The sequence below is a fragment of the Fulvia fulva genome, chromosome 2 (assembly GCF_020509005.1).
Source record: "Fulvia fulva chromosome 2, complete sequence".
NCBI lineage: Eukaryota > Fungi > Ascomycota > Dothideomycetes > Mycosphaerellales > Mycosphaerellaceae > Fulvia > Fulvia fulva.
The window spans coordinates 5,357,149-5,421,845 of NC_063013.1; the positions used below are offsets into that span (position 1 = coordinate 5,357,149).

At 46.9% G+C, this 64,697-nt stretch overlaps 11 protein-coding genes across 11 annotated transcripts; 6 read left to right on the forward strand and 5 right to left on the reverse strand.

Moving 5' to 3' along the window:
- Nucleotides 1-25,472: 25,472 nt before the first annotated feature.
- Nucleotides 25,473-26,794, forward strand: CLAFUR5_03412 (putative hydroxyacylglutathione hydrolase; the record flags this gene model as incomplete). Its single annotated transcript, XM_047902560.1, has 10 exons — nt 25,473-25,535; nt 25,587-25,629; nt 25,682-25,711; nt 25,776-25,833; nt 25,886-25,954; nt 26,008-26,041; nt 26,096-26,300; nt 26,355-26,446; nt 26,497-26,658; nt 26,711-26,794. The coding sequence occupies 10 exons, from the start codon at nt 25,473-25,475 to the stop codon at nt 26,792-26,794; spliced, it is 840 nt and encodes a 279-aa protein (XP_047757837.1).
- Nucleotides 26,795-27,174: 380 nt separating this feature from the next.
- On the forward strand, nt 27,175-29,225 carry CLAFUR5_03413 (GTP-binding protein 1; the record flags this gene model as incomplete). Its single annotated transcript, XM_047902561.1, has 3 exons — nt 27,175-27,240; nt 27,298-28,242; nt 28,290-29,225. 3 exons carry the CDS (start codon nt 27,175-27,177, stop codon nt 29,223-29,225), a joined length of 1,947 nt encoding a protein of 648 aa, XP_047757838.1.
- Nucleotides 29,226-29,862: 637 nt separating this feature from the next.
- On the forward strand, nt 29,863-30,415 carry CLAFUR5_03414 (Mitochondrial import receptor subunit tom22; the record flags this gene model as incomplete). Its single annotated transcript, XM_047902562.1, has 3 exons — nt 29,863-29,953; nt 30,010-30,299; nt 30,362-30,415. The coding sequence occupies 3 exons, from the start codon at nt 29,863-29,865 to the stop codon at nt 30,413-30,415; spliced, it is 435 nt and encodes a 144-aa protein (XP_047757834.1).
- A 413-nt stretch (nt 30,416-30,828) lies between these two features.
- CLAFUR5_03415 (uncharacterized protein) lies at nt 30,829-32,328 on the reverse strand (the record flags this gene model as incomplete). Its single annotated transcript, XM_047902563.1, has 2 exons — nt 30,829-32,145; nt 32,197-32,328. 2 exons carry the CDS (start codon nt 32,326-32,328, stop codon nt 30,829-30,831), a joined length of 1,449 nt encoding a protein of 482 aa, XP_047757835.1.
- Nucleotides 32,329-32,893: 565 nt separating this feature from the next.
- Nucleotides 32,894-34,300, forward strand: CLAFUR5_03416 (uncharacterized protein; the record flags this gene model as incomplete). The annotated part of the gene is made up of 2 exons (XM_047902564.1): nt 32,894-32,963; nt 33,021-34,300. The coding sequence occupies 2 exons, from the start codon at nt 32,894-32,896 to the stop codon at nt 34,298-34,300; spliced, it is 1,350 nt and encodes a 449-aa protein (XP_047757836.1).
- A 62-nt stretch (nt 34,301-34,362) lies between these two features.
- On the reverse strand, nt 34,363-36,230 carry CLAFUR5_03417 (uncharacterized protein; the record flags this gene model as incomplete). Its single annotated transcript, XM_047902565.1, has 2 exons — nt 34,363-34,393; nt 34,447-36,230. The coding sequence occupies 2 exons, from the start codon at nt 36,228-36,230 to the stop codon at nt 34,363-34,365; spliced, it is 1,815 nt and encodes a 604-aa protein (XP_047758282.1).
- Nucleotides 36,231-36,965: 735 nt separating this feature from the next.
- CLAFUR5_03418 (Bifunctional peptidase and (3S)-lysyl hydroxylase Jmjd7) lies at nt 36,966-38,109 on the forward strand (the record flags this gene model as incomplete). Its single annotated transcript, XM_047902566.1, has 3 exons — nt 36,966-37,204; nt 37,282-37,427; nt 37,478-38,109. 3 exons carry the CDS (start codon nt 36,966-36,968, stop codon nt 38,107-38,109), a joined length of 1,017 nt encoding a protein of 338 aa, XP_047758285.1.
- A 40-nt stretch (nt 38,110-38,149) lies between these two features.
- Nucleotides 38,150-38,981, reverse strand: CLAFUR5_03419 (Virginiamycin B lyase; the record flags this gene model as incomplete). Its single annotated transcript, XM_047902567.1, has 3 exons — nt 38,150-38,365; nt 38,418-38,852; nt 38,877-38,981. 3 exons carry the CDS (start codon nt 38,979-38,981, stop codon nt 38,150-38,152), a joined length of 756 nt encoding a protein of 251 aa, XP_047758286.1.
- A 195-nt stretch (nt 38,982-39,176) lies between these two features.
- Nucleotides 39,177-40,186, reverse strand: CLAFUR5_03420 (uncharacterized protein; the record flags this gene model as incomplete). The annotated part of the gene is made up of 2 exons (XM_047902568.1): nt 39,177-39,517; nt 39,559-40,186. 2 exons carry the CDS (start codon nt 40,184-40,186, stop codon nt 39,177-39,179), a joined length of 969 nt encoding a protein of 322 aa, XP_047758993.1.
- A 1,578-nt stretch (nt 40,187-41,764) lies between these two features.
- CLAFUR5_03421 (NADH-ubiquinone oxidoreductase) lies at nt 41,765-42,413 on the reverse strand (the record flags this gene model as incomplete). The annotated part of the gene is made up of 4 exons (XM_047902569.1): nt 41,765-41,788; nt 41,838-41,910; nt 41,976-42,335; nt 42,394-42,413. 4 exons carry the CDS (start codon nt 42,411-42,413, stop codon nt 41,765-41,767), a joined length of 477 nt encoding a protein of 158 aa, XP_047758992.1.
- A 337-nt stretch (nt 42,414-42,750) lies between these two features.
- CLAFUR5_03422 (Nucleoporin NUP57) lies at nt 42,751-44,367 on the forward strand (the record flags this gene model as incomplete). Its single annotated transcript, XM_047902570.1, has 1 exon — nt 42,751-44,367. One exon carries the CDS (start codon nt 42,751-42,753, stop codon nt 44,365-44,367), a length of 1,617 nt encoding a protein of 538 aa, XP_047758994.1.
- Nucleotides 44,368-64,697: the final 20,330 nt, after the last annotated feature.

Genomic DNA, 64,697 nt, shown 5'->3' on the forward strand with positions numbered 1-64,697 from the left:
GCCCAGACAAGATCCCTAACTGTTACCTAAAAGCTAGCAGCAGCCTTATCACTCCAGTGCTTGCGCCAATCTTTACCTAGTGCATGAAGTAGGGGTATTGCCCAAAGGCCTTTAGGCAATCACTGACTTGCGTCCTAAGGAAACCCCAAAAGGAAGACTATACCAAGTTGAAGTCATACAGACCAATTGCGTTGCTGAACACACTAGGGAAGCTCCTAGAGAAGGTCGTAGCTATAAGGCTCACCGGAATAGTAGAAGAACACAACCTCCTCCCGGCAACGCAAATGGGGGGGAGACAAAAGAGATCTACCCTCACAGCAGTCGAACTGATCACAGAGCAAATCAGACACATCTGGCACTATAGCAACAACAAGGTAGCCTCACTACTTTCACTAGACATATCAGGGGCTTTCGACAATGTGTCCCACGCAAGGCTCCTACACATCCTCAGAATGAAAAGCATCCTAGCCTGGATAGTACACTTTGTGTAGTCATTCCTTAAGGACAGAACAACCTAGATCCTCCTAGGGTCCTTCAAAGCCCCGCAGACCCCAATTGCGAACACGGGCATCCCACAGGGCTCTACACTCTCCCCAATTCTGTTCCTCCTCTTTATGGCCGACCTGACCCCACTCCTAGAAACAGCAAACACCTTAGTATCGGGGTTCGTAGATGACACAAATATCCTAGCGTGGTCGGGGTCTATAGAGGAAAACTGCGCACTCCTAGAGGAGAGACATAGACAATGCGAAAAGTGGGCAAGAGAGCATAGGGCAAAATTCGCACCGGACAAGTACCAACTTATCCATTTTAGTAAGGCAAAGACAAAACACAACTTGGTAGCACTAGTAAAAATCCAGGGGTTCGAGACCTATCCTACAAGGGAACTCAGAGTCCTTGGGATATAGCTAGACCCGAAACTTAGCTAGGGACCACAAGTGAAGAAGGCGCAAGCGAGAGCGGACACTAACAGACAATCAATCGAGAGACTCACTACGTCAACCTGGGGGGCGACCTTCACAAAGGCCCAGACCATGTACAAGGCCATTGTCAAGCCCGCAATGCTATATAGAGCAGCAATTTGGGCAGCGGAAAAACACATCCCGAAGAGAATTAAGGACCCCCTCAACAGAGCGTAGGCAGCCTGCCTAAAGAGAGTACTAGGGGCATACAAGTCAACCCCTCACAGGACAATAGAAATGGAATCAGGTACAGCCCCTATCAGGGAGTACCTCCAGGGCATGAGGTGTCAATACGCAGAGAAGACATCAGCATACCCAGCCTAGGGAACCATCCAAGTAGCTACTTAAAGGATAAGAACCCAGTGGGAGAGGAGGAGAAGACCCAACCGGCCACACATGATCCCATAGAAGGAAGCAGACCTAAAAACATCACAGGAAATCCTAGCAGCCCTTGAACAGAGAGAAGCTCTGAGGGAGCAAGCTAACACAGGGGACAAAGGGAAAAAGAAGCAAAGCCAAGCAGAAAGGATCGCAGGTCACCTATAGGAAACGCGTTAGAACCAAAAACCGGTGAGGCCAGGAGCCCCACTAGCGGCCAGGACCTTCGGGAGGTATAACTACCTTATCTATAAAGACCTGAAGAGGGCGGAAGCAAGCATAGCTATCCAGATTCGCTCTGAGCACATTAGGCTAAGAGCATACTTGCACTAAAGAAGAGTCCTAGGATACGATTCCAAACGTTGCCCCTGTGGCTACCTATCCTAAAACCCGGAGCACATGGTGCTGAACTGTACTAAGTGGGTAAAAGGGAGAAGCCAGTGGAGGGCGAAGGCAAGAGACAGGCAATACCAGGCCATCATCCAGGACAGACAAGATATAAGGAGAGTGACAAGATGGATCCTTAACGAGGACTACCTAGAGCAATTCTCCCTAGCAGTAGAAACGGAAAGGTGGATAGAGAGGAGGGAGAGAGAGAGAAGAGCCGGGGAAACAGAAGGGAGAAAGGGAATCGAGAGGAGGACATCACTAGGGTTACGGGCAAGGTAGTCATAGGGTAACAACCATGATACTAGCGTACCCTGAAGGAAGGAGAACGAAAGGACAAGACAGGAAAGAACGAGGAGGGCAAAGACGAGGAGGTTTTCATCCGTTAATCGGGTTTCCTACCTACACAAATAGACCTAAATAGCGAGAGACCTGCATAGGCCATAGGGCACTAAAACAGGCGAATGAATAATCTATCTATCTATATATATCCCTATTCCGGGTCTCCTACGGCTACCTTATAGGACTTTAGGATTAGCACTTCCTACTAATAGGCTATAGCCTACCTAATAGTAGCAAATGTATATTCTTCTACGTCGTTTAGAATCTCCTCTACCTAGCCCATTATAGGGTCTAGATAGAACATCTAGGCGATAAGAGCCTTATAGTGTTTAGCTTTATACTCTTTAGAGTTATCATCTCCGTCCCCCCTTAACCTCTTATTACCTATAACCTGAGGTGGCACTAGGTATTCGGATAGGTCGAACTGAACGACATCTTCTTTTTCTTTTATTAGAGTACCCTAATCTCTAAACTTCTAGTATTCCCTAATGTCCTTTAGGGGAGGGGAAAGTTGTATAAATAGCGTTTGCTATAGTGTTGATGACTTAGGTAGGTTCTATATAGATCCACCGTTATCGGCCTTCGATAGTATTAAAACCGCCTTAATATTTTCTCCTAGCCTTCGTAACGGTGTTTCTAATAATCCCCTATCGGAAAATTTCGCCCTAAAGGGCTTCCTCCTAATAGGATTACGCTATAGCGCTCGACTCGGCTAGTTAGTAAAGGTGATACTAAGATCTATATCTCCCCCCTTCTTGTTCTTAAACTAGTCGACGTGACTATACGCTTTTATAGCTTTTATATCGGGATCCTAGAACAGCTTTTGTTTTGTAGTATTTTCTAAGTAGCCTATAAACACGGCTCCTTTTCCTCGGTTTATTAACTTGTCTCTCCTCAAGCCTTAAGGTTAGGCTCTTAGGTCTATATAGACTATAGCTTTGTATCCCTAGACGCGGAAATAGTCGACTAACGGTACTTAGCTAGTAAAGGCTTCTTCTAGTAAAAGAGCAATACTATTAATGATCGGACTATTAGGCAGTCTATTTCTAATTATAGTCTATGCTTATAAAGCTTCTAGCTAGAACTTAACTAGTATACTAGAGTCTTTAAGTATAGCCCGGACTATGTTCTTAGAGGCTTGAATTGACCTTTCTATAGGTCTATTTTGAAGAGAGTTGTAGGCATTAGTTGTGTCTATCTAAGTACTAGACTCCTTCTCCTACTCTTTTAGTAAGGCGAGAATTTCCTTTATACTATTACTACGGATCGTAGACAGAAAGCACCTTAACTACCGTTCTGCCTAGACCTTCTAATCCCGTAGGGCTATAGGAGCGTCGCTCCTAGCCTTCAAAGGGATTACCTACTTCTTCCTAGAGAAGTTGTCTACAATCTCAAGCCAATATTTGTATCCTAGCCTAGAGACTACGCCCTAAAAAGGCCTATAGATGTTAATAGAGATGAGGGCTAGCCTCTCCCCTTTCCTCTCTATAGTAGGTCCTTTGAACTTCCTTATGTTTATAAGGGAGCAGACCTTACAATTCTAGTGTTTAGAAGGAATAGGAATAGGATCTTTCTTATTAGTAACTCTATATAGATTTCTTAGTAGTCCCTTGCTAAGGTGTATACATCTTCTATACTATAGCTCCTACTGATCTTCGGACTTAGTATTAGCTATAGCGGTAACGTCACGTTCTTAAGAGAGTATGCTAGTATACTATAGCTTAAGAATTTCCGAGATCGAGTAGATAAACGGTACTCCTCCTCGAAGTTTAGTCTAGACAACGGGTTTACTATACAAGGATTTTAGGGTAAAACTAGGTAGTTAGATAGCAAACTATTAGCTAAACTGATTCTACGAAACAAGACTAACTCTAAGGCTAGGAACAAACAGGACATTTTCTAAGACAATTTGCTTTCTAGAAGGACTACCTATTACTACCCTTCCTATATATATAGCTTATAGATAGGCACCCCTAACCTTGATCTACTTCCTCTTTTAAAGAGGCTTTAGTATACAAATAGTGAATCTTGGTCAGTTATATATAATGATGCATAAGAGTTAAGCAACTACTCGGACGAGGGGTACTTACCTTTAGCTTCTATAGTAGAATAGGCAACCTTATTAACATCATTATCTTCTAATAGTATCTTAGAGTCTGATACGTCTTCCTAGGTCGTATAGGCCCTTATAGGCTTACTAGAGGAGGCCTTTGGCTTACGGCTCTCCTTTATCTACTTTATAAGGTCCGTTATTACCTTAAGGACATTGTAAAGGTTTAGTAATAATGGCCTCCTACGAGGTAGTAACGGTTGTCTCTTAGTAGGGTAGGTAACCCTAGCTAGTTTGTCCTTGTTCCTAATAGCCTACTAAGCTATAGAAAGGTGTAGGTACTTACTTATAAAATGGTCACTATCGTAGAGATAGTACGTAAGCTTGCCCTAGAAACCCTTCTTAGCGAACATAGCTGTCCCTTAATAAATCATTAATTCTTGCTTCTCCCTAAGAATTGTAAGAATGTCTTGTAGTAAGAGATTCACCTAGGCATCAATTGTATCGCGAATTGAGCCAAATGAGTCTAGTAGAGCTACTAAGAGTTGCTAGATCTTTCTGTCCTTAGTCTTGATGTCTTAGAACTAAGGCGAGATTAAAACAGCCCTCCTTATAATTGAGCCAAGCTCCTACTAGGCGTCATCTATTGACTAGCCCTCTATTATTACGAAATTAGTGTATTACTAAAGCAAACTTCTTCTAGTAGCGAGAAGTCTTCTCTTATATTTAGCTTTAGCCTATTCCTATAACTCCTTTACATACCGGATCTCGTATATTATCTCTTAGTCATCTGTCGACAGACAGATATACATCTTATATAGGGCCGTTACATTGTGCCGTCTATACGATGCCTTCCTTATCGCTTAATCTAAAGGAAGGGATAACTCCGATAATATAGAGGGTGTCGCTATAGATAGGGTTATAGCGGGAATGTCCGTAATAATGTCTTCGAGGACCTAGTTAACCTACTTTAATACTAGGTGTATTCTTATTAGCTTGAACTATGTTTCGTAGTTCTCTCTTATTAGAATAGGTACTGCTCTCTTTCTTATAAACCTAGTCTCGTTCTCTATTTTTTGTAAGTTAAGAGATAGGTTGGCTACCCTTAGGTAAAAGGATATATTCGGTCGTACGCGATCGGATCGAAATAGGATAAACCGAACGCGGGGTTAATAGCGGAGAGGATAGCTATCCGCCGGGAAGAGGAGGAAAGTCGGTCGGTAAGGATCGTGTTTCTAAGACACTGTCTCGTATTAGTACTAAGACACTATAGCGTAACTCTCTTAGTAGAGGGGGTTTCTAAGACACTACGGCTCTCTTAGAATGAACAGTTAGTCGATACGAACGCGATGTCCGGAGAGCGACTCTTCTTTGTAAGCTCGCCTACTTGTCTAGAGTATTAGTATAGGCTCCCTAACTTAGAGTCTAATAGTGCCTTACTAGGCTCTTTTACGTCTTATATATACCTATAGCACGGCTATAGCTTCCTATATAAGGCAGGTACGGCCTCTAGTCTGCCTTCCTTTTATTCTAAAGAGGAATAACTCTAATACGACTTTGTCGAGGGTAAAATACTAAGTTACTAACCCGGGCTTATAACCTATTAAATAGGTACGAGTTACGTAGTAGTAGAAGACGGCGGATTATACGAAAGACGAAGAAGGACCTAATAGGATAGCGTATATCTATATATAGTATCGCTATTATTAGTATAGGTAGATACTAGGTGTCCGGATGTTTACTAGCCTATAGGCTAGTAAACCCTAGTCACGTGATCTAGTTATTTAACACACCTATACCTATATACTTGTCCTACGGCCTATATGTTCTTAATATAGTATAGTAATACCTCTACCCTTAGGCTTTGAATCTAGAATACGCTCTACTATCTAGGCCTAGAAAGTATTTCTAGTATTATTAGTAACCTCGATCGGTAGGGGTAGCGTATTATCTTCCGGGTCTACTAGGCGAAGTAGGTTCGAGTAGAACAAGTTATATACGCGGATAGTATCTAGTAACGTAATACGGTAAGCGTTCTTACCTAATATAGCTATAACGGTCACTAGGCCGAACTACTTAACGTCTAGCTTCTTTACGGGTCTAGAGGACTTCTAGTTCTTAGTCTTAATCTAGACGCGGTCGCCTACCTAGTGTTACGGAGGGACTATACGGTATATATTAGTATTGTCTACTTATAGTGCCTAGACGTAGCGTAATCGCTTTTATAGGTACTAATAGAAGTCCTTTATCTAGTTTGTAAAGCGTTTAGCTTTCTCTATACTAATCCGCTACTTAGTTAGTATAAGTCGTCTTAGTAGATCATTGCTATTAAAGTTGCCGGTTCGTAGATTACGTCCTCGTTCTATAAAGAAGGGCGAAACGCCGGTAGCTTTAGTAGCGTAGTCATTCTTTATAAATTCTACTAGTAGTAACTAGTCTACCTAGTCACTCTAGGCGTAGTTAATAAAGGGGCGTAGATACTTCTCTATTTCCTTATTAGTGTTTTCTAATTAGCCGTTAGTCTTAGGATAGAAGGCTATTAATAGCTTATAGTCTATTCCTACTAATTTATAGAAACGCCGCTAGAAAGTAGATAACTATTAACTACCTCTATCGGTAACGATTAAAAGCGGGGCCCTATATAGACGGTAGTAGTCTCGTATAAATATATAGGCGATATATTTAGCCGTTATCTCTTTAATAGGTATTATATAGGAGCCCTTACCGGTATGATCCGTAATCGTAAGGATGTTCTTATATTCTACGCTATCGTACGATCCTTTGCTCGGGGGTAGTCCTACGACGAAGTCTATAGCAATCTTATCCTACAACTCGAAGGGAATAGGTAGGGACTTTAGTAGTCCCGGGTTTTACGTCTAGGAAGGCTTAGAAGATCTATACTTATAGTACTTAAAGATCTTATTACGTACGTACTATAAGAGGCCGGGCTATATCAAATCCCTTATAATTAGCTCGTAAGTCTTAGCGCGCCCTAGAAAACCGGCTAATAGTATAGCGTAATAAGCTTAGAACACCTTAAAGCGTAGATTAGGCTTATTAGGTACGAATACGTTATAGCCGCCGTACCTATTCTTAATATAGATCAGACCTCCTATCGCTACTACGTTATTATCGTCTATTTGATATTAGCGAAGTAGCGCGTAGGGCTCTCCTATATCGAGCTACTATATTACTTACTACATTTCGGTATTATCGTATACTATACGGATCTCTATAATAAGGTCGTTATCCTACTAGCCTAGGCGGATTTCTAATAGGGAGATACTTAGGAAACGATCTTCCGGTAGTAGAATCTATTCCTAATATAGTCTTTGTAGATCGTCGTCGGTAGTAGGAACGTCTTAGGCCTAATAAGTAAGCGTATTAGGTTTAACGTTTATCTTACTAGGGATATAGACAATCTTAAAGTAGAACTACGATAAGAACTCGGACTAGCGTACCTACCTTCTATTAAGGATCTTCGTACTTACGAACTACTCGAGGTTCTTATAATCTAAATATACTAGGATAGGCTTACCGCTCTTATTCCGAAGGTACTCGAAGTCCGTATTATCGTCTATATAATCAATATCTCCTACTATAAGTTCTAGCTTCTATTCCTTAAACGCCTTTACTATAGCTAGGAGTTCCTTATTAAAGATATCGTAATTATACTCCTTTAGAGATATCTTCTTAGATATAAACGCTACGGGCCGCTATACGCCGTCTTTACCCTTCTACGATAGGACTACGGCTATAACGTAGTCCGAGGCGTTAGTCTCGAGCTTTATTTCCCGTCTAGCGACGAAGTAAGTAAGGACTACCTCGTCTTCTATAAATACCTACTTTATACTATCGAACCCTCGCTAGTAAGTATCGTCCTATACCTACGGTACGTCCTTCTTTATAAGCTATATAGGTAGGTATATAATGCCCGAGTAATTGCGAATAAAGCGCCGGTAGAAGTTATAGAATCTAAGGAACGACAAGATGTCCGTAGGATTACGAGGTGTCTCCTACTCTTAAATAGCTATAATCTATTCCTTATCTATTTTGATGCCGTCGGCTCTAATAATAAGTCCGAGGTACTTTGTTTACTATATATAGAATTCGTACTTATTAATATCGAGTTAGAGCCCGGCTACTTAGAGCCTAGCTATTACCTTATCTATATAGGTAATATACTCCTTAAGCGTATCGCTAAAAATCAGGGCGTTATCTAGATATACGGAAGTAAAGTCGTCTAGATACTTACGTAACGCGTCGTTAATATATAACTAGAAGCTTCTAGGAGCGTTATATAACCCGAAGGATATAACTAAACATTCAAATTGTCCGTAACGAGTCGTAAATACGGTTCTCAATTCGTCGCCTTCCGCGACCCTTAGTCGGTTAAAGGCTATAATTATATCTAGCTTTATAAAGTACTTCTTATCGCTTATTCGGTTAAGCGTGTCCTATATAAGTAGAATTAGGTATTGATATTCCACGGTAATTACGTTAAGCTATCAATAGTCGATATAGATACGTAAGCTACCTCCGGGCTTACGGACGATAATAACTAGTACTATAAACGGTAAGTTACTTCGCTAGATATTGCCCCTCTCTAGTCAGTTATCTACCTATACCTTTATAACTTCCGCTTCCTTATTCGATATCAGATACGGACGTTTAAATAGTAGCTTATAGTCTTTCTTAAGCTTGATCTTATAATCTAGCCCGGGTCGGTACGGAGGTAGCTTTTCTAAGTCTACCTTAGAAAATAGATCTTGCCGATATTAGTACTCTACCGGTAGCTTAGATAGATTAGCCGGCTTCTCCTTACGATATAGCTTCTCTATAAACATATCGTAGTCTATAGCGTTTATCGCGTATACCTCTGCTTAGTACTCCTATTAACGCTAGAGGGCGCGATAGTAGTCCTTTTTAACGTATATTATATAAGCGAAAGCTAAGTTACTAGCTATAACCTTACGAGCCGTTATAGCGTATAGGCCGAGTATTTAGGCCGTAACCGGGTCCGCTATACTCTTTATAGCGTAAGATTCTCGCGGGTTAATATATATTATATAGACCTCTATACCGCGTATACGACACTCCCTACGTAGCTAGTAGATATTAATCTGCTTAATATTAGGCTCTCCTCCCCGACTAATGTCTCTAAGACCGACTTCCGCGATAGCTAAGGGGACCGGTATATTAGTAACGTCTAGTCGCTCTAGCGTATCGTAGTCGGGTATTAGGAAGGAGTCGGTAATACGTAGGGAGACGACTAGTAGTATAATACCTTCGTATAGGGAGTGCTCGCTATAGTAAGGGTTATTAAAAGTAATTCTAGACCTACGCTAATCTTTATAGAGTATATACTTAGCGTACTATATAAGGCCTAGTAGTATATTATACGTAGTATCGGCTACGAAGCATTAAATACGTTCTATTTAACCGCTAAGATTTAGCTTAATATCCGCGGCCTTAGTAATAATCGTAGGTACTTACGACCTATCGCCGAGTCTAAGCGTATATAGTTCGACGTTATATATTAGAATGTTATGTTTACGTAAAAAGGACGTGTTTACAATTTTAGTATTAGTACTATTCTTAAGAAATATGTTTATAGTATATCTATTTACCCTACCCTTAACTACAAAGTAATATAAGATCTTAGGTCCTCTATCTACTTCTATAGAGGAGGGCGTATTCGATCGGGCTTATAAGGAGAATATCTATATCTTATATATATACTAGTGTTTCTTATAATGTTTGTAGGGGTACTTATGTTTGTCCTAATATAATACTTCCTTTATCGGACTACTATATATTACGCTTAGATAATAATCTAGGCGTTTTCCGACGGTATTACTACCGGTACCGCGGTAATACCGTTATTACTAGCTCGCTTCCAAGGGCGTTCGTATAGGTCGAGTAGATACTCGGCTATACTAGGACCGTAGTCGGTCCGGCGGTAACGAAGATTACCGCCTATAGCGATAATTCGAGTACGCTTATACTAGGTAAGCGCGTCTAGGTTCTTAAAACGCTTAGGTCGCTAGTTCTAGGGTAGTAGAGGCTAATTAGTATATAGAGAGCGGCTAAGAGGTACGGACGCGTTAGCTAGTAGAGCTACTAGTAGTAGTTATACTACCGTAGATATAGCCGGCGGCTTAGTACTAGCTAGCTTCTTGTCCTTCGGTTCCTTCTCGTTAGCCTTACGAGGGAGATCGATCTCGAGCTAAGCTAGCTTGCTCTCTAGTCGGTAGTACTATACTAATAGTAGCTTAACCGTCTTAAAGTCTTAGCTAATAAGGCGCGTACGGTATTTAAAACTAAGCTTAGACTTAAGTTCCTAGGCTTCCTACTTACGGCTTATAGTAGGTAGGAGACGCGCGCGCTCCTTCTAGTAGCGGGAGTAGAATACTAAAAACTTGTCGGTCTTAGTTATCTTAAGGGCGTTTATATTATTACGCGCGATACCCTCGGAGTCGAAGTTACCGAAGTTCTAGTTAAGGAACTTTAAAGCCTTACGGACTATCTTAAATAGCTTACCCGTAACTTGTCTACCGAAGGTGATCTTCTAAGGTTTGTAGTTACGAAGTATCTATTAAGCTAGTCCCGTTATATACTCCTAGATAAACCTTAATATAGACGGTACGTTATTAAATACGGTTACTACGATCTTATTACCTACCTAAATTATCTACTCGTCGAGGTTTAGTAAGTCTTTCCTAATGTTCTCTCCCGAGAACTTAGGCTTAGGTATATCGACTCGGGTAGATATATTAAAGTCCTTAGTTATAGTAGGATTATGGCGTACTACGTCGATACTAGTATCCGCTAGGGCCTTAATAATCTTAAAGCCGTTATTATCGACCTCGTTCGTAGTAGCCTTCTTATACTTATTCTTATAGGGTCGAACGTCTTCGAAGTCGGACTCGGAATCTAATAACGATAGATCTAATAAATTAGAGTTATACGGATTGTTACGCTTCTTCTTACGCTTGTCCTTCTTAGATTTCTTAACGGGTAGTTCGGTAGGTATATTAGGCTTGTTTACTAACTCGTTAGGAGCCTTATCTCCTCGTCGGCGACGTAATACCGAGAGTAATTACGTAGAGCGCTACTTAGACTCTTGTCGGCCGCGTATACTATTAGCGTCGGCGACTTACTATTAGAGGTCCTTAATCGTCTACTAAAGACTAGTAATGTCCGCTACCGTAGGCGCGGTATCGTCTAGTACGAGGTCCTCGAGTACCTTTACCTTATCCTTAAGTATAGCGACCTCCTTATCTACGATCTTAGTAGCCTTCTCGGCCGCCTTAGTATTATAATACTATTAATTAGCCTCCTTCTAAAGGCGCTTTGTCTCCTTCTAAAGGCGCTCTACTTCTAGCTTATAATTATACCCCCCTTAGGCCGTACGCTAGAGTTCCGAGTATACTTCTTCGTACTTACTCTTATTTAGCTCGTTAGCTTTCTATAACGCCGCTATATCTAGGATAGCTTAGCGATAGTTAGCCTCGAGTCTTCGGAGCGTATATAATATAGCTTCCGGTTAGTTTTAAACTTAATAACGTAGGGAAGCCGAGTCGAGTATACTTAGCTAATCGAGAGGAATACGTAAGGTCGAGCTTAGGCCTTAGCTGTCCGTAATATCGACCGTAAAGTCCTAGCGAGCCTAATCCTACTCTCCGTTAGCCTTCCGATAGGTAGTAATGTCCGAGTCTCGAATAAGATCCGTAAGGTAGAAGTAGTCGAAAATCTCCTATATCCGATTACCTTCTTCCTCCTCTTCTAGTAACTCGTCGAGGATCGCCCGCTACTATTCGGCGTACTTAGTAGGATCGAGTCTAACTATCGTGTCGTCTAACTACGTATATTCGTCGGCTCGGGTAAAGAGTTCTAAGTTTCGAGTTAGTCTAGCTAGACGACTAATACGTTAAGTATCGTCGCCGCTATAGCCGTTTACTCTAGCTATAATATAGATAGATAGATTTGTTATTCCCCTATTATAGGACCCTATTCGGCCTATATAGGTATATATCTATTATTATGTATAAAGGGAACCCCGAATAGGTAAAAACCCTTCCCGCCTCTAACTTCTCCTTATCTAGATTAGGTTTCCCTCTAAACGTACGTAGTCTATATTACTACCCCGTTAGCCCCCGCTCCTAGCCGGTATCGTCGCGCTACGCCGTATCCTCTCTTCCTATACGACTCCTACTAGGCGATACTATTCTAGCTAGCCCTTCTCTAGTATCTAGTTCGTAATACGCCGTAGGTCCTTAATATTGTTAAGAAGTGCCCTAATCGTCCGGTTCCTCGCCTTTACTATCTACTCCCCCCTTCCTAGCGACTACCTTAGATAGATAAGGAGTATATACTATATATTCTAGGAGTAATAGCCGTAGAGGTAGCTAGTATTTATATATTCTAGAACCTTCCTCTATAATAGGTACCCCTAGAGGCCGATATATTCGCTTCGTAGTTAGGTTACTATACTACTCTATAACCCCGTAAGGCGGTAGTAGATAAGCTTCGGGGGGTACTTAACCGCGGATTTCGTAGCTAACTATTCCTTAGGTTATCCCGCTAGCTAAGGGCGTCTACTATACCCTATAACCTAGTTGTTCTACTCTCTTTCTATAGCTACTCTATAAACGATTTCTTACCTTCCTATTATATTACTAGCTATTCGTCCCTTACCCGGTAGTTCGGCTCGTTTCCGGGTCGAATACCCTTATACGCTAGTACTAATTCGCGGGCCCTTACGACTATACTAGCGATAACCTTCTATACTAGGTACTATACCGACTTGCCTAAGTAGGAGGTCCGTAGTCCCTAGATATATAGGTCGATCGGCGGTATAGCGGTCTCGTACTTAAGCATCCTCGTTAGTATCGACTTATATACCCCGGTGACCTTCCTTAGGCATTAGTTTTAGATCTTCGCTAGCGGCGCGACGAGTCCCTTCGATAGGTAGGCCCTCTCGCCTAAGGACTATACTTAGCTACTATAGGTAAGGACTGGCCGTATAATAGCCGTATATAGAAGTCGTAACTACCGAGAGTCCGCCCCCTATATAGACGTAGTAAGCCTCTAGTATAATGCTATATTCTGTTTAGCTTTCCGTAATATTGCCTATACGTACTTCCTCTACCGTAGCGCCGGGGCTACCTATAGTCCGAGGATCCTAAGCTGATTTGCCGGGTTAGTCGTATACCCCTATATCTAGATAGAAGCTTATATATTATAGAACCGTAGCCGGCGCGTAAAGTATATTAGATTGTACTTTTCTAGGGCAAACCGAGCCCCGTGCCTCCTAGCCTAGTCCTCGTAGATCTTGTACTTCTCTTCTAGTAGCCTATAGTTCTTCTTAGTCGAGGAAGACTACGCTAGGATGTTCGTGTCGTCTACGAAGCCGCTCGTAGCGGTGTTCTAGGATTCTAGAGCTAGGAGTAGCGTCGCTATAAAGAAGAGGAATAGGATAGGTACTCGCGTTAAGCCTTACGGGATTCTAGTATAGACTACTTAAAATAGGCTTTTATACTAACCGACTAGGATCGACGTACTACGGTTTTAGAGGTAGGACCGTACGAAGTTAATAAGCGACTTAGGGAGTCCTTTCGACCTTAGGATATAGAGTAGCCGCGGGTATAATACGTAGTCGAAGGCTCCTAATATGTCTAGACTAAGTAAGGATACTACCTTGTCCCTATTCTTATACTAGATAGCCTTTACCTAAGAGGTAATAAGTTCTATTACGGATAGCGTCGATCGCTATAGGCGCGTACCTATCTAGGTGTCCGGGAGTAGGGAGTACTTCTCTACCGCCTCGGAGAGTCTCGTTATAACTAGCTTCTTAAGCGCCTTCCTAAGAGTATTAAGGAGCGTAATTAGGCGGTACGAACTTACCTATATATAGTCTTCCTTTTACGGCTTACGTAGGACTACTATCGTCGATTATTTAAATACTATTAGGTAGTATCCGGTCTATAGGTAGGCGTTAAAGATCGCTACGACTACTAGGGCTAGTTAATCTCTATACTTCTTTAGTAGCTCGTTTAGGATCCTATCCGGCCCCGGGGCTTTCTTCGCCGGTAACTTCCTAAGTATAGCGGCAATATTTCCCTCTAATATATCCTATTCGACCGCGATACTAGGGGCTAGAGGAGTAGAGCTATTTATATTACTTAAATTAGCCTCGACTAGAGGCGGGAAGAACTTGCTAGCTAGTAGACGCGCCTTAGCCTCGGGGTTGCTAACCGGGCTACTAGGCGACTATAGCGCTAGGATAGAGAAGGAGGGGCCCTATATAGGGTCCTATCGGGCCCATTTCGCTAGCTTCTATATCCTTACTAGCTTGCCGGCGATTTCTTCTACTATAGCTCTCTAGCCGACTACTTTCTCCCTCCGTATTATAGCTTTCTTCTATTAGTATGCCTCCCTATATACGTTCTAGGCCTCCTCCCTAAAGCTGCTCGTCTATACCCGGCGGGCTCTTCTTACTTCTCTAACTACCGTAGTATACTTTGTCGTCTAGTATAGTTTAGACTATATCGTTAGTTAGGTAAGTAGAACGTAAAGGAAGGTCGCTTTTCTTATTTCGTCTATTAACCCTTAGACTACCTCGTCTATCTCGTCTTTACTATTATATTACTACTACGAGATCTAGACTAGCCTCTCGGAGTTATCGAGGTACGCCTAGATATTAGCCTAGTAGGCCTTTCCCTAGTTTAGCTTAGGGATTCTCGCTAGTATACGTTATATCTATATCGTAATAGAGGTCCTAACTAGTATATAGTCTAACGGCGCCTCGAGTTTATATTCGATCCTATAGTAGGTTACTATATAGTAGTAGCTATCTAAGATCTAGGAGAGGTCGATTGTGCCTTAGAGTCCCCCTCTCTTCTAGGTACCTAGGTCCTTCGGGGTATTAAGGGCAATTACGTTGCTCGCTATCAAGTCGAGTACTTCGTCGGCTATAGGGTACGGCTACATAAGGCTTTCCTAGGAAGGGTAGTATACGTTGAAGTCTCCTACTACGATATAGTACCCTTGTCTCTTAAGCGTACTGTCTAGGTGTCTATAGACCCCTAGGTCGCGGCTAGACCTCGAGGCTAGCGGTTATATATATAGGTTGTGTATCTAGGTACTACCTACGTATAGGGAGGTAATATCGCCCCCGCCTTCTTTGTCTACGTAGTACACTACCTCCCAGTCGGATTCTAGTATGTCCTTACTAATATAGAAGTACGTACGGGGTCTACCGTCGCCTCGTAGGCATGTCGTATAGCCTAGTGACTTGTAGGTCGTTAGTCTCTTATAGTACGGGTTAATCTATAGCTCCTAGATTACTAGGACGTAGTAGACGTACGGGTCCGCCTCGTGTAGGAAATAGTTCTAGACTATATCCTTACTATAGTTGACGTTATACTAGATAATGCTAAGCGTGTCGAGGCTAGTTATTAGTATCGACAATCATTTCCTCTATAATATCTTATGTCCTACTACCTAGCGCGTCCTAGTCTACGCCTATTAGTTATATATTAAAGGGGAGCCGGGCCTAGTTAGATTCCCTCGCCGTAGCTAGTAGAGTACGTAGCCTCCCGTACGCCCTAGGTTACGTATCCTTTATATCGTTCTCGGCCCTAGGGCGCTTATACCCGACCGCCGCTAGTTAGTTCCGGTATAGACTAGCCTTACGGTCGCCCTAGAATCTTAGGGCGACGGTTCTGTTTGTGATTGCCTTGTTTTTCGCTAGTTTCCGCTATAGGCATTCCGTACTATACGATAGGTAGTACCCCGGACAGTTCGCGTACCGTCTCGTAGTCGATGTATAGTCCCTAGATATATAGTCTCCTATATAGTTCGAGTAGGCCTACTTGTTTATACACGTGTAGGTTTGGTGTCTATACTGTTAGCATTTGAAGCATTAGAGGACACGAAAGGATAAGGAGTGCTTTTCTACTATCTTGAGGCTATATTACTAGACTAGGCCTTGTTCTATCGCTAGATCCGCCGCTTTCGCGTCTTATAGCTATACTATTAGCGCCGAGGCCTTCTTGCCTTCTAGCCATTTCCTATAGAGCCAAGTCGCCTTCTGGATTAGAGAGTTAAGAGTGACCGGGTTGTCCTCTTAGAGAGCGCGTAGGTGACCCTAGTTAGTTAGGTCAAACTCCTTAGGTATATCGTAGACTAGGATCGAAAATTGTTTCGTTAAGACCTTCGCTAATGCCGTAACCTTAGATGCCTACTATAGCTATGCCTCTAGGTGCCTCCTAGTAGTAGTAGAGCTAGTATAGATCTATAGAGTGCCGTTAGACTGTTAGTTCACTACGACCACCCCTAGTTAGTTAATTCGTTAGGCGAGCTCCTTATTCGATAGCTTCGTAACTTCGGCCTAGTCTTCCTTTACTATAATACGGATCGTAACTACATCGTGCGTTAGGCGGGGGCCTAGTATCGATACCGCGACCGATGCCTAGCTATAGGGGTGTTGATTCCGGGTGGCCTTACTAATCGCCTAGGACGTCGTCCTTATTTCTTGTTGCCCTCGGTGATACGACAGTACAAGCGCCGTGCGTAGCTGAGTGATCATTACCTATAGAGACCGGTAAGGGAGCTAATCGTTAGTTTCTATACTTTTTACGTCCTCTATAAGTTGCTACTAGTTGTCTTAGGGGGGCTTCGCCTATAGGGCCGTAGGCGCCGTTAGTACCGTAGCCTAGGCTACTATTGCCTAGGAGTTGCCTAATGTAGCTAGGCACCTCCGCGGCGTTTAGAGCTGAAGAAACAGGGTGAAGAGAGCTTCAAGCTATCTAGATTAAATAAGGTAGAACTCCCTTAGTCCTAGGGGCAGTGGCCTACTTTATATATCGTTAGAATGGCCTTAATAAGAGCTTTCGAATATGTCTTGTTTTGGCGTAGAGATCGATGTTTCTACAATATACCCGCGGCTAGGTATCCCGGCCGTAAAAAGACATTCGAGTTAATTAGTAGATACTACCGCTAGCTACGTATAGTATAAACAATTAAGAGATTCGTCCGTAATTATGTTATATATAGAATAACAGTTCCGTCAACTTAGTAGTATTAGGGCCTCCTTATACTATTACCGGTACCCTTTAGAGTATAGGAGGATATCGCTATTGACTTCGTTATAGATTTGCCCGGAAGTAAGAGCTTAACCGATAGACAAATGTATAAGAACGTCCTTATAGTTACGGACAGGCTTACTAAGGAGAGACACCTAATTCTAGTACTATAGATAGACGCCCTATATATCGTATATATCTTTTTTTGCTACATCTTCGTACGTTATAGTATTCCTAAGAGTATCGTCTTAGATCGGGGCTCCTAGTAGACGTCTACGTTCTAGAGACGAGTTTACTCCCTACTCGGTATTTAATAACGACTATCGACGGCCTTTTACCTAGAATCCGATAGATAGTCTAAAAACACGAACAAGGTTATAGAACGTTACCTTAGGGCCTATATTAACTACGCCTAAGATGATTAGGTTAATTAGTTACTACTTACCGAGTTTACTACTAAAAATTCTATATTAGCTACTACTAGAGTATTACCCTTCTACGCTAATACCGGTCGTAACCTAGAATTTACGGATACTAGTCTGACCACCCCTATAAAGCTTATGCCCTATAAGTAACGACTCGATATAGAATCTGCGAATACGTTTACTAAGCGTATAAACTAGATATACGTATATCTAAGGTAAGAAATTATGTTAGCCTAAGCGTTATAAGTAGATTTTATAAATATATATCGCTAGCTACCTCCGAATTATAATATCGGCGACGAAGTTTATATTGATACTACTAACTAGTTAATAACACGCCCGTCTAAGAAGCTCGATATTAAGAACGTAGGGCCGTACGAGATTACCGTAGTACTCCCGTATTAAAATGCTTACCGCGTTATAATACCCGATTAGTTAGGCAATCTCTATAACACTTTCTACGCCTCGCTCCTATAACTAGCTACTAATAACCCCGAACCTAGACAGATCCTAGTACCGCCGCCTCTAATCGAGATTACCCGCGACGACGACGGTAAAACATCCGAAGAGTACTTCGTAGAGGATATACTTAATAGGAAATATTTTAAGCTAAAGAGAAGACTACTAAAACACTTACTACTAAAGTAAGACGAGTATAAGTACCTAGTAAAGTAGAAAGGATACCGCGAGCCGAGCTAGGAGCTACTAGAAGTATTAGTAGGAGTAGCCGCCTCTATTATAGACTTTTACTATAACTTTCCGACGAAGTCTATACCCGCCGACTTTAAGCCGCCGTACGACTAGGTACCTAATAAGGACCAAGTTACTAGTATACTACGATCTTATACTAAGTCTAGCTAGGTACCTACGGAGAACGCGAGTACGTCTATACCGGTAGTTATACCGTAAACTAATACGCCCGTAACGGCGTCTAAGCTATAAGTAAGGACGTTACGCCGCTCGATAAGACTTAATACGAGTACGATAGAGTTTTATCCTATAGCCGCCGTTAATACGCTTATAGTTAACCTATAAAGCTCTATAGAAACGAACGCTATAGATATAGGCTCGGATACTTAATACGCTAGGGCTACTATAGAACCGCGTATACCTACTTCTATAAGGATAATAGCGGATAGAAGTCTCTATAATAAGCGTTAGAACAAGGATGTTACTATATACCCTAAGCCTCTATATAGCCGTACTAGCTTAGCCGCCCGACGGATATAGTAATCGATAGTAAGGAGGATATTAAGGGTTTAGAGGATGCTTAAGCTAAACAAGGTAGACTAGAGGATGATATAGTTTTCGTAGATATACTACTATAGAGATAGAGCCGTCCGAGGACGAATAGCGATCTAAAGGGGGGGGGTACTATTACGGATCACTACTACCGTAACGTCGCGCCGCGGCTCTTCCCCGCGGGGAACCCGTATCCCGGCGTACTAGCGCCTTAGCGCTTCCTTATATATCTCGCGCGCTTCGCGCTTCTCTTTCGTAGCCTTACTAAATAACGCTTATTTTACGGTAACCCTATACTATCGTCTTATAGATTACTACCCGTAATAAGCGATCCCCTATCTAGTTAAAGGGCTAGAAGACCCTATTCGAATTAGTAATAGGACGAATTCCGAACGTAGGTTATATAGTAGTATATAGCTCCCTTATATAAGTATTTATCTATAGACTAGATTAGCCTAGTAAGAGCGAGAAACTCTAAGAGAGAGCGCTTATAGGCTACCTTATAGGATACGACTCTACTAATATCTACCGCGTATAGGACCTATTAAAAGATAGGGTTATACAAGTAAAGGACGTCCTCTTCGATAAGACTACGTTCTATAACCTATTACGCCTAATAGTAGGGTATACGAGCCCTATCGAGAATATCGTAATAGCGGAACCGGCTAAAGAGCCTAAATAATACTACGACCTATATATCGCTTATTACGAGCAAGACATAGTATAGGCCGAGGGGGTAGAAGAATAGGCTTAGTAGCCGTACACCTAATAACCTCGAGACGCCTACTAAAAGCTCCTTAGATAAGAACTATACTAGCCGTAATACCGCGAGTTAGTAATATATAACTAAAAGGACCGGCAAATTGAGTACGTAATAGATTACGTAACTTAAGACAATATATAGTAGTTAGTATATAATACTACTAACTACTACGACACCCTATAGTAGTAGATAATAGATGCCCTTACCGTAGAAGACCGTAAGGAGATTATAGGTAATACGGACCCTAATCGCGAGCTATATCTATTTATATTTATACTACTAGAAGACGCGTTAATAAATAACGTGTCTAATATACTACTCTTCCCTCTAGAGCTAGAGCTCTATATACTAGAGGAGTCTAACTATATAGTTATAGAGAATAGAAAGCGCCTACGAACGGCCTACTTCTACTATATACTATACTAGATTATAGTCGCTAATATAATTATCGGCTAGATGTCTAGTATACGACCTAGAATACGCGCCTATCGCGATAAGAGCGATCGAAGCCCTATACGAAGAGGCAATAGCCCTCTAAGGCGTATTAATACTACTACCTCTATATACCGCGATAACCTTCTACCCGAACCTTCTAAATACCGAGCCGCTATAAAATACCGCTTCTCCTAATAGTAGATCGAAGCTATAGCTAAGGGGTTTACTAAAGCCCTAGTAATAGGCACATTTAGATAGGTAATAAAGGAAGAGAAGGATTAGGATGCTTAGTAAGAGGAGGAACTTTAGCTACTACTACCGCTAAAGTAGGTATATAAATATAAACTAGACGAGTACGGTATACTAAAGAGCTTTAAGGCTAGGCTATACGTAAGAGGCGATTTATAAGGAACATACTTAGATATATACGCCGCTATACTACTAGTAAGTATATTCCGCCTTTACTATACTATAGCCGCGAGCTTCGACCTAGAAGCCGAACAATTCGATATTATTAACGCCTTCCTAAACTCGGACCTCCTATATACTATATATCTATAACTACCTCCTAGAATCGATAGGCCATCCTATAGACACGCCCTTAAGCTAGTTAAGGCCCTCTACGGTCTAAAGGTGTCCCCTTTATTATAGTACAACTCTCTAATTAAGACGCTAGCCTCCCTTAGACTAGTACCCCTATTAGACTCCGAATATATCTACTATAACAATAAGGTTATGTTCTTCTTTTACGTTAACGACCTAGTTATACTCTACTACCGTAAGTATAAGGCCTATACTACTAATATCAAGTAGCGGCTACTTACTAAGTACGAGATATACGAGCTTAGTAATCTCTCCTAGTTCCTAGGAATCAAGGTTACGCGCGATAGAAACAAGCGCTTACTATAGCTCTCTTAAGAAGACTATATTAAGAAGCTAGCCGCTAAATTTAGTATATCTACGAATATACGTAAAACAATAGTACTAGTAGATTAACACCTTAATTAGACCGTTCTAGAGGGTTATTAACCTACCTCTATCGCTATCCTTACGTACTAATAACGTATAGGATCCCTTAACTTTGCCACTATATATACGCGGCCTAATATCGCCTTTTCCTTATCTATACTATCGTAGTATCTAACTAAGCTAACTAAGACATACCTTAAGCTTATAGATTAGTACTTACGCTATCTCCTAGAGACTAAGAACCTCTGCCTTATACATAGCGCTAGTAAATATATTACTAGCCTTTATAGCTAACTAGAACACCTCGGTAGTAACTACGAGTTCTTTAGAGTATTAGACGCGTCCTATAGTATAAATAATAATAGGACTAGCTTAAATAGCTAGGTCTTTATACTCTTTAGTAGACTAGTAGATTATAAGGCATCTAAATAAATCACTATTACCTTTTCCTTAATAGAGGCTAAGCTACTCGGGCTTTCGTAAGCCGCCTTAGAGCTTATATAGTAGGAACGAGTCTTCGCTAAGATATACTTTTGGTTTAATTAGCGTACCTACTTATACTACGACAACACGTAGACTATCCGCCTTATTAACTAATAAGGGTAAAAGCTTAATACGAAGCTACGCTACGTTAATATCTACTACTACTAGCTCCGATAGCGAGACTAGCGCGGAGACATTAAGATCAAGTATCTTAGTACTAACGACATGCCTATAGACGGGCTGACTAAGCTACTTCTACTATAGAAGCACAAGCACTTCGTTAAGCTGCTTAATATAGCTAAGGAAGGCGTAGACCTACGCACCTTAGTGCCCTCTATAGCCGTATTAGGAGGTAACGGGCTAATAGACGCCTAAGAAGCCCGTAGTAGCGGCCTTACCTTATCTCGAAACGAATACCGAACGGCTTTATCTTTACGGACACCTCTCTAGAAGCGCTAGTAGGCGTGAAACACAGCTACTAGTAGCTACTAATACTATAGACAATAACGAAGCTAGGGTAAAGTATCTACTATTTACCGGTACGGCCCTAGTATTATTATTAGAAGATGTTTCTTAGTCTCCTATTAGCTAATAGCGTAAGGGCGAGAAACACCCCTATTACCTTAGCTTACTTTACTTAAAATAGCTGATTTACCCTTACTATAGTAGTAGTAACACCGAGGGCCTAACGTTACTACTATAGGTAGGGGGGTAGTTATAATAGGGTGTACGCGATTATATAGAAATTAGCTCATTTACTCTAGTATATAAGCTAAGGGAGTGTGTCGCGATCCGAGCGTATATATAGGTAACATCCTATTATTAAAACTTAAGGCTACGTACGCTAAGAATTAGGTAACTAATTAGTCATCTATAGCCTCTTTAAGAGGAATACTTATCTATTCTAGATAGAGATATATAATATATAACCTGCTTTTAAAACACCCTATATAAGCCCGTAAAATAACTTTCTATACTTCTAACGTAATAGCTCTCCCTCTAATAGCTCGCTATAAGCTATACGCTATAGACGGCGAATAGTAAGGTAGAGAGCGATATCCGCGCGGCGTACTAGGCGATTATAATACGCCTTCGACCGGTAGCGCGTAGAGGGAGGGTACGGCTATAGCTATAGCTATAGCGGCGGCCTAAAGCGTAATAGACTCCTAGAATAAAGTTCTAGATATAGGCCCTAGCTAGTAGTATACCCGTAATAGGAGCGGGATAGGGACGTAAGAATCGGAAAGCTACGGTAGACGTGGTCCGCGGATATATATAGGGAATCTAGAACGAGCGCTAGGAAGAAGGCGAAAGGTACCTAAATAGGTAACTACTACGGCGACGAACGTATCGAAGGGAAGACGAGGTAGTAGTAAAGATAGGACCTATTAGCCGAAATCGAGTAATACTCTTTCGAGCCCTTACCCGCCCGTAGGCTATAGTCGCGATACTACTCCGCTTAGAATATATCGGCTTTAAGGACTACCTATACCGCCGTAAGGTACTAGGTATCGATAGTAATCTATATAAGTACGGACGAGTCTAAACGCTAAAATATATCGTACTATTCTACCCGCGCCTTATAGAAGCCCGGTAGGTAATACGCCTCGAAACCGGGGTAATAAACTTCTAGTATATAATAAATATAGCGAACGGGATACGAGCGGCGGCGAGGATAATAATACGGACTAGCCTACTCTAATCGTTACAAATAGCAAATAAGATAGTAGTAAGGGCGGGAGAGGTAGCCTAGGAGGAAGAACTCTAGAAAGCCTACGAGGGCGTCCGGCCTACTAACTCGATAGGGCGCTAACGATAGTACTAACGACCCCGCGAGAGAGTAGACTATAGCCCGCGGAGACCCCGACCGCGATCGTAGCTATAAAGGGAGGGTTAACCTAGAGCGACTAACGAGTTAGCAATTTAGCGACTTAAGCTCCGCCTAACGGACGACCGGCTAATAGTAGGCGAGTCGGTTAGTATTACGGCGGTACTTAGGGTAGTCTATTATCTAAAGTAAGCCTAGATAAGGCTCCGCTAGTATGAAGCTTACGAGCTTTACGACCTCGTCTTTTACCTATTTAGGTAAGCCGGTAGCGCGAGTCTAAGCGGGCTGCTTACGTAGCCGTAATAGTTAGCTACTAATACTTTCTCTTAGTACTAGGTAGATTAGTACTCCGGGGCGGCTAACCGCTTAAGAGCTTACCGCTTCTAGTATAACGGATCGACCGATAAGTAATAGAGAGAACTTATTAACCCCTAAAGAGGACTTTACTCCGTACGACGGGTTTCCCCTCTCTTTTCCTTAATAGCCCCTAGCCTTATAGACTATTTAGGAGCTAGATAGGTATTATAAATGATTATTATTCTTATTAACGTGCTTTACTACCGAGCGGGCTATACTACCGAGCGGGCTACTTTTACTAAGAACTATACTACTTCTACTTTAATTACGACGGTATCTTAATACGACGACATCCTATAGAATCGTTACTAGAAGGACAATTCCTCTTTAGATTCTTCGCTATCTAGTAAGTCTACTTAATAGGTACGTACGTTATACCCCGACTCGCTATATCGCTTATAGCGTCGTAGCCTTAGTACTAGCCGAACACTATCTAGCGACTCTCTACTTACTTCCTACCTCCTAGTATCCTCTAGAGGTATTAATTACGACGCCTTATCAAAGGTTAGAGACCCTCTAGACTAAATATACTTACGCTTTTATACTTTCCGCTATATAAGGGCCTCGTTAGACTTACGTAGCTTACTAAACTCGCTTTATATAAGAGCTATCTAATACGCTATCTCTCTACTCCCTCTCTATTACCCTATTAAACAACCTTCCTCTTTCTACTACGCCTTTCTAAACCCGTAACGACGCTCTAAGACGTAATAATACCTATTATAAACCCTATCTCGTCGAAGTTATAGGTGTCCTAGTTAAGGATACTATACTTCTCCTTTATATTACGTATAAGTAAGAACTACTTCTCGATAACGTCTAGATCTTCTATTAGGGCTTGCTAACGATCGTATCTACGTATTATACGAACCTTTAGCTTATAATACCGCCTAATAAGCCTGTCTATCTAATTAAGACTAGCGGGCTTAAGACCCTTCTCTTATAGTAATAAATCGGCTATTACTCGTATACTAGTCTTTAATAGCGGGAAACCTCTAAGATCTAGCTCGAGTATATACTTAAGTATTACCCTCTCTTCTAGCTCTATAAGCTTCTTCAAATTAGGCTCGTAGTTACTCTAAGGAGGTCGTCTATTTAATCGATACTCTAGTATAGTTCGAGACGGGTTGTATACCTTTATAGTAAGTCGATTCGTGATTATCGCGTCGCGTTTTATAGCCTAGATAGCTAAGGTCAGTTTAGCCTTATTTGAAGACAATATACGCTATAACAGTGGTTATATAGCTATATTTATAGAAGTGGTATAGTTCTTAGTAAAAGTAGCCCGCTCGGTAGTATAGCCTACTCGGTATTAAAGTACGTTATATAGTAGATTATTTTGATTTAGGCGTTAGAACTACGTTACTATCTATATACGGACCCCTAAAGTGTATTACGTTAGAAGTATAGGAAGTTATTATACGGGCTCATATAGGGTGTTTCAAAAGCAGGTTGTGTATTGCATATGTCTATCTAGAATAGACAAGTGTTGCTCTTGAAGAGGCTGCAGGTGACTAATCAGTCACCTGATTCTTGGCGTACGTGGCCTCAAGTTTTGATGATGGGATGTTGTCCATGTGCACGCTCGGATCGCGACAAAGTGGTCCGATAAAGCGTGGATAGCGTGGTGCCTCGGTGATATTCACATGTTATCTCCGTCATCGCTCCTTCCCTGACTGACATCATTCTGCTCTTTCCCAATGCTGACAACAGAACGCTCTCCACATCCAAACAACCATCAAACATAATCCTCGCCATCAATGAGTTTCGTGGCCGCAGCTAAGCAGATTACAAAACGACCAATCCTTTCAAGCTTTTTGATCGTATGCATTGCTGTCTTGTCGTTGCCTTTACTTGCTAATCGAACATCCCAGCCGGCAACTGCACGCAAAATGCACATCGACTCTATCCCCATGTGTCAGTAATGACCATCAAGGTGTCGTATGTCCGTTCACTGACTCGAGCATAGGGGAGGGTAGTGGTAACAACTACGCCTATCGTAAGCCGAATCATTCCACCCCACGTATGTGATGCACTTGCTGACCGTTGGTTGATCGAGACAGTCGTCACAGATGACAAGACCAAAGCTGCCGTGATTATCGACCCAGCCAACCCATCAGAGTCCGTGCTTTCAGTACATCGAGCCATTGAATCTGCTGATAGGTCATAAAAGAGTGCTCCCTCATCTGAAGAAGGCCGTCGACGGCGGTATCAACTTGAAGAGCATCGTCAACACCCACCAGTAAGCCAGCCTTCCCGACCCACTCGCGGACAACAGCTGACTTCCAAGGATAGTCATCACGACCATGCTGGTGGCAATGTTGAGATGGTGCTATACCGCCTCGTACATGCTATGGAATGCAATGGCTAACTGTTGCTGTAGCTCAAGACCTACCCAGTCCCAATCATTGGCGGTAAGGATTGTACAAGGGTGACCAAGACTCCAAGTCACGGCGAGACGTTCAATGTTGGAGGTATCAAAGTGAAGGCCTTACATACACCTTGCCATACGCAGGACAGCATCTGCTATCTCTTCGAGGATGGCGACGACCGAGCTGTCTTCACTGGAGATACTCTATTCATTGGAGGTATGCTTGATCCATGAGCGTCGACCATCAATGCGATGTATTGACACTCGGCAGGATGTGGTCGTTTCTTCGAGGGCACAGCCGAGGAGATGGACACTGCGCTGAACAAGACACTTGCCACTCTCCCAGAAGACACCAAGGTCTACGTAAGTCTTATATGTGACTGCAGCTCATGCTAGACTAACGGTGACCCTAGCCTGGACACGAGTACACCAAGGGCAATGTCAAATTTGGCATCAAGGTCGTCCAGTCAGGGCCGGTGAAGAAGCTGGAGTCATTCGCGAACTCGAACAAGCAGACACAGGGCAAGTTCACGATCGGCGACGAGAAGCAACACAACGTGTTCATGCGACTCGATGTGAGTGAGATGCTGGAAGCATGATCTGTACCTGCAGCTGACCTCTGTCTAGGATCCGGCCATCCAGAAGTTCACCGGCAAGAAAGATCGTGTTGAAGTCATGGCCGCGCTTCGGGAGGCGAAGAACTCGATGTAACAGAGGAAAGTCCAGGTCATGAATGACAATGTCGATGAGATAGCACATGTATATTGACAACAAAAGCAATAGCGGTCTCTTCAAGCAGAATGCGGCGAGAAGAACAAAGATTGTTCCCCACGTTGATGATGAAGCTCTCATGTGCGACTCACCCCAGATTGGCCCCACGTACAGTCATGATGCATGGCTCATCGAATGCACCACTACTGCTATATACATGTACCTGTGTTTAACCTTCCATGCGATTGCCACGCTCTTCCACCTTTACTTCACTTCCTACTCACCCACAATACCAGCAATGATCCTACGAATACGAACCTGATAATACTCCTACCGCCATTCGACACCACCCTGAACCTCTACCAACATCGTGTACCATCATGAGCAAATCCGACCGCTATAAGCAAGCACCACAGTCGGCGCATGAGCGTCGCGCTGGCGAATCTGTATGCTATAGCTACTCACATGCTGCGCTACTACCATTTCTAACAGTATCCCAACAGGCGCTCAGCGACTTCGCCGACTACGTTCAGCAACAGCAAGCACTCCGAAAAGGCCCCGGAGCAACTACCTCGGCGTCCAACGGCGCATCGAAAGGCGCTCCAAAGCAGGAGCACGCTGAGCTTGACATCCTCGACACTCTAGCCCTCGGCGACGATAAGCCGCGAGTCCGATTGAAGCACCTGCTCCTCGACACTTCCGAGACCAAAGACGATAGCACCACGCAACTGCAGGACATATTGAACAAGCGCCTAGACGAAGGTCATGGAGAGTGCCTGTTCGATGTCGGACTCGAGGACAACGGCGACAGCCAGCTGCTGTCCGAGCGGGAATGGGAAGCTGCACTCGTGCGGATAAAGGAGATTCTGGACAAGCTAAAGGCCGACTGGAAGATCCTTATGACCAAGAATGTCCCAAACAGCGAGGTCGACGTTGGTACTGAGAACAAGAAAGAACGAGGATGCGTCGGCAAAGTGATGATTCGAAGAAGACCGAAAGACATAGACCAGACCATCGAGATGAGAATAGCAGTCGTGGGCAATGTCGATGCTGGAAAGAGTACATTGCTTGGAGTCCTCGTTAAAGGCGGGCTCGACGATGGTCGTGGCATGGCTCGAGTGAATCTATTCCGACACAAGCACGAGGTTGAGTCTGGACGAACATCATCCGTGGGCATGGAGATCATGGGCTTCGACACGAAAGGAGATGTGGTTGTATCTGGTGTACCGGGCAGGAAGCTGAGCTGGGAAGAGATTGGCAAGCGCAGTGCCAAAGTCATCTCGTTCACCGACTTGGCTGGCCACGAGCGATATCTGCGGACCACCGTCTTCGGTCTGCTCTCGAGTGAGCCCAACTATTGCTTGCTGATGGTTGCTGCCAACAATGGATTGATCGGAATGTCCAAAGAGCATCTCGGTATTGCTCTGGCGCTGAATGTTCCAGTCATGGTATGTCTGACACGAAATGTGTTCGATCGCGATGCTAACAGAAACAGGTCGTCATCACCAAGATCGACATTTGTCCACCTCAGATCCTACAGCAGACCATCACTCAGCTTACCAAGATCCTCAAGTCGCCCGGAGCTCGCAAAATACCAATCTTCATCAAGAACCGTGAGGAATGCATCAACACTGCGACACAGTTCGTCAGCCAGCGCATCTGCCCGGTCTTTCAGGTTTCGAACGTGACTGGAGAGAGCCTGGATCTGGTGCGGGAGTTTCTCAACATCCTCCCACATCACGGAAAGTACGATGCCGATGCGCCATTCGAGTTCCACGTCAACGATACCTTCTCCGTGCCGTTCGTAGGAACAGTGGTATCTGGTGTGGTTAAGTCTGGTATCATCCACGCTGGTGATACTGTTCTTGTGGGACCGAACAGCCTGGGGGAGTTCACGACGACCACAGTTCGATCTATCGAGCGAAAACGAATCAGCACCCCAGCAGCCACAGCAGGTCAAAGTGCATCTTTCGCTCTTCGAAGAGTGCGAAGAAAGGACGTCCGCAAAGGTATGGTCGTGCTCCTGGCAAAGTCCGAAACGAACCCGAATGTGATCATAGCACAACCAAAGGTCTACCGCGAGTTCGTGGCAGAGGTCTTGATTCTCTCACATGCAACGACCATCCGGACTAAGTACCAGGCTATGCTGCATGTCGGACCAGTCTCGCAGACTTGCGCTATCATCGACATCGACAGAGCGTACATTCGAACTGGAGACAGGGCGACCGTGGCGTTCAGGTTCGTGCAGCGACCAGAGTTTCTGTCGGTTGGCGACCGTATCCTCTTCCGCGAGGGCAGGACCAAAGGGCTTGGTATTGTCAAGCAGGTTGGTTATGACCCTTCGAAACCACTCAACCCGGGTGCGGGGCAGGATGGAGAGAAGGAGAAGGTTGAGGGCAGCAGCCCAGCTGTCATTAAGGCGGCAGCTTGATATGTTTTACATGATTGATGTGCTATGACTTGGAGTTACACATAAGGGATTACAACGGCATCAGTGGGTAGTTGGGACGATGACAGGCGGCGGAGCAGCATGGCTTGTTGCATTGCCGTGGCGTGAGCATACCTTTTATGCGAGATTCTTCATACTTGTCTTTTGCAAACCTTTGCAGTCTCATGATCGCCTACTTCCTCATGATTTCTTTGGCCCATCCTCCGTTCGATCTCCTGCAACAGTTTTGACGTGGCAACCTTATGCTACAAGGTTTCGAGCTAGCCGAAGCTTACTGAGAATCTGTGCCACGAGATCGCTGTAGGACAGAACATCTTGGCTTCTTGTTGCAGTAGGCATGTTAACAGGAGATAAGGGTAGTTAGAGAAGCGGCCAGCTCAGTTCGCACCTTGTATCTTCCCGTCCGAGCCCATCTTGATCAGAACATCTCATGTTCTCGGTGACGTCGGAGCACCTGCCGAAGCAATGGGCAACGGCTGTGGCTGATCCCTGTCTGTTCAACTTTTTGGCAATCGCCATCCTCACGTGCATCCATCCACACTTCATCACCATCGTCGCGAAACGAGTCGAACACCGCACAGCCACCATCCAACCTCACAGAACACCCTAATCCGCCAAGATGGTCAAGCTCGAAGAAGTGCCCGACGAGGAGCTCTTCGCGCAACAGCAAGGACCACAGGAAGACGAAGATCAATGGAGCACAGATGACGGTACGCGCATCTTTGCACATCACACACCTCCATATCCATCCTAATTGAATCCCCAGAATCAGAAGTTTCAGACGTAGAAGACGACGACGCCCTCGACGAGTCACTTCTCGACCGAATCTACGCCCTCAAAGACATCGTCCCTCCCACCTACCGCAAACACCTCTCCAACGCCGCATCGACAGGCTACTCGTGGGCATCAACTGGACTGAGCCTGAGCGGAAAGACTTTGTGGGTGGTCAGCACGAGCGCGCTGCTGCTGGGTGTGCCGTGGGCATTGGCTTTCAGTGAGGAGCAGCAGGTGCAGGAGATGGAGAGGGAAATGAGGATGCAGCAGAGTGCGAATGAGGTAAGTCGAGATATTCGACGTGAAGACTTGCGTTGGGAGGTGGCTAACGTGATCATGTGTAGCTTCTTACTGCTGGTTCTGGCTCCGGACAGAGCAATGCGAGGCCAGCATTGTAAGCGGAAGAGGTTGTGCAGTGTACAGTTTGGCAGCATATTTTCTCGCGCTAAGGAGAGCATATGTAGCGCTTGTATTATATTCTCTGCTCTGAGGCCATCGTTCGAAGGCGCAGTACAGCACAATTCTTGGTCTCAATCCCAAAACATCGCACGAGGCACGACTGCTGCCATCACCACCATATCGAACTATCGTATCAAAAGACTCAACGGGAGAAAGAGAAAACAAATTCTTGGCCCGTAGATTGGAGCGTCTCGTCTTCCTGGACGCAGCTATCGTTGTCCGAACCTGCCAAAGCTCGCCTCAAAGCTATGGAGCGCCGTGAGACGAAGGAAGGTATGTGGATCGCCGCGATTATCTGATCTGCGATAGTATGGGTTGAGACTCTAAGACCGTTCTGCAATAACCATTTCGACTAGGTGGTATACCTGAATCCCTTGTCTTGCTTATCAGTCATGTCCGCGCCTGCAACGAAAGTCGCTATGGCCTCGCCAGTTTGCCGATCGCGCTCACGGTTCTCCCTCCAACATAGCCACCAATACCAAGGTATGAAGACATACACGAGGCCCCAGTCGACCAAAGCGCAGATGACACCAGCTGAGTATCGAGGCGGCGTGGTCCAGAGCTGAGGCGCGGCAATACAGCCTGTACTATATGTCACGAAGAAGACCGCATTCACAAAGGCCTTCCTTGTATTGCCCCGCACATTGCTGGCTGACAGCGACATGAGAATGCTGAACTGTGAGCTGATGACACTCGCCAGCCAAGACGCCACTATCTTTCCCCAGCCAGCCGACAGTGGCAGGACCGTGGGCAGGATGCAGCCAACGAGCGGCACGATGCATAGCAGCAACACAACCAGATTACGGCGATCCGGAAACCACAAGCAGCCCGCCACGCCAATCCAGATGAACACGATCTGCACAGCTCCAGACGGTGGTCCGTATAGGAGCGTCTCGGACGAAGTGTAGCCGAGGTTCTTGATTACCAGCGATGCGAAGGTCAGAACCGGCGAGCACATGGTCACCAGCAGTCCGAACATGAAGACATGGAACGTTTTCAGATCGAAGCAAGCCTCTTTGAACTGCGGCCACGAGAAGGATATCTTGTCGCCACCATCATGCTGCGAAGCAAGGCGCCTGGCTGCGATGTGCCTCTCTTCTGCGGTCAGGAAGCAAGCGCTTGCAGGGCCAGCGGGCATCGCGAAGAAGAACAGGATGCCAGCGAAGATGGTGACCGCACCAGCAAGAAGGAACATCAGTCGCCAGGGTTGAATGGAAAGATGGGACAGATTCTCTCCGATGCCGTACATCATCAAAGATCCGGCGATCTGGGCAATGCTGTTGTACGTAACCCACATGCCAACTCGCAGGGGATGCTCCTCCTTCTGGTACCATATCGAAGTTATCGTGATGAACGCTGGCGACACCGCGCCTTCGGTGAGGCCAAGGAGACAGCGTACGGCCGCGAAGCCTGCGAAGTTGTTTGGCGCGGCAAGACACATATACACCGCACCCCAGAGGATGACTGTGCCGCCAACAAATTTCGCGATCGGCAGGCGACTCATCAGGTAGATGAACGGCCACTCTGATGCCAGCTGAGAGAGGTAGAAACAGCTTGTCAGCCAGCTGTATTGATGGCTACTGAGGTTGAGGTCTTCGAGCAGGCCATATACTGAGGCGTACGAAAGGGATTGTTTGTCGAGGTGTTGCGTGAAGAAGACTAGGCACATCTAAGAAGTCGTCAGCAGGCAGTATTCAACGGGCTGCCCGGGTCAACAGACCATCGGTAGCACAACCATATCGATCTTCCAGAGCACTCTTCTCTCAGCTTTTGGGTCGTCCACGAATGCATGTGCCTGCCCTTCGTCCAGGTCGGACTTTGGATCCACGACTCCTTTCTTCTCGACGTCCATGGCTTGACGAGCAGTTCGATAAAGGGAACAATGTGGCGTGGACGCACGGCGAGCGCATCTCCCATTACTTGCAGAATAGTAGGTGAAGTTCTCCTCACGGCCTGCATATCAGATAGGGCAAGGATGATCGCACGACAGCTATTCAAGACAATCGGCCAGCATTACGGCCCACGGCTCAGGGTGATGTTTCTCATAGCTCAGCGCTACACTGCATCTTCTCCCGAAGTGATTTGTGGTTTTCAATACCTATCTCTTTGCAGTGCTTCCGCTTCGCGCCAATCGCCCAATTTCTGGCACCACTACTTGAACGCGTTGCCGCTATTGCCGCCATTTCTTCTTCACGGTCTCCAGTATCTTCGACTTAGAGGACTACTTCCACGCCTTCTGCATTGAGGCGGGGCAACACAGGCAGAGGTGAACGAAGCAGTTAGGAAAGAGCAAACAGCGCGCAATCAAGGTTCAACCTCGGGATCAAGCGCCGACTGCCGCCTTCCCTCACTTCAAGTAGCGCCTCGACTCAAACATGATGGGTGAAATCTCGACATCAGACAATCTCATTGCGGAAATGGCGGCCGTGCCACTGAAGCCATGGATGGCCGTACCACAAAAGCGACTAGTTGACGCGCGACTGATAGGTAATAAATAATAGAGTATATCTGAAGTGAACTCGGGCTGACGGACTATAGCAACAGATCCCAAGTCTGGGGATGTACACGAGCATGTTACGATAGATCTATGGAGTGGTGTGATTCGCCACATGTCAAAACTATCAGGCCAGCCATCGCCAGGTGATGATGCCATGTCATGGACTCAGGGCAGCGACATCGTCGTTGTAAATCTCGAAGGTCGGTTTGTCATGCCAGGACTGATGGATTGCCATGTCCACCTCGCAACACCGTCAGGAGAGGATGGGCTCAAGGATACTGTCAACCAGGACCCAGACACATCACTTATTCGACAACCATATCTGGCCCACCAGATGCTGAAGCGTGGCTTCACCTCCATCCGCGATTGTGGAGGTGCTGGACTTGCTCTTGAAGAAGCATTAGCCGAAGGCCTGTATCCTGGTCCTCGGCTCTTCACTTCCGGTCATGGCATCTCTCAGACTGGTGGCCACGGCGACCTGCGCTCCTCCAAAGATAACGAGTATGCCTGTTGCGGAGGTAATACCCACGGACTTGGTCGCATTGCCGATGGAGTGGAACAATGCTTGCATGCCGCGCGAGAGGAGCTACGCCAGGGCGCTGACTTCATCAAGATCATGGTCAGCGGGGGTGTGGTCTCGCCCACCGACAAGCTGACGAGTCTGCAATACACACCTGAGGAGATCAGGGCGTTCACCAAAGTGGCCAGCGATTCTGGCACATGGGTGACTGAGCATGCGTACAGGCCAGCCGCGATTCGCAATGCTGTCGAAAATGGCGTTCTCGGCATAGAGCATGGCAACCTCATCGATGAGCCAACTGCGAAGCTCATGGCCGAGAAGGGTGCATATCTGACACCAACTCTGGTCGCCTACGAGACCATGGCATCGAAGGACTTTCCTGGCTTTCTTCCTCCCTCCATCGCCACCGAGAACATCCAAGTCCTCGAGGCAGGCCTCAAGAGCATACAGATTGCGGATGCCGCCGGAGTGACCATGTGCTACGGCTCAGATCTACTCGGTCCTTTACAGATCAGGCAAACGGGCGAATTTGTGCTGCGGAGGAAAGCTGGTCTGAGCGCTCTTAAGGTCTTGCAGAGCGCCACCGTCAATGCGGCGAAGATGTTGCGGCACGAAGACAAGCTCGGTCGCGTGAAGGAAGGCGCCATGGCTGATTTGCTGATCCTTAACGCAAATCCGCTTGAGGACATCAGTGTGCTTGATCGGCCAGAGCGACACCTGTTGGCAGTATTCAAAGATGGCAGATGCCTTCATAGCCGCTGGCCGAAGTTTACCCCGGAAATAGAGCGAGCGGAGTTGATTGAGTGAAGTGGTGCAGGCTGCTGTGATGTCGCCATCGATTGCTGTGGAGGGTCAACGGCGAATAAAGCTCACGGCGAGAACGGTGCGACTGGGTCAACGCTGTGAAATGTTATTCAACCAAATGCATGGCACACAAGATCGGTCATGCTCACCTCAGATCCAGGCAGTCCAACCGCCAAACTTCCCACTTCAGAGCTTCCTCCTTATCCGCCATGCTCATCTCACGGCGCATCTCCACCGTGCCGTCTTCTCTCATCAACTGTACGAGGTTGCCGACCTTGTATTGAACGTTCCCGATGCCAATGAGCTTTACGTTGATGTGAGGCTTTTGTCCTAGCTCGTAGCCCATCCTCCACATCCTCTCCTCATGACTCCACGAATTCAGGTGCTCTATGGAATGCTCGTTTGTCAAGATACGTATCGCTTGAAGTTGCGGCAAGAACGGCAGCATGAGCTCGAGCATTGTGTGGTCAGAAGTGTTCACGGCGCAGCCGAGCTCCACCAGGTTGGGACAGTGTTGGATCAAGGCTGCCAAGTCGTCTGCAGAGAGCGCCCACTGGTCTGACAGCAGCAAGTGAGTCAAGGTATTGCCGTGATAGTGCATCAGAGTCTCCAAGTATTCCTTGCCCAGTTCACGGATGCGCGGGTCAATTGGAGAGTCCAGGTTCGGCGTTAGCGGACTTTGAATACGATCCTCTGGAGTGAAGCCTGATGGTTTCCTCCGCTCGTTCACCACGTACATGCGTTCCATCTTGGTTCTTGCATTTTTCATGATCTGAACAGGTTCAGGGGCCACCTCATTGGCACGGACGCATTTGAAATTCGTGTACATGTCCAGCGGAACATTCTTCCAGGTATCATCCACGAATATGGTACGTGGGTCATTACCACCGAAGGTGTCCAGGAACGTGACACTGCAATTCACATTGAGGTCGAAGATTTGCTCCATACCAAGCACATTGGGCCCGAAAAAGTTATGTATACCAAAGTGCTTCAGCTTGAGCTTGTAGCCAGCTTTGTGGCATCTTCCGAAGAACATGTTGAGATTCATGATCGACTCAGCCTCTGCTCTCATTCTGGGTGAGAAGTGTAGCCTCACATCTTCCAACTTCTTCGAGTGCAGCATGAGCATACTGATGTCGTCGGGATAGCACATTGGGTCAATGTCCATGGCGTGAAACATCCTGAGGTTGGTCATCGGAGGTATCAACACAGACGGTCTAGGCATTCTGGTCGAGGGAAACCTCAAAACGAACTTTGTCAGTGTGTTGTGGTTGCCCAGACCTTGGTAGAATGTCTTTAACGGTTTGCAGTCCAGTTCCCAACAGAACGACTGCAACCTAGTCATCTTGTCCGTGGCCGCTCGCAGGAGGATGGTCAGCATCATGGAGTTGTCAGGTACCCGTCCCTTGGCAAAGTCTTCTATGCCCAGCTCTTTCCATTGGCCCCAGATCCTGAAGTCCTTGACCAATGCGCCATGCTGCTTGGTCACAAGACCATTCAGCGCCATCTGGAATGGACTGCCACTGCCAAATCCCTGCGGCCTGCCATTGACATATCGAATGTCGGCGTAGGAACGCAGGTTGACCTTCTCGTAGAGTTGCGGCAGGGTCATGTAGTAAAGAAGGCGCGATGTTCGTGTGACTCGGGCAATGTCGCCAATGTCGTCTAGGTAGGAGACGATGAGTGCCACAAGGTTCAAGGGCAGAGTCGCGCTCCTCGAAACGTCGCTAGGGGGGAAGTTGGACACCGGACTCGTGTAGGAGACGTATCGTGGGATCTCGCGTTCGATGCCTTTCGCGGTGAACGCATTGGATGGCGCCTGTCCCATGTCTGGCGCGGGAAGTGGTTTCTGGACGCTGGCCATCATGACGCCTGGTCCAGAGGCAGAGGCAGAGGCAGAGGCAGAGGCAGCGTGCTTGCGTTTGCCCAACATGGTCCTCCAGGCCTCTCAAGGTGGTATGGCAGACAAGACACGCAGCAGACTTCTACGCGTAGGACTTGCACTCGGCTCTGCAGCTGCAGCTTGGTGGGAAGGAGTGCGCGGGTAGCGTGTCATTATAGTCCCTGGATGATGGATGATGGCGGCAGTCTACCGTAGGTGCTTCAAAGTTCAAGGTGAAATCGCTGGTCTAGGGTCCTAGGGACGAGTAAGAGTAAGGCGAAGCTTAAACTTTAGTGATCCCCTGTTTGATCGGAGGGAATCGAGACCGATTATTGTCCGCCGGACGTTGTACGATGGACCATAATAGCTCCTAGGATGGTTACTCCGATGTGCAACAGCTGTCTATGCTATGCCGTCCTGGCAATGTCTGGAGCATACATCTAAGTGCTATAGAGCCGTCATAGATGATAGGTTTGCTGCTTCGGCAAGATCCTCAAGCGATATCAACGAGCAGGCGACTGCATCGAATGTTTCAGTGTCGTTCTCGCTCCGCACATGATCCTGGTACTTGGAGCAACTCTTTTTTCGTTGCGCACGAATTGTCACCATGCGCGTCGGCCATGATTGCACCGTACGCAGCATCGCCTTTCACTAATCACAACGCTCCATCAAGCTGGAGATCGGCCGGTGCCTCGACTGCATTCTACCACTTGTTACAACCCCGATGACAGCTGCGAAAACGCTTGGGGCTACCCTGCACATTCGCGGAAAGTGGAAGACTCGAACATGGCAGGTGATCCCTTGGTTGCCTTGATCACTTCGTACCACGAACTCAACCCGTCTCTGCTGGACGAACTGGAGGACCTGCCGACTGCGCTCGAATTTTCGACATACACCGCGAAGAACAGGCCTTTCGTCGTACGAGGCGGTGCCAGGAATTGGAGTGCGGTCCAGCGTTGGGATGCCGCGTATCTGGCGACGGTGCTCAAGGACAAGGATGTGAAAGTAGCGGTGACACCACATGGGTAGGTGGACTGTTGACCTTTCTTCGGTCTCGGACTTAGTCACCATTCTTGTCATTGCTTGCGGCTGAACTGAACAGGAATGCAGATGCCGTGGTCGAGGATGAGAGCGGCCGACTCCTTTTCGTGGAGCCTCATGAGATTCATGAGTCTTTCAGCCAGCTCTTGAGATATGTTCAAGAGGATTCGAAACAGTCCAAGGGACTGGTCAAGTATGCACAGCCTCGTAAGTCATGGTACGCGAGCATTCCATTCCTCGAAGCTCATTGTATGCAGAGAATGACAGTCTCAGACTTGAGTATCCTGAGCTCTTCCCGGATGTGCCAAAGACGATGCCGTTCGCCAGCGAGGCATTGAATCAAGAACCAGATGCAATCAACTTCTGGTTGGGAAACGATCGATCCACTACATCTCTCCACAAGGACAACTACGAAAACATCTATGCCCAGATACGAGGACAGAAACACTTCGTCCTGCTTCCACCAGTAGAAATTCCTTGCGTCAACGAGACGCCACTTCAGTTCGCACGATACCATCCATCTCTGGAACATGAGCACAAGCTCGAGCCTGGTCTCGATACCGATACCGAGCTGATCCCGGTACCCTTATGGGATCCTGATGAGCCAGATACCAGGTCTACAGTCTACTCGAAGCACTCGAAGTCGTTGAGAGTCACTCTCTATGAAGGCGACATCATGTATCTGCCTGCTATGTGGTACCACAAAGTTAAGCAGGGGAACGGACCTGAAGGCTTCTCGTGCTCGGTCAACTACTGGTATGACATGGAGTTTGGCGGTAGCTTCTGGACTAGCACTGCCTTCATTCGAGATGTGTATAATGCTCGGACGAAGGAAGTGAACTATCCGGAGCTGAAAATCGAGAACGATGAAGACGCGCGCACTGGCTGAGGGACTTTACTCATGACATGTTCCCCTTTGACATCGCCAGCTAGTACAACCCACTCAGCGAATACCTGCCCACTCTATTGCCTGAGATGTCGGTAAAGTAGATGGCATCTCCTGGCCCATAGTTGACAGCAACGTCAACATACGGCGGCAGCGGGCTCAACGTTCCTGGCAAGCCGATTGAAGCACCAGTGTTGGGGAAGTCAACGTAGCTGAACTTCAGCGTATCGGTGTCGAGACGTGCCAGTCGATCGACGTTCTGCATCAAGTCAGCATCGCACCAGAAAGGGACGAAGTACGGCAAGACTTACGAAGAAGCTGTACCACACACCACCATACTTGTCGATGGCGTCATCAGCTCCAATTCCCAGCAACTGATTGGTATGGAAGATCTCGATCTTGTGCGTCTTCATGTTGATCCGACCGATGCCGTTCCCAGTGAAGAGCGCAAAGTACACAAATCCGTCCTTCTCGGCACGAATGACAGTCGGCATCTGGAGAGGCTCTGGCAGATCACACTCGCTCGTCACATCGGTCTTTGGGCCGTATGTCAAGATCTTGTTCGCCAGCAGCTCGGCGATGTACACAACACCGTCTGATGCGACAAACAAACCTAGCGGCAGCGAAAGTGGCGTTGGGATGGGATAGTTGGTGAAGCTCTCCGTCGCGAAGGAGACGAATGAGAACACATTTCCCGTCTGTGTAAGCCAAATCCCATCTTTCGCCGTATACAGATCGTTGAACGGCTGCGAGTCTCAGATCGGATTCACCGGCGGCTGGAAGATCTTGATGTCTTTCGTCGAGGGATCGATTCTGACAAGCTGATTCCTCAGACCATTGCTGGCATACATTGCGCATTTATGCACAAATCTCATGTTCAACTACATGCGATTCTGTCCCTGCATTGACTGTCTCCAAGTGCTCTGCATTGACTCCATGCGATATACTCCAATATGGTGCGATGTTCTCCCTGCATTCGAATACCTTCAAGTAACTCCCTGCATTGATGCGATGCAATATTCTCCAACATGATGCCATACTCTTCGAACACGCCCTCCGTCCCTTACGCCCTACTCCAGCTTGACGTCCTCTTCCTCCTCTTCAGCATCGGCCCTCAGCATCTCCTGCTGCAATTCAATATCTTTCATCTCGAAGTCATACTGGGCTTTGTTCTTGCGCATTTCTAGCCTGTACGCCTTAAGTTCCAATTCCCTCCTGGCTTCCTTGCGATCCTTTTCAGACCCAGCAGGACGATTGTGCACCGTATCCATACTGCCTGCATTGTCTGGGACACCAGCTCCTGCATTGGTCACGGACTCGAGCTTGATGCCTCGCTCGGCCTTGACTGGTCTGCCTTCATCATCGCTGGTCATGTCGATGACTTCATGCGGCTGTTGCGATATTGTGCGTGCTGGATCAACCACGATAACGAAAGTATCGCGGCTACAGTACCCTGTGTCCCAATGACATCATCATCGACCGATATTGCGTTCTGCGTTGAGGTGCCCAGCTCTTCAACTTTGACGCTTGGCTCGTCTGCGTCAAGTTCTGACTTCACCGATTGAGGCTCCGTCTTGACTCGAGGAGTGCTCGAAGTCCGGAGACCCTGAAGGGCCGCGCTGGTTGCAATGAACTCGCTTTTAATCTCCTCTTGCGTCGGCTCCTCGTCGTCTTCGTCATCTCCAGCCAAGCCGAGCGTGCAGTTTGTTGACGTTTGCTGCATTGGCGCAGTGAGCTTGGCACGCTTGTTTGGCACTTGCTCTGGCTGAGTTGAGGACATTGCCGCGCGCTTCCTCATAGTAACCGAGGAAGCTGTTGGATCGCGTGCAGGGCCAGAGGAGGCTTGTGCGATACTGTGACTTGCGTGGCGATCGCGAAGACGAGGATCGAGTGATGCTGCATTGGCCATCTTTGACCGGAAGCTCGTAGTTGGTGCGCCAATACTGCGATTGCTGTGAAGAGGTTCCGGGAGTGCCATTCGAGCTGTGGGATGGTGCGTGTCGTGTCGAAACTGCCCGTGTGGGCCATAGTCGAGCACTCTGTTGCGATGTCCTGCGGGGCTCACAGGCGTCGGGTCCATCGTGTCTGCAAATTGATCGGCGAGTTCATTGCGATTCATTCCCGAGTCTTGCAGCGGCTGCTCTGAATGTTGATTGCGAATGAAGCCAGAGGTCCCATTCGGACTTCCTCTGGGATGCGCGCGTTCTGCATTGTGCATTGGGGAGCGAAGTTGCCTCTCCTTCTCTTCTTCTGCCCTCCTTTTCCTCTCTTCTTCTGCTTTCTTCGCTGCTTGAAGTGCTTTCTTCACCGTCTCGAAGCGTGCCTCCAGAAGAAACGATATGATGTGTTTCTGAAGTGAAACTCTGCTCTGCGATGTCCGCATGTGGCAGATTCGTCCCGGTCGGGCCACCATAAGGACGAAATTGATCGGGGTTGACCACGACCGGCGATTGTAGCCACGAAGAAATGCGTGTAACGCCAGGAGGATCAGTTGGTCGAGCTCCAGGATAGGGTGACTTCACCAAGTAACCACATTGTAGATAGACAGAAACGATACCTCTGTGAGGAACCATGCTGGCCTTGTCCCTGCGATCGGGATCTGACGTGCTGGCCAGGGGTTGATCATACACCGGGGGCACCCTATACTCTGCAGGCCGTGCATGGGCTCCGTTATTGTCCCATGTGGTTGTTGCATTGAAGTCGTATACCCGATCTTCGACCTCGATCTCGACTTCAACCTCTTCGAGCGATCCTGGGTACACTGGACGGTTCACTTTCTTGATCCGCGTTACCTGCTTGCGCAACAGATGCATTTGCGTGTATCGATGGTCTGACCGATGGACGGGTGTGCCGTCATCGATTGCGATTGCTATCATCAGTGCATTGGTGTCAGACCGCCACTCGAATCCCTCAAGTCTCAGGTGCACTTTGAGGGGTGAGTTGGGCGGCTGTGCGATGTATCTCTCTCTTAGCGTGAGATGACTGCGCACCAGACGGGGTGGCCCTATGTTGTCATTACTCTGTGCGGTAGGAGGGACTTCGCCGATGCGTCCCCTGCGATTCATTAACTCGACGGCGATATTGGTTGCGACTGGCAGTATCGCTGCTTGTGCTGGTGGTAGTCGCGGATTTGCGTGATGGAACAAATGGACACAGATAAGCGGAGTGAAGTAGCATATTGCAAGCACGTTGCCAAGCCAGGTGCAGCGAACAAGCATGAGAGCGCTTGACCGCGGAAGAGATGGCAGAGCCAATGTGCCTAACCCGAGCCAATCCCATTTGCGCGCGTCGAAGTGTCTGGACTCGAGGAGCAGGAGGCTCCTTGTTGCTCTGCCTCAACACTGGTCACATCAGTATATCTCAAAGTGCTGAGTAGAGTCTGCTCATGGTATACGTGCCCGTGGGTTAGTGCTCGTGTGTCCTGGATCTTGCGGTTGAGCTATTCTAACACATGTATGGACCAGTAGCCAACGCAATCTACGGAACAAGACCTCACAGTAGCGAGTTCGAAGGCATAGGAGGCAAGTCTCGGCACAATGAGTTGATGGTCGTCATGTTACAAGTGCTGGCCAGTCACCGTAGGCCCCAAGCCTTGAGCTCGGTGTTAGGGTACCATCCTCGAGCAGTACTGTACAAGCGCTGCATTCGTCTATGCTGTCTACTGGCCGAATACTGAGTGTGCCTGTGGTTGTCAGTCGAAGCCTCATGTTCATCGAGAAATGTATGCTTACATATATCTGCCTCTTCCGCAGGTGCACTGGCGTCTCGTTCTCTGGGGCGCCGGGAATCTTCTTCTCCAACTTCCTGTACCAGAGTCAGCACTTCATCTTCCACCTGTTCGCCGGACCTCTGCCTCGTCCTTCACGTACAAATTGTCAAACACACACTTGTTCAAACTCCTCTCCGCCCCTCTGCACTGCCACAGCTGCTGGTTGTTGTCATCCAAGCACTCCCAATGCTTTCTGAATGACTCCAGACAGCTCTTGTTGATGTCATCTATAACGCCCGCAGCGCATCGTGTGACCTTCCTGCCTTCCTTCAAACACTCCGTCTCGCCCTTGCCATTCGATTGGTCCTTGCATTGCATGAAGTCATCGTTGTATGCTCTGCATCGTGCGCCGATGAAGTAGGAAGCGGAAAGAAGAGGTGCTGAGGAGGATCCAATCTCTTGGACTTTGGGGATGTTATCGGGGAGGGGAGTCGTGTCGATGAGGACCTGCTGATTGAAGCTGGAGGGTGTGTCAACAACATTACTTCGCGTGAGCAGTACTGTATCTTCGTGCGTACCGTGGCTGTCTTTGCGACATGGTGGGCAGTGATTGTAGCTTAGTGAGAGCCGACAATGGTTCACAGAGCGTTGCCGGCGAGCTTCATGAGGTCGCAGTCGCGGAGATCTTGGCTGCTGAGGCAGGAACTTCGGAGTGAGCCGATTGGTCGGATCGTGCATCTGCGAGTCGCTTCACTTGGAATCTGCTGAGAGTGGAGGAAGGAACGACCCAAACCATCGCGATACACTGTCGAGCGCCATTCACCCGGTCGCATATGTCTCGTGGGCTTCCTCGTCATTCTTTCATCTCGAACCATCCTCTGCTGATACGAAAGCACGCAATAAACCCAACTACGAGCAAGTCGCAAACAGTAAACATGAGCAGCCTGTTTGGCGGCGCGACTGCCAACAACAACCAGCAAGGCGGTACCGGACTGTTTGGCTCTGCGACTAACACGAATGCTGGCAATACTGGGGCGAGCTTGTTCGGGTCGAGCACAGCGCAGAACAACAGTGGTGGAGGAGGCCTTTTTGACAACGCGGATAACAACACCCAGAACCAAAATCAGGGTGGTAACACCGGAGGAGGGCTGTTCAACAATAGCAATGGTCTGAACCAGACGGGAAACACAGGAGGGTTGTTCGGGTCAAGCACTGTGCAGAATCAGAACCAGAACCAGACCGGCAACACAGGACCGTTCGGAACAAGCACCACGCAGAACAAGCCAGCGACAGGACTGTTTGGGTCAGCTGCGACAACAAACAAGACCACTGGTGGAGGTGGATTGTTTGGTGCGAGCACCACTCAAAATCAGAATCAGACCGCACAGAACAATGCAGGTGGACTCTTTGGTGCAAGGCCGAACACCGGAGTCGGAGGGGGCATGTTCAATAACACCAACGAGAACCAGAACCAGAACCAAAACCAGAGCGGCGGCTTAAGTTCAATCTTCGGCAACACTCAGCAAAACAACACTCAGAATCAGAATGCAGGCGGCTCTCTCTTCGGCGCCGCACCGCTCATCCAGTCGCAACAGCAGCAACAGCAGAACCTTTCCGGATCAATGTGGCATCAACCAACAGTTCAAGTCGGTCACTCCGGTCATACCATGAGCTCAGTGCAGCTCCAGAAGCTGCAGATGGGAGGTGTATCACAACCCAACGAGAAGAGCATCAAAGATCAGATCACCACAGTCTGGAAGAAGTGGAATCCGGACGGAGACGGACAAAACCCAGCCACGACTACGCTCAAGACATACCTCTACAATGCAGTACCCAAGGAGTACGCGCCCTTCTTCTATCCAAATGTATCTCTCGGCGAGGACGAGCAGAGCTGGGAAGAGGCGTTGAGCCAAAAGCCCGATCCGCCTAAAGTCGACGGGCAGGAAGTCGCAACCTTGGCATATGTGCCTATCATGTGCAAAGGGTTCGAGGCGATGGGCAGACGAGTCGAGACACAAGCGAAGATCGTGGAAGAGATGCGAGTGCGGCTGCATGAGATGAACAACTCTCTGTCAGCAGTGATGGATGCGCATCAGCAGAGAATGACCGTCCGGATAGAGACTGCAAAGAAGCAGCACCAGGTGCTCTCACAGCGGTGTCTGAGGCTCGCGGTGAAGGTTCAGGTGCTGAGGAACCGGGGTTACGCTCTGGATGCTGCAGAAGAAGGACTTCGGAAGACACTGATTGCGTTGGAGAAGCGGGTCATGGATCCAGGATCCGCCGGCCGCGAAGATGAGATCTGGGCGAGGATGGTGACGTTGCGCGAGAGGACGAGTTGGCTGGAAGAAGAAGGGAAGAGGGTCACGGCGCAGGTCGATCAGCAGACCCGCCAAGGTCAGAACCCGAAAGCGAATGGCGTACCAGAGAGCGTCCTCGCGAAGACGAAGGAGATCCTGAAAGATTACGACGAGCAGTTGCAGCACTTAAACAAAGAGCTGGAGGATGTGAAGAACGAGTACGCGGAGTGGGATGCGTCGCAGAGGAGACGGTAGGGTCGCCATTTGCTTTGCTTGCTGGCGCTCCCCATGGGCATGGATGGCGTTGCATTTCTGGAAACAGCATGAGTGTGCTACGAGCAAGGCGTTGATGGTGGCATGATGAAGGCCGTTTAGATTGATGGTATACTTGCATGCCTTGAATGCCACTAGCCTTCTATCAAGAACACAATGGATCTGCCGAATCTGTTGCATTTCAGCGCGCGCGCCGCACTCCGTATCTGGGCAATGCTATGAGTGATCATGGACTCAGGCCGATCTCTTGCCGAGACATCCAGCTCCTAGACCGTTCATATGCGGGCATCTGTCTGTGCCGGAACGTTATTCTCTGCCTGGGAATCCTAGTGGATACAAGGGTATCGGCGATCTCGGGAATCAGTGGTCAACATCGAGGTGGTCTGTATTCTGGTAACGACTAGCAATACCTTGTTCCTCGGCAACTCCGAGACTTACTAATATAATAGCTGAATATTAATCAATTTGCGGTAAAGCTACTCTTAGCGCTAGGTAGCTAATTTTCGCCTATTTACCTACTTTCTATTCTACCTACCTATCGATATTATCTTATTCTCCTAATATCGCGCTATCTGTCACGGGCAGCCCGCGACCCCTCACTATAGCTACGTCGGCCCGGGTGAACCGCGGAGCTTTTGTATCGGGTTAGCACGGCTTTACTTTACTTTATAACTTCGCCGCGCCTCGCGCTCCTCTTTCGTAGCTTCGTAGAATAATAACTCTCTTATTCGGACCCTACGGTACGCGCGCCCTTATAGTTTGTTCTACTACCCTACCTAGATCGCGGATCTAGGTAAGGGACGCGTAGTAATAGGAATAGACAGAACTATAGAACTCGAAGAACGCGTAGAGTCGTATTAGAATATAGAATATAGTAAGGCGTATAGCGCGTAAATGCCTAGAGAACGTAACGCGGCGACATTATTAGTAGGTAGTCGCGCGCTCGTAGATAGTTAGGAAATAGGTCTCGTTACGCCTCCCCCAAACCTAGACAATATAACTTTATAGACGAACGGCGGTATACTACCGCTACTAAAGCCTAAGAGTAAAGACAAGTAGTATACATCTCTTTTCCCCGACCTCTCCTCTTTTCCTTAGAGTTAGATATAGGACGATAACCGGCGGGTTATAGTAGATACCGGTGTCGCGCTATAATAGGAAATTAATAAAGCTTACTAGAAAGCCTTTGAGTAAGAAGACGGTAGTAAGATTGACTTTATAGAACTGTTCGAGCTTAAGCTCGAAGAGAACCTAGGCGGCGACCTAGACGAGGTGTACCTATTACTCGACGAGGTAGAGTATATTCTCATATCCAAATACTAGAATATTATACTAGATAAACTTACGACCCTTATATCCTAGTACCCAAAGACTACCTACGACTTCGTACTATAGGTAGTAAATATAGCGATCACTAAAGGTAGACAACTCGATATAATAGAGCGAGCTAATAACCTCTAGAACACCTAGTATACTACGCTATATACCGAGTATAACCGTACCTATAAGATACTACGAAGCGAGGAGGCTATAATATAGATAGATAGATAGATGATTCATTTACCCGTTGTGGTGCCCTCCGGCCCATGCGGGTTTATGTCTATATATGTTACTGCATAAGGTAGGAAACCTATTCCTAGGTAAAAACCTCCTCTCCTTCTCTAATAGCTTCCTTGCCATGAGTTCTCAGTTTTCCTTCCATTAGGGTGCACTAGTGTCATGGTGGTTAGCCTCTGACTACCTTGTCTGCAACCCTAGAGTTGTCCCCCTCTTCCTGCTCTCCTCCTCCTTCTTTCTCTCCTCAATCCATCTCTCTGTTTCCCTAGTAAGAGAGAACTGCTCCAAAAATCCTTGGTGGATGATCCACCTTGTAATTCTCTGGAGGTCTCCCTTATTGCTGATCATGGCTTGGAAGTTTCTGTTCCTTGCCCTTGCCCTCCATTCACCTCTCCCTGTACTCCATTCTTTGCAAACCAGAAGTCTATGTTCGACATTCTGGGACAGGTAGCCGCATGGGCAACTCTTGTCTTCGATACCTGGGACTTTTCTCTGATGCAGGTATGCCCTGACTCCGATGTGTTCAGAGCGGATTTGTATTGCTATGCTTGCTTCTGACCTGGTCAGGTCTGAGTACAGTAGGTAGTTGTGGCTACCAAACTGTTGGAGTGCCTTTGGGGTTCCTGGCCTCTGTGGGGTTCTTGTCCATTCAGTCTTCCAGAGGAGTCCTGCTATCCTTTCAGCTAGAGACTGTTGCTTCTTCCCTTGGCTGGCTGCTGATCCTCTCCCTTGAGCCCTTCTGTCCTGTTCCTGCTGGGCTAGGTGCAGCTGTTCTGTTAGTTCTTTGAACTTCTGCAGGTCCTGCTGCTTCTGTGGGGCTGGATTGGGTCTTGCTTGTCTGTGCCTTCTTGTGCACTGGCTCCTGATTTTGTTGACTGCCTTCTGGATTACTAGCTGGGCTGGGTATGCAGACGTCTTTCCTGCATACTGGTATCTCAACCCTTGAAGGTAGAGCTTGGCTGGTGGGGAGCCAGACTCCATTTCGACCACCCTTGTTGGAGTTGACTTGTATGCTCCAAGCACCTTTTTCAGACAGGAGGCTTGGGCTCTGCTGATGGGATCTGCAATTCTCTTTGGGATCTTGTCTTGGGCTGACCAGATCTGGGCTCCATATAGCATGGCTGGCTTCACAATGGCCTTGTACATAACCTTTGCTTTCGCAAATGTGGCTCCCCATGTGGAGGCTGTAAGCCTGTTAATTGATTGCCTGTTGTTGTCTGCTCTTGCCTGTGCTTTCTTGACCTGTGGTCCCCAGCTGAGCTTTGGATCCATCCATATTCCTAGCACCCTTAATTCACTTGAGGGTTCTGTTGTGTGTCCCTGAATAGTGATTGGGGCTTGCATATTGTGTCTGTTTCTGGCTCTACTGAAGTGGATGAGTTGATACTTCTCTGGGGCAAATCTGGCTCCATGTTTCCTGGCCCATTCCTCACATTCCTTGTGTTTCTTCTGCAAGATTCTGCAGTTCTCTTCTGTGCTGTCTGACCAGGCTAGGATGTTTGTGTCATCTACAAACCCTGAGGCTGATGTGTTTCTGGAGTTTAGCTTTGCTGGCAGGTCTGCCATAAAGAGGAGAAACAGGATTGGAGACATTGTTGATCCCTGTGGGATTCCTGTCTCTGTAGGCATGCTGTCAGATTTATATCTGCCCAGTCTTAGTCTTGTGGTTCTGCCTCTGAGGAAGGACTGGATAAACTGGACTGTCCAGTTAGGGATAGCCTTCTGTTTCAGGATGTGGATCAGCCTCTGGTGTGAGACATTGTCAAAGGCTCCTGATATGTCTAGTGAGAGGAGTGTGGCTGCTTTGTTGTTCCCAAAGTGCCATAGGGTCTTGATCTGCTCTGTGATAAGTTCCACAGCTGTTAGTGTTGATCTTTGTTTCCTGCCTCCCATCTGTTCTTCAGGAAGGATTCCATGTTCTTCAGCTAGGTTTGTCAGCCTTTCTGCTATGATCTTTTCCAGGAGTTTGCCTAGTGTGTTGAGTAAGGCAATAGGTCTGTATGCCTTTAGCTTTGTGTAGTCCTCTTTCTGTGGTTTTCTCAAGACCACAGTCAGTGACTCCTTGAAGTGTTTAGGGCAGTGTCCTTGGGCCATGCACTGTGAAAAGATGTTTGACAGTGCAGGGGAGATCTGGTCCTTGCATGTCTTAATGAACAAGTTTGGAATCCCATCTGGTCCTGGGGCCTTGTTTCCTGAGAGTGTCTTAATGATGCTCTTGATCTCTCCCTCTCCCACTGTGCAGGATTGCTCTAGTGGTGTTGGATACACACTGCCCTCCAGATCCTGCAGGTCAGCTTCTACCTGTGTGCCAAAGAAATGTTTCCCCAATGCCTGTGCCTTTCCTGGGAGAGTGTGTTGGATTACTCCTTCCTGGTCTTTAATGTTTGGAAACTGGGGCAGCATGTTTCTGTCCTGTGTGGGTTGTCTTGCCCACTTTGCTAGTTTCCACATCTTCTCAGGATTCTGGGTAATGGATCCAACTGTTGACCTCCACTCCAGCATCTTGTCCCTCTTGATCTGGGCCTTCTTGTCTCTGGTTGCCTGGTTGTATCTGTCCCATGCTTCCTGGGAGTGGCTCTGGGTAAGGGCTCTCCTGGCCTGCCTGGCTGCCTTGACCTTCTCTGAGCATTCCTTTGTCCAGAATGGCTTCTGGTACAGTGACTGTTTCTTTTCTCTGGTGTGGGCTGCCGCAGTTTCCTGCATTGTTCTAACCAGTTCTGCCACTGCTTGGTCTATGTCTAAGGCTGTTTCCAGTCTCCTGGTCTCTAGTCCAGCTAGCTTCTGTTCCAGGTCTTGTCTGATCTGTTCCCAGTTGGCTGCCTTCCAGGCCAGCTGAGGTTCTAGGTCTCCTTCCTGCTGTGTCTGTGTTTCAAACTCCACCTGAATTGGGAGGTGATCTGATGAGGACTCCAAGTCCTGGTTAACCCAGCATCTAGTGACCTTCTGCTGCAGGTCATGTGATGCAAAGCACAGGTCAATGGTGCTTGAGCTTGCTCTCTGTGACCAGGTAGTTAGGCCCTTTGGGGTAACTAGGTGCATGTTGTTGCTTTGGGTAGTGGAGAGGAGTCTGTTAGCTAGGAAGTGATGGGCAGGTGCAAAGTCTGATCCCTATGTAGGATGGTGCAAGTTGAAGTCTCCCAGCACGATGTGTTGGGAGTCACTCTGCAGGATGTCTGGCAGCTGTTGTAGTGTGCCCAGCTGGGTGCTGCTTCTGGAGCTGGGGGGTGGGTTGTATACACTGTGGATGTGGATGCTGCCTTGGTTGGTGTTGAGTCTGACTGAGGTGATGTCTCCCCCTTCCTGTTGGATTTGTTCCCAGCTGTCTGTTGCCATCTCTTTGCTGATGTACATGCATGTTCTAGGGGTGCCTTGTTTGGCTAGGAGTGTGTGATACCTTGGGTCGTTAGCAGTAGATGGTCTGTTAGATTTGCTGTTGATCCAAGGTTCCTGGACTGCAATAACTAGGTGTTTCTTTGGGTCCAGTGCTTGGAGAAAGCTTCTCTGGACCTTGTGCTGGCTTTTGTTGACGTTGTACTGGATAGTGGTAAGATTAGGTGTCTCAATCATGACTCATCCATGCTGGTCTCCTGCTGGTCTTCTCGTGCTTCCTGCTGCTGGCTGCTATTTGGGATTGTGGTAAGGTTGAGCCTGCTTTGTGACGGGTCTCTTCCTGCAACCACAATTGATTTTGGTCTACCCATAGCAGGGTGGCCTTGGGCCTGTGTGGTCTCTTCTGTTCTGCCTCTTTTCAGAGGGTTGTAGACAGTCCTTAGGGGTTCTTGGGTGATTGTCCCTGTCTGGAATCTGATAGGGGTGTTGATCCTGGCTTCTCTTGCCCTCCTCTTTGCCTCAATCCTAGCTGTGCAGTCTTGGGACCAGGAAGGGTGTTTCTTTCCACAGCATGCACATCTGGCTTCACTCTTTGGGGCTGTGCAATTCTGTACTTTGTGGCTACCAGCACAGTGGGAACAAGTGTCCTTTTGGCTTGGGCATCTAGTAGAGATATGACCATACTGTTGGCACTTGAAACATTGCAGTAGTCTGTGGGTGCTTCTATGGATTTCTGTGTCCATTCTTTCGCATTCCCAGAAGATGCCCTTGTCAAGCACGGTGTTTGCCTGTTCTACAGTGCCTATCCAGAGCACTAGAGAAGACTCTCTCTTTGTGTCCTTTGTCTTTCTGTTGACCCATGCTGCTTTTGTGATCTGTAGCCCTGGGCATACAGCCTGGTTCTGGTCCTGCAGCCTCTTAAGGTCTCCTTCAATGTCAAACTTTGTGGTCATCCCATGGGCAATAACCATATTTTGTTGGTGTGAGACCTTAGCCGTCTTGCCTAGTTTGACTGTCCACTCCTTCTGTGTCTCTAGCCTCTTCCTGTCTTGCTCCTGTGCTGTGAACAGCTTAAGGACACCTCCCTTCTCTTTCCTGGCTCCAATGATGCCTTGTATCCCAATCTTCTGTATGATCTCCTTGCCTGACAGGCCCTCAATCTCTTTCTGCTCTTGCTGGTCGGAAATGTAGACCTTGATAGCTGTTTTCTGGGGGGGAGGGTTTTGGGATGCAACTGCTGCCCAGGTTGGTTGGCTTAGTTTCTGGCCTTCCTGTGTCCTCTTCTTTGCTGCTGCTGCTACTGTCCTGTTAATGATCTGTCCTGTTTGGCTCCTTAGTGCCTTTAGCCCTCCAAGGAGCTCCAAAATCATCCCCTTAAGTGCTCTTTCTGGGTGCTCGCCATCTCCTGCCATTGCCATTGTTTCTGCCTTCCTGCAGACCTCCTTCCACTCGTTACTCTCCTGCTCCTGGTCATTTCCTGCGATCGCTATCATCGTGTCACGCCTCTATTGATACCGTATATCCCGCGACATATATTCTCTACGTATATGAGGCTATAATATAGAAGATAGCTATAGACCTAAAGAGTAAGAAGGATTATAACCTAGTAAAGTTATAAGAGGTAGAGAAGAAGTATAGGGAGGCTAATAACCTATATAAGTAATTTAGCGAGATTTTCGAAAATAGAAAGAAGAAGGTATAGGATGCCGAAGCTAAGAACTAGACTCTATAGAAGGAGGTTAACGATCTAAAAACTCGACTCTAAGCTACTAGTAGAGGCGGCGGCGGCGGAGGTAGTAGTAACAATAATAGATTAGATTTGTTATTCCCCTATTCTAGGACCCTATTCGGCCTATATAGGTATATATCTATTGTTATATATAAAGGGAAACCCGAATAGGTGAAAACCCTTCCCGCCCCCGACTTCTCCTTATCTAGATTAGCTTTCCCTCTAAACGTACGTAGTCTATGTTACTACCCCGTTAGCCCCCGCTCCTAGCCGGTCTCGTCGCGCTACGCCGTGTCCTCTCTTCCTATACTACTCCTACTAGGCGACACTGTTCTAGCTAGCCCTTCTCTAGTATCTAGTTTGTAATACGCCGTAGGTCCTTAGCGTTATTAAGAAGTGCCCTAATCGTCCGGTTCCTCGCCTTTACTATCTACTCCCCCCTTCCTAGCGACTACCTCGGACAGACGAGGAGTATATGCCGTACGTTCTAGGAGCGATAGCCGTAGGGGTAGCTAGTATTCGTGTATCCTAGAACCTTCCTCTATAATAGGTACCCCTAGAGGCCGATATGTTCGCTTCGTAGTTAGGTTACTATACTACTCTATACCCTCGTAAGGCGGTAGTAGATAAGCTTCGGGGGGTGCTTGACCGCGGATTTTGTAGCTAACCATTCCTTAGATTGTCCCGCTAGCTAAGGGCGTCTACTATACCCTACAACCTGGTTGTTCTACCTCTCTTTCTATAGTTGCTCTATAAACGATTTCTTACCTTCCTATTGTATTGCTAGCTATTCGTCCCTTACCCGGTAGTTCGGCTCGTTTCCGGGTCAAATGCCCCTATACGCTAGTACTAATTCGCGGGCCCTTACGACTACACTAGCGATGACCTTCTATACTAGGTACTATACCGACTTACCTAAGTAGGAGGTCCGTAGTCCCTAGATATATAGGTCGATCGGCGGTATAGCGGTCTCGTGCTTAAGCATCCTCGTTAGTGTCGACTTATATACCCCGGTGACCTTCCTTAGGTATGAGTTTTGGATCTTCGCTAGCGGCGCGACGAGTCCCTTCGATAGGTAGGCCCTCTCGCCTAAGGACTACACTTGGCTACTATAGGTAAGGACCGGCCGTATAATAGCCGTATATAGAAGTCGTAACTACCGGAAGTCCGCCCCCTATATAGACGTAGTAAGCCTCTAGTATGATGCTATATTCTGTTCAGCTTTCCGTAATATTGCCTATACGTGCTTCCTCTACCGTAGCGCCGGGTCCACCTATAGTCCGAGGATCCTAAGCTGATTTGCCGGGTTAGTCGTGTGCCCCTTTATCTAGATAGAAGCTTATATATTATAGAACCGTAGCCGGCGCGTAAAGTATATTAGATTGTACTTTTCTAGGGCAAACCGAGCCCTATACCTCCTAGCCTAGTCCTCGTAGATCTTATATTTCTCTTCTAGTAGCCTATAGTTCTCCTTAGTCGAGAAAGACTACGCTAGGATATTCGTGTCGTCTACGAAGCCGCTCGTAGCGGTGTTCTAGGATTCTAGGGCTAGGAGTAGCGTCGCTATAAAGAAGAGGAATAGGATAGGTACTAGCGTTAAGCCTTATAGGTTTCTAGTATAGACTGCTTGAAATAGGCTTTTATACTAACCGACTAGGATTAACGTACTACGGTTTTGGAGGTAGGACCGTACGAAGTTAATAAGCTACTTAGGAAGTCCTTTCGACCTTAGGATATAGAGTAGCCGCGGGTAAAATATATAGTCGAAGGCTCCCGATATGTCTAGACTAAGTAAGATACTACCTTGTCCCTATTCTTATACTAGATAGCCTTTACCTAAGAGGTAATAAGTTCTATTACGGATAGCGTCGATCGCTATAGGCGCGTACCTATCTAGGTGTCCGGGAGTAGGGAGTATTCCTCTACCGCCTTAAAGAGTCTCGTTATAACTAGCTTCTTAAGCGCCTTCCTAAGAGTATTAAGGAGCGTAATTAGGCGGTACGACTTTACCTACGTATAGTCTTCCTTTTATAGCTTACGTAGGACTACTATCGTCGATTATTTAAATACTATCGGGTAGTATCCGGTCTATAGGTAGGCGTTAAAGATCGCTATAACTACTAGGGCTAGTTAATCTCTATACTTCTTTAGTAGCTCGTTTAGGATCCTATCCGGCCCCGGGGCTTCCTTCGCTAGTAACTTCCTGTTACGGATCGAGTCGTCTGGACCCTACGAGCCAACCGATTTCGGATCACGTGGTGCCGAGCCAACTAGTGGGCACTCCCGCTGCAGCTCGCTCGCAGCGATTTCTACGCTCGGTACGCCTTCTAGAGAAAGCACAGAAATGATGGAAAGCAAAGAAAGCAATACCCCTGGGCATAAGGGGATCTCCTTTGTATTTAGGAACGCTGAGAATCCCTTATGGCTTCGAGGCGTTCAACTCACTGTTTAATATCACTGTTTGGAATACACCACAACACAACCTCTGCCTCACTGCTACTTGATCTCTGCGAGACAAGACAGCTACTGCTTCATCACTCTCCCTCAACTTCCCATCGGCCCGAGAATAAACCCGATTGAGCTTGTCTTCTTGACTTGTGATATCGTTAGGTTATACCAAACCTAACAGCTTTGAACGCCCTCTACGATGGGAGATCGACAGAGTGACCGGGGAACACCCGCCCCCAGTGAAGCAAGCAGAGCCCGACGACCTCAGACCGCGAACGATGCTATCAATGCCTTGGCTACTCATACAGGCAACGACACCCTCAAGATTGGCAAGCCAGATTTCTACTATGGCGACCGAGACAAGTTCGACACTTGGGTTGCTCAGATGGACATGTACTTCTTGTTCAACTCCATGGCTGAGAACCTCAAGCCTGTCTTTGCCACTACCTTTCTTCGAGGACGAGCACAGCATTGGGTCAAACCATTCCTTAGGAAGTACCTGGACAGCAATGGAGAAGATAATGCCGACGGAGTCTTCAAGTCTTACAATCATCTCAAGCATGCTATGAAGAGCGTCTTTGGGGTCTCCAACGAGATTGCCACTGCCGTTCGTGTAATTCAGCACTTGACTCAGAAGACATCCACCGCCGAGTACGCTGCCAAATTCCAGGAGTACGCACAACTTACCGATTGGGACGACGAAGCACTTCAGGTCATGTACCGACGAGGACTGAAGGAGCATGTCAAGGATGAGTTAATGAGGGACGGTCGGAGGATCGATGGCTTAGGCGACCTAGTCCAAGTCACGATTGATCTTGACGACAAGCTCTACGAAAGAGCTATGGAACGACGATACGACTCCAAGGTATCCGGAAAGGCCGGATACACACCAGGCTACGACAACCATAACAAAGGCTTCAACGACAACTACAACCACAAGCCTAACAACAAACCATATTACGGACCTCAACCAATGGAGCTCGACGTTACCGAAAAAGGTCGCAAGATCAGGAACAGCAAGGGGAAAGGAAGACCCCCGAGTTCAGGAAGAGAAACACGAACCTGCTATGGATGTGGCAAACCTGGCCACCTAGCAAGGGACTGCCGCGGTAAGAATATGGTGCGCCGCGAACAGTTCAACATGATGCAACCCCGAACTAGTAAATCTGAGAGCAGTGTTGGATCTCCGGGAGATACCGACTATACTCAGAGAGTGGAGGAGAGAGCTAGCAACAGAAGCACGAAGCCTCTCCTGGACCCCTCACAAGGACGAGGAGGATACCATGGGCAGCGAATGGAGGTCATTCCATTCGGACTGCAGAACCGACCACAACAGTTCAACATGATGGCACGAAGAGTCGATTACGAGATCGAATCCGAATCTCGAAATGGTCATGGAAGCCTTCATTGGCGATTCTGTTACCAAGACTCGTGTCAAGTTCACTACTCCGCAAAGGCTGGAGCAGGGTATTGGCCTCAGCAACCGCGAGGAACCCTGGGAGCGACGCATAGGCAAGACGCTACGCTCCGAGAAGTGGACATCGACGAATCCTGCTTCGACGACGACGACAAGGAAAACCAGGACCCAGGATGGAATGGATCGTGGTCACCGGAACCACAAGAACGTCAAGAAACCACCGGGCTGGATACGATCGAAGAAGACCAGGATCCGGAAGAATCAAGCCAAGAAGATTCCTCCGAAGGAGAAGAGAGCGACACTGACGACGACAACGAACAGTTGACCTTCACGATTGATGCACCTAAGAAGCTATTCGACATGATCGTACATCTACAGAGAAGGCATGAAGAATTCCTACCGAAAATATCGGGACGGCGAATGCTACACCCAATTGAGTTCGACAAGACCCTCGACACGCTACGGGCAGTGGTATGGACATACCCAGCTGTGAGCGTCACCGAGAACCTAGCAACAGCTGTCATCGAGAGACCACCGATAGGAAGCCATATGATAGGACCAGGATACCTTACACCGTCAGGAACATTCGTATCGAACGAATTACGACACGCCGTACAACACGTACGATCTCTCTACTCAGAAACGCAGAAGATCCAGGAACGTCACCGACTACAGGTGTGGACACAGAAAGGCTCGCGCCAGGTTCAAGCGGAGGCCTCGAGACACGAAGCACGACGTTCCACATACGAACAGGGAAAAGGATCGACTCCTCAGGAATGAGCGACCGAAAGGAGTTATGCAACACAGAAAAGGCTCAAGCATCGACTACAGTGTTTCGAACGAAGATTATCGTCAATGGGCATCGGACATATGCCATGATAGATTCCGGAGCGAGCGGGAACTTCGCCTCCGAATCATTTGTCAAACGACACGGGCTAGCTACCCGCAGAAAGAAAGAGGGTTATGAATTGATCGCGGTAGACGGATCATCCTTACCCAGTGTGGAGCGCGAGACGATACCGCTACCACTTGCAATCCAACAGCACCACGAGGAAATTACCCTGGATGTCACTGACATGGCCAGTCATGACATTGTACTCGGTACACCTTGGTTGAGAAAGCACAACCCAGTAATCGACTGGAGAACAGGAGTACTCAGATTTGAACAATGCGATTGCGTTATCGCTATTGAACCTACGCAGCGGCAGCGTTCGCTGGTGGATGAGGTAAGACAGCTAAACAGGATACAGCTTGCACCGACCAGAAGGACAGAAGAACCACCTTCGACTGGGATAGACACCGACTTGGGGCAGTTGGGTCACGAGATCACCAGAACGGATGGAAGTAACGCACCATCGAAGATGACTGGAAAATCGGAGCCAGACATCCCTCAGGAATATCGCAGATGGTCACGACTATTCCGAGAAGAGGAAGGCAAGAACGCCTTACCTAAACACGCACCATGGGATCACAAGATAAACATTCAGCCAGGAAAAGAGCCTCCATGGGGACCCCTATACCAAATGTCCGAGAAAGAGCTCCAAACCTTACGAGAATGGCTGAAGGAGAAGCTGGCCAAAGGATGGATACGACGATCCACCTCGAGCGCAGGAACTCCATGCATGTTCGTTCCAAAACCGAACGGGAAACTACGACTCGTACAAGACTACCGAAAGTTGAACGAGATCACAATCAAGAACCGATATCCGCTACCCAACATCGAAGAAGCACAAGACAGATTAACCGGATCGGACTGGTACACGAAGATTGACCTACGAGATGCCTTCTACGCGATACGAATGGCAGCTGGAGAAGAATGGAAAACCGCCTTCAGAACAAGATATGGACTCTACGAGTTCTTGGTCATGCCTATGGGACTGACCAACGCACCCGCATCCTGCCAGGACCTTGTCAACGAAACGCTTAGAGACCTGCTCGACGTGTGCGTCATTGCGTACATGGACGATATACTGGTCTACACAAAAGGATCCCTCCAGGAGCACACCAAGCAAGTTCAGGACGTCTTCGAACGACTCACCAGAGCCGGGTTCAAGACGGCACCCGAGAAATGCGAGTTCCACAAGAAGCAAGTCAAGTTTTTAGGCTTCATCATCAGCACAACAGGAATCACCATCGATCCTGCGAAAACACAGTCAATCAGAGAATGGCCAGAACCAAAGACAGTCAAGGAAGTACAATCGTTCCTTGGACTCGCCAACTACAACCGGAAATTCATCAAGGACTACTCAAAGACAGCAACACCAATGACGATGCTTACAAGAAAAGACGTCAGCTGGAAATGGGGAAAGGAACAACATGAAGCGTTCACGAAACTCAAGGAACAATGCGCTTCAGCCCCAACGCTTCGACTATTCGATGGTAGTAAGGAAGTCCACATCGAGACCGACGCGTCCGATATGGCAATAGGCGCATGTCTTACACAGACACACGAGGGGAAACGACACCCAGTGGCCTATTATTCCCGAAAAATGACCACAGCGGAACAGAACTACGACATCCATGACAAAGAGCTTCTAGCCATTGTTGCTGCCATGCAACATTGGAGAGTGTACGTCGAGGGCCCACCGAAGTTAACGATTCTTTCAGACCACAAGAATCTTACGTACTTCACGACGACGAAAGAACTTACCCGAAGACAAGCCCGCTGGTCGGAGCTGCTAGGACAGTACAAGTTTGAAATCAAATACACTCCAGGAACAGAGAATGGCCGCGCAGACGCGTTGAGCCGACGAAGCGACTACATGGAAGGAAAAGAACCAGTGCAACACAAGATACTTAAGACGAACCCCGATGGAAGTCTCAGTTCCAACACGAAAGAGTTCAACAACATCGTACAGATCCTAGGCGACAAGGAAGAACAGTTCCCTATATCGCAAGGAAAATACCAAGTACCGAAGGACCGAGAAGAAGAGTGTATACAACAACATCACGACGAGCCAACTTATGGACACCCTGGAACTACGAAGACGGTTGACCTTATACAACGTAGCTTCTCATTCCCACAAATGAGACAAAAAGTATTACGCTACATTAAGCAATGCGTACACTGCCAACAAAACAAAGCTGCGAGACACGCCAAGTACGGTCACCTACAGTTCAGGACACCACCGACGAAACCATGGGACGAAGTTACAATGGACTTTATTACAAAGCTCCCATTGTCGAAAGACCAAGTCACAAAACAAACGTACGACATGATACTGGTCATGGTCGACAGACTCACAAAATATGCACACTTCATTCCTGCATCGGAGACATATACAGCAGAGCAGCTCGGATACCTCGTACTAGACAGATTGATCCGATACCACGGATTCCCGGAAACATTCATCACGGACAGAGATAAGCTCTTCACGTCCAACTACTGGAAAACACTTATGGGAACGATCGGGATCAAGCACAAGTTGTCAACAGCATACCATCCAGAGACCGATGGACAAACAGAAAGAACGAACCAAACGCTGGAACAATACCTAAGACACTACATTAACTACGCACAAGACAACTGGGTTTCACTACTGCCAGTGGCGCAGATTGCACTAAACAACCACAAATCAGAGACAACTTCAACGACGCCATTCTATGCGAACTTTGGCAAAGATCCTAACCTGTTCGGAACACCTGGATCTCACCCACAAGCCGAGAGAGCAATCGTGACGACGGAGACTCTCAAGGAGGTGCACAAGGAAGCACGCAAAGCGATCGAAGATGCACAACAAAAATTGTCTCAGCAACGGCAAAACCAAAGAAAAATGGCACCTCTACTAAAAAAGGGGGATAAGGTCTATCTCCTCACAAAAAACCTGAGAACGAGAAGACAGACCAAGAAACTGGATCATGTTAAGGTCGGACCATTTTTCATCGATAAAGTCGTAGGACCAGTCAACTACCGGTTACGACTACCACCTGACGCCAAAATCCATCCAGTCTTCCACATCTCCAAGCTGGAACCCGCAGACGCCAAAACACCTTGCCAAGAAAGCTTCCATTTCGAGCCGGAAGCAGAAGACGAATTCGAAGTCGAAAGAATCCTAGACAAGAAGGGTCAGAAATACCTTGTCAAATGGAAAGGATACGACGAATCAGAAAATACCTGGGAGCCAGAAGAAAACCTCACGAACTGCTGCCAGCTCCTGCGACACTTCCGCCAGGATCAACAAATAAAGAAGGATCGAACCGGAGGGTCCCAGAGACGCCAGCAAAGAAATCTGAGGAATCCAGGGACGGGTCGTTTGCCCAAGTAAATGGAGACAAAGCAAGCTCGGGACCCAGGGAAGCTACCCCCTCCGGAAGAGATGATAACGAGCGCTCCTCAGCCTCCGCCTCCAGAGCGTTGGCCTCCGCAACCGACACTGCATTATCCGCACGACGATCCAACAGCTCCAGCTGTTTCGCCAGCCGCTCCTCCTTCGCTAAAGCCGTTGATGTGGCCTCGCGAGCCCGCGCGACGATCTCGCGCTCCCGATCCATCGCAGCGGCAGAAGCCAGACGCGCATCTTGAATTTGGGACAGCAGCTTTGCGCGCTCCTTGCTCAACCTCTCCCATTCCGACGCAGTGATCTTAATGTCACAACCCTTCAACCCGTGGATGTTGCACTCGCTGCAGCGACCTGATCTTACGTGCACCTTGCACACCCGACCTAGACGACGACAATTCGAGCATGCCCGAGGCATGATTTCGCCGTTCGCGCGAATAAAAATTCCAAGACGCTTGCGATCGTCGGAGGAAGAGCGTTTTGAAGAGGACGCCTTTGGCATGGCGAAGGAGAAGAAACGGTCATAACGACCTACGAATAGAAGAGACCCCGCAAGCTTATGATTAGCTCGGGACGAGCTAGACTGGAAGGGGGATGGTGTTACGGATCGAGTCGTCTGGACCCTACGAGCCAACCGATTTCGGATCACGTGGTGCCGAGCCAACTAGTGGGCACTCCCGCTGCAGCTCGCTCGCAGCGATTTCTACGCTCGGTACGCCTTCTAGAGAAAGCACAGAAATGATGGAAAGCAAAGAAAGCAATACCCCTGGGCATAAGGGGATCTCCTTTGTATTTAGGAACGCTGAGAATCCCTTATGGCTTCGAGGCGTTCAACTCACTGTTTAATATCACTGTTTGGAATACACCACAACACAACCTCTGCCTCACTGCTACTTGATCTCTGCGAGACAAGACAGCTACTGCTTCATCACCCTCCCTCAACTTCCCATCGGCCCGAGAACAAACCCGATTGAGCTTGGTCTTCTGATCTTGTGATATCATTAGGTTATACCAAACCTAACACTTCCTAAGTATAGCGGCAACTTCTCCCTCGGACACCTCCTATTAGACCGCGATACTAGGGGCTAGGGGAGTAGAGCTGTTTATATCGCTTAGATAAGCCTCGACTAGGGGCGGGAAGAACTTACTAGCTAGTAGACGCGCCTTAGCCTCGGGGTCGCTAACCGGGCTACTAGGCGATTATAGCGCTAGGATAGAGAAGGAGGGGCCCTATATAGGGTCCTATCGGGCCTATTTCGCTAACTTCTATATCCTCGCTAGCTTGCCGGCGATTTCTTCTACTATAGCCCTCTAGCCGACTACTTTCTCCCTCCGTATTATAGCTTTCTTCTATTAGTATGCCTCCCTATATACGTTCTAGGCCTCCTCGCTATAGCTACTTATCTATACCCGGCGGGCTCTTCTTACTTCTCTAACTACCGTAGTATACTTTAGCGTCTAGTATAGTTTAGACTATATCGTTAGTTAGGTAAGTAGAACGTAAAGGAAGGTCGCTTTTCTTATTTCGTCTATTAACCCTTAGACTACCTCGTCTATCTCGTCTTTACTATTATATTACTACTACGAGATCTAGACTAGCCTCTCGGAGTTATTAAGGTACGCCTAGATATTAGCCTAGTAGGCCTTTCCCTAGTTTAGCTTAGGGGTTCTCACTAGTATACATTATATCTATATCGTAATAGAGGTCCTAACTAGTATATAGTCTAACGACGCCTCGAGTTCATATTCGATCCTATAGTAGGTTACTATATAGTAGTAGCTATCTAAGATCTAGGAGAGGTCGATCGTGCCTTAGAGTCCCCCTCTCTTCTAGGTACCTAGGTCCTTCGGGGTATTAAGGGTAATTACGTTACTCGCTATTAAGTCGAGTACTTCGTCGGCTATAGGGTACGGCTATATAAGGCTTTCCTAGGAAGGGTAGTATATATTAAAGTCTCCTACTACGATGTGGTACCCTTGTCTCTTAAGCATACTGTCTAGGTGTCTCTAGACCCTAAGGTCGCGGCTAGACCTCGAGGCTAGCGGTTATATATATAGGTTGTATATCTAGGTACTACCTACGTAGAGGGAGGTAATATCGCCCCCGCCCTCTTCGTCTACGTAGTACACTACCTCCTAGTCGGATTCTAGTATGTCCTTACTAATATAGAAGTACGTACGGGGTCTACCGTTACCTTATAGGTATATCGTATAGCCTAGTAACTTGTAGGTCGTTAGTGTCTTATAGTACGGGTTAATCTATAGCTCCTAGATTACTAGGACGTAGTAGACGTGCGGGTCCGCCTCGTATAGGAAATGGTTCTAGACTATATCCTTACTATAGTTAACGTTATACTAGATAATACTAAGCGTGTCGAGGCTAGTTATTGTTATTGATAATTATTTCCTCTATAATGTCCTATATCCTACTACCTTATACGTCCTAGTCTACGCCTATCGGCTATATACTAAAGGGGAGCCGGGCCTAGTTAGATTCCCTCGCCGTAGCTAGTAGAGCACGTGGCCTCCCGTACGCCCTAGGTTACGTATCCTTTATATTATTCTCGGGCCTAGGGCCCTTATACCCGACCGCCGCTAGCTAGTTCCGGTATAGACTAGCCTTACGGTCGCCGTAGAATCTTAGGGCGACGGTTCTGTTTATAATTGCCTTGTTTTTCGCTAGTTTCCGCTATACGCATTCCGCGCTATACGATAGGTAGTACCCCGGACAGTTCGCGTACCGTCTCGTAGTTAATATACAGTCCCTAGATATATAGTCTCCTATATAGTTCGAGTAGGCCTCTTATTTATATACGTGTAGGTTTGGTATCTATACTGTTAGTATTTGAAGTATTAGAGGACACGAAAGGATAAGGAGTACTTTTCTACTATCTTAAGGCTATATTGCTAGACTAGGCCTTGTTCTATCGCTAGATCCGCCGCTTTTGCGTCTTATAGCTATACTATTAGCGCCGAGGCCTTCTTACCTTCTAGCCATTTCCTATAGAGCTAAGTCGCCTTCTAGATTAGAGAGTTAAGAGTGACCGGGTTGTCCTCTTAGAGAGTACGTAGGTGACCTTAGTTAGTTAGGTCGAACTCCTTAGGTATATCGTAGACTAGGATCGTAAATTGCTTCGTTAAGACCTTCGCTAATACCGTAACCTTAGATGCCTACTATAGCTATGCCTCTAGGTGCCTCCTAGTAGTAGTAGAGCTAGTATAGATCTATAGAGTACCGTTAGACTATTAGTTCACTACGACTACCCCTAGTTAATTAATTCGTTAGGCGAGCTCCTTATTTAATAGCTTCGTAACTTCGGCCTAGTCTTCCTTTACTATAATACGGATCGTAACTATATCGTACGTTAGGCGGGGGCCTAGTATCGATACCGCGACCGATGCCTAGCTATAGGGGTGTTGATTCCGGGTGGCCTTACTAATCGCCTAGGACGTCGTCCTTATTTCTTATTGCCCTCGGTGATCCGATAGTATAAGGGCCGTACGTAGCTAAGTGATCATTACCTATAGAGACCGGTATAGGAGCTAATCGTTAGTTTCTATACTTTTTACGTCCTCTATAAGTTGCTACTAGTTGTCTTAGGGGAGCTTCGCCTATAGAGCCGTAGGCGCCGGTAGTACCGTAGCCTAGGCTACTATTACCTAGGAGTTACCTAATGTAGCTAGGCACCTCCGCGGCGTTTAGAGCTAAAGAAATAGGGTGAAGAGAACTTTAAGCTATCTAAATTGAATAAGGTAGAACTCCCTCGATTCTAGGGGTAGTGGCCTACTCTATAGATCGTTAGAATAGCCTTAGTAAGAGCTTTCGAATATGTCGTATTTAGCGATATAAGGCGAAAATCGGTAGCTCGAGTATATACTTAAGTATCACCCCCTCTTCTAGCTCTATAAGCTTCTTCGAATTAGGCTCGTAGTGACCCCGAGGAGGTCGTCTATTTAATCGATACCGTAGTATAGTTCGAGACGCGTCGTATACCTTTATAGTAAGTCGATTCGTAATTGTCGCGTCGCGTTTCGTAGCCTAGATAGCTAAGGTCAGTTTAGCCTTATTTAAAGACAATAGACGCTATAATAGTAGTTGTGTAGCTATATCTATAGAAGTGGTACAGTTCTTAGTAAAAGTAGCCCGCTCGGTAGTATAGCCCGCTCGGTAGTAAAGTACGTTAAGCGTTACGTTATTTTAATACTTTGTAGCTAGGCTACTAAGTAACTCGCTAAGATAGTTACTACTACTAAATTAGAGCCTAATATAAAGTATATAATATTCTTAGCTACTATTAATAAGGTCGTTAAGAAGTACGGATTAATATAGGCTTCTAAGGAAAGTTTAGTCTTACTATAGTAATACGGTTAACTTATTATTATAGACGATATATACGGTATAAATAAGCTAAAGTAGTACCTCTATAATACTTAAGTCCGTAAGAGTAACGGTTACTAGCTTTCTATTACCTATTATTACGGTTTACCTTTATATAGACGTACTTTAGTATTACGTAACCTCGTACCCTAGCGCGCCCGGACCCTAGATTCGGGCCCGATCTTATCTTACGCTTCTTGCGACTTCTTACTTCTCTTCTTTATAGAACTTATTCGATTCCAAGGTATTAATACGTTTGCGCCCTATCTTACGCCTTGTCCGTATCACCTATATTAAATAGGTACGAATCGCGTAGCCGTAGAAGATAGGAATTATAGATTATATAAATGAAGAAGGACCTAATAGGATAGCGTGTATCTATATATAGTATCGCTAGGTAATAGTAAAGGTGTTTTAGAAAGGATAGCTATACTTAGGACTTAACTAGTAAGCCCTAATTACCAATCCCCCTAAGTACCTAATATTGACCCTATAACCTATATATTCTTAACACTCCTACTTAGGTCAGAAGGTCTTAAATAATCCCTTATATAAGCTAGAACTACCTTATAAAGTTTTGAAACTGCTAGCTATTAAGGGGCTTAGTTAGCCTATTAGTAACTATGTTCTTTATATAGTAGTAATCTACTATAATCTTCCTTTACTACTAGAGATTCCTAATATAGTAGTTGTCATGGTCTCCCCACAGAGTGTACAGAAGGTGGGGACAGAAGAGCCTCAGAGTGCTCAGAAGTCGTCAAGAAGTGACAGTCCAGCTTGGTATGTGAGCGCCAAGAATCACATGCCCCGCAACATTCACTACGGGACCCAGCCCTCCAAATTCACCCCTCTACCAAACCTTGACAGATTCACTTCGGCTCGTGACTGTGTGACTCACGGCACTCCCGCGAGCACCCGCGACTGCGCTGGACCCTGGAAGAAGCACGTGGAAGACTCGGAACGTAGGGCAGGTTGGAATAAGGTTTTGAGCAAAGCTGCTGAGCGCGGCTTCGCACGGGTTAGCCCTGTTGATGCGGGGACACGCACTCGCGAGGGCCGCGTATAAATATCTAGCCTTCCCTAGGCCTCTCTTGCTTTCTTCGTCTTTTGTTTTGTGTAGCAATCATACCATACCCTTTTGCATCTACACTTCGCACCTGCATTCTCGCTTTCACC